This window comes from Glycine soja, chromosome 13 (assembly GCF_004193775.1).
Source record: "Glycine soja cultivar W05 chromosome 13, ASM419377v2, whole genome shotgun sequence".
NCBI lineage: Eukaryota > Viridiplantae > Streptophyta > Magnoliopsida > Fabales > Fabaceae > Glycine > Glycine soja.
In genome coordinates, this window is record NC_041014.1 from 18,277,399 (window position 1) to 18,338,346 (window position 60,948).

At 33.3% G+C, this 60,948-nt stretch overlaps 2 protein-coding genes and 2 pseudogenes across 2 annotated transcripts; 3 read left to right on the forward strand and 1 right to left on the reverse strand.

The window, feature by feature from the left end:
- Positions 1–21,910: 21,910 nt before the first annotated feature.
- On the reverse strand, positions 21,911–25,235 carry LOC114382392 (V-type proton ATPase 16 kDa proteolipid subunit-like). Its single transcript, XM_028341777.1, has 3 exons — positions 25,000–25,235; positions 24,525–24,810; positions 21,911–22,292 (listed from the first exon to the last, which is right to left on the reverse strand). The coding sequence occupies exons 1-3, from the start codon at positions 25,073–25,075 to the stop codon at positions 22,160–22,162; spliced, it is 495 nt and encodes a 164-aa protein (XP_028197578.1). The 5' UTR covers positions 25,076–25,235; the 3' UTR covers positions 21,911–22,159.
- An 11,361-nt stretch (positions 25,236–36,596) lies between these two features.
- On the forward strand, positions 36,597–41,871 carry LOC114382228 (BTB/POZ domain-containing protein At1g21780-like). Its single transcript, XM_028341506.1, has 4 exons — positions 36,597–36,879; positions 36,981–37,129; positions 40,387–40,502; positions 40,779–41,871. The coding sequence occupies exons 1-4, from the start codon at positions 36,767–36,769 to the stop codon at positions 41,373–41,375; spliced, it is 975 nt and encodes a 324-aa protein (XP_028197307.1). The 5' UTR covers positions 36,597–36,766; the 3' UTR covers positions 41,376–41,871.
- Positions 41,872–42,055: 184 nt separating this feature from the next.
- LOC114381655 lies at positions 42,056–44,968 on the forward strand (annotated as a pseudogene).
- Positions 44,969–45,414: 446 nt separating this feature from the next.
- Positions 45,415–46,475, forward strand: LOC114381656 (annotated as a pseudogene).
- Positions 46,476–60,948: the final 14,473 nt, after the last annotated feature.

Genomic DNA, 60,948 nt, shown 5'->3' on the forward strand with positions numbered 1-60,948 from the left:
ATTCACTCTCTGGATCCTTCACTCACTAACCTGACCATGCCTCGTGTCTTTACTGAGATCGTGCCCTCCATCAACCGTAGCCCGCCCTATCGTCTCCTGTGCTGCTCTGCCACCATGTACCTTTGTCCTCATCGAAGTGCATCAACCTTTGCAACTTTGAATGATCCAAAAGAAGTGATTCCATACAGAAGCCCAACCCCAATTTAGGTGTGTGTCCTAAATCTTGTATTAAATTAAATTGCAGGTTGGATTATTTTTTTAAGTGATGCATTACTCTTGTCATTTTTTTGAAACTTTGTATCAGTAGAAGTTTACCAATTATTCCAACTCACTATACGAAGACAGGAAAAGCTTTTTTGAAGTTCCAGTTGATCAATGAACATGAAGATTTCTCCTTTGCGCTATTTTCAGGTAGATTGTTAAATGTGCTTCTAGGCTCTTTCAAGTGTTCTAATATTTAATATCTCCTTCTCATTCTTTTAAGTGTTCTAATATTTAATATCTCCTTCTCATTCTAACTAAAGCATGCTTGCTTATTTGCCAATTGACTCTCAACTTAGATGTACCATGGCAGCCACTATTTTACACTAATGCACTTAATATGGAACCAACATATGTCCATTCAGACTTTGCACTTCATTTGTGGGCTGACTTATAGTTGTATGATTGAACATTGCAGGCTAAGCTTCTGCCAGTTTCCAATTTGATATTGTTTATGAATCCCAAAGTGCCTTTGTTTCTACGACTTGCTCAGGGGAAGTCTTGGGATCAAGTAAGTTTTTCTTCATGCTTTGAGGTCCTTCATATTTTGGTCACACAAGTAATACTATTCATTACTTCTATTTCTCCTACTACGGATTTGCTTGTGATGCAATTCCTAAATATGAATCATGTTAACAAGTATCATATGTAGAGTTAATAATAGAGTTGATGTGGGATTGAATTAAAACTTCATACAAAGGATGACTTGCAATAATGTTCTTTAAAACCTCTTCACTTTGTTGGATCTCTACATGACTTCCCTTGTTCCCTTTTCTCCTTGATCCATTTTCTACAATTTGTCTACATTCCATATTTGTCTAGCTAGCTTTATTATCTTCTGCACCAATTAAATCAAAAAAAGTTGGACACAAAAATATATTAGGCCAATATTATTACATCTATAGCAACTTACCCTAAAAAAAAAAGGTTTGTATTATGGTTATTGACCAACTGGTGTGCAACTTAGCTAAGTGATGAAACATAGTTATGAAGAAGTACATATGGGGTTACTCTGTCTATGGGTTTTTCTGTTCTTGATGTTGTTAACCATTGGAGTTAAAATATATAGTATGAATGCAACAAGTGCATCAAGCATTGGAAAAACAAAATGGGTTAAAGAACCCATAGTTCCATGTTCCCCTCTTTTTCCTTGAAAAGAACTTAGATCAAGTCCCCTAGACTTGATCTTTCATTCTAAAAAAACACAATTAAAAAAATAATGGTTTGTGTAAGATGTTTGAATGTTAACAATGATAACTTTTAAGCAAATATAGTTCCTTTTGACTTACTTTCGGTAGGGATTCAATATAGTTTTTAGAGATCTTTATTTCTGATAGAGTTTGAGCATTTATGGCCATACCTGCTTTAAGAACATGGTTCACACGATCTTTCTGATACTGGAAAAACCTTGTTGCCACATTAGATAATAAGAGTCTATGAGAACCTTAGGTGTAGGCATCCACTACTTGGTATCATTATTTCTATCTGATACTAGACAAACCTTGTTTCCACATCAGATAATAAGAGTCTATGAGAACCTTAGGTGTAGGCATCCACCACTTGGTATCATTATTTCTATCTGCATTCTCGGCATCTTTTAATTTGATACATAATATTGTGTCATTTTGGTCTTTGGAGATCATTTGTTTGTCGTGTAATCATAACTCATTCAATAATCAGAGTTTAGGTTCAACCATAGTGATCTTACAATAAGCATTGTATCAAGCTTTCTTGATGCATTCTCAGTAAGAAAAGAATGAGAGAAACTAACAATAAATAATTTTAAACATTTCTATTGTCAATCTCTCCTGAAAATGGAAGGAACATCACAATGTTTTGACATGATGATTGGAGATTTGTAGTAGAAAAAAAAAAAGATGAATGCCATGTCTTAGTTGAAGGAGAAAGACAGCGAGAGGTCAACATACCAGCAAGGCTTGTGAATGCATTTGACAATGCCAAAGCTGAAGAAACACTTTTTCCTCCACCAGACTAAATCAAGAAGTCCTTTAAATTTCTGTTCTGTTATTTTTGTATTCTTCATGATCAACAAAATGCAATTGTCTTATGTGGTTAAGTTTGAGGTAGTGTTATACATACATGCATATTGTTATCTCAGAATCTAAAAATGAGTCAAGCACACAATAATTAAAGGATACACCAATATGACTCACGAATTTTGATCAATAATGGGGAGCAACTGCATAATGATAAATTAGCCACTGTCTAGACAAGTGATTGTTGAGTTTTGCCATGTAATGTCAAGTACATGAGAGTGCAATTCCAAAAGTGGAATGTGTGACCACATGACTCATAAAAACATATTGTTAAAGCATAAACAGACAAACAAAAATCTCTACTAAAAACTCTAGATTTACTCCAAATAATCTCCACTCAATAGCTGCATTTGTCCACTCTCAAACTTGTCGTCAATTCTCTACTCCTTTTATGTATAAGGGTCATATTCAATGTTAATAGTTATAAAATATATAACATTTCATTTAATCATATCAAAGCAAAGTAAAAGTTTCATTCAAATTAAAATAATGTTTACATTGCACTATCTTATCTTTGGCTTCTTTGGCTACAATTTCCTCCTTGCTTTTCCTTGGCCTAGGAACCTTATCCAGATCATTTAGAGCTTTTGATCCTTGACTTCTTGATGACACTGGCTCTTCTTCCAAAGGAGAAGGATCCAATGCACCGGCACTCTTAATGCTCAAACTCTTTGTATGACTCCTTGTATTTTCAAGCATTCCTTTGAAATGGAATAGTCTGGACCTGAGACTTTCTTGTTCTTGTTCCATTGCTTTTACCATTTTTTTCCTTTTTCTTAATGTAAAAATATGTTTTTAAAAGGAAAATTGTCAAGGGATGAACAAGCAACAACAAAACATGGGGTTTCCAGGTTCGTGGACTAAGACAGAAATAAGGAAACTCAAGTTTGTTGCATTGTGGCAAGGGAGGAAAATAATAGGGGAGAAGCTATAGTTACAAATGAAATAGGAGATTTTTTTAAGGAGTGAGAAATTGACAAAAAAAATAGTTAGAGGTTAATATTTGATGGGGGGTTGGGATAGTTTCTATTTCTTTTTTTAGTTTGGTTCATTGAACGTGGGTTGCATGTTATAAGAAATGAGGTTGGTAGAAGAGTTGGAAACAATATTTACCATTATTTTTTATGTTGAAAGGAATCTATTTTGGCAACCAAGTGGGAAATGGGATGGTTAAGGTTTTAATTAAAAGGTCAAAGGTAGATGAAGACCAGGGAAGACATATATGCATGCCTAGGTAATTTACAATGACACACAACTGACTTTCTGTTAGCTGCAAAATCTAAAGGCAGAAAATAAACTCCCTGAATTAGAGGCCTGGGAAAATACCTCCAAAAGAACAAATAAGAGAATGATTTTAGTGAGTAATTTTTTGATGTGTTTTCTTCATTCATACACATTATATAAAGGCTTATTACAACTAACAGATTCCTAACTGATTTTGTTATCACTATAGCACTAAGCAAGCAGCACTACAAGCACAAATACCAAATTCCTAACACTCAAATTATTAGCTGACAGTTGGCTCACTACTAGACAAAAGCTAAACCACTAGCTGAATCACTACAACACTTAATTGTAAGGTCTAATGAATGTATTTGTCCCAACCCTTGGGTCTTTTGTTGATTCTTTTGGCTTTAAGAATATCCTCTGGGTCATGGGTGCTATCACTTTCTTCCATCATTGGACAGTGTAGATACATCACTTAAGGAACATGTTTCAATCTCAATTTTCACGTACAATTATTTTATTGTTATATTTTGTATTTGTGAAGTCCAAAATGTTCGTAGTAATTTCCAAATTATTGGATTTCGATTTCTCTGATGATGCCATCTGCACACACCCTGAGTCAGTGGAACCTACCAATCTATTTCATGAAACATAACCCTCAAATTCTGGGCTTTTTTTGTTATATGTGTAACATTACTCATGTTTAGTTAGTTGTTCCTGCCAATTAGTGTTTTAGGTTTTCATTACAACTTAATTAGAAAAACAACACTTAATCTATTGTAACAACTTTATCGCTAGTGAACCAAATTTATGTTGTAACATATAATTTGTAATTATAATTAATGTTGTTATGGTAGTTCTGTTGCTACTCAAATGTTGAGCATTTGTTGTTGTGTGTAGGTACAAGTATTTACTTGCCATACGAAGTGAACACACTTTGAACTTCTTGTTGCTTGAGTGAAGAGGAAATCGTATATAGCACTACAATTATTGTTTTTCATAGTCAGCATATCTCCTAGTATATATGTCATTGTTACAGTTATGTGCTTATTACATGTTCGTTGTTCTATTCCTATTGTTTAATGTTAAAGTTATATGCATTGTGAGTGAACCATAGTTTCCCGATCGAGATTGAATACAATGATTAATATGGACAATTTGGATTAATAGTTTATTTAATCTTAAATTTTCCATTTGGATAGTTTGGGAAGAGTTATTTTTTTCTTTATTCATACTTATAGGTTAAGTATGTTGCGTTAAATTTGATGCAATTTCAGCTTACTGCATATTTTTTTGTTCTCTGGGTGCATACCCAATGGTGGTGAGTACATATCACTGCTTTCATGTCGTGTACTTGGAGACCAATACGAAATGCTACCAAATTTTCATCAAAGTTAACATAACGTACGTAACTAATATGTATGAATGAAGTATAAAAAATGTCTTCCTAAATGGGATAGGACCACACCTTTTTTATGAAAAAAATTAAGATTTTCATGCATTTGGCATAACATAGTCAATATGACAGACCCATATCCATGGATCAAACTTGGATGAAAGCATCACGCACAAGTGATGTATACGAGAATGGGGTTGAAGAATTCATGCAATTTATGCAACAAAATGCACCAGTAATGGGTGGAAAGTATTTCTGTCCATGTGTGAAACGTGCGAATGGGAGATGACAGACATTGAATGACATACGATCTCATCTTATATGTGACGGTATCATTCCAAATTATACAAAGTGGATATGGCATGGCCAATTGGCAGACATGGAAACACTCCCCCACACTCAGGTTGTCGATGTACAAATTGAAGATTGTATAGAAGACATGATACACGATCTTGGAACAGAGGGTTTTCGCCAAGCAAATGCACCTTATTATGATAATTTACATAGTGATTCTAAGAAGTCATTGTAGTAGTGATGCACAACCTTTACACGATCATCGACAAAGTTAGATTTTGTGAACTTGAAAGCGAGATTTGGCTAGAGTGACAAAAGCTTCACTAAATTGCTTATTTTATTGAAGAAAATGCTTCCTGAACAAAACACATTACCCAAAAATCACTACTAGGCAAAGAGACATTATGTAATATGGGTATGAAGTACCAAAAAATACATGCATACCCTAATGATTGCATTTTGTACAAAAATGAGTTTAACGAAATGCGCAAATGTCTTACATGTGGGGTATCACGCTACATAGTGAAGGATGACGCCTGTAGTGACAATCCAACCACGAACAACAACTTTCCAGCAAAGGTGTGGTAGTATCATCCAATAATTTCAAGGTTTCAACATTTGTTTGCTAATGAACACGAAGCAAAAAACTTAACATGGCATGCAATTGGTAGAAAAAGTGATGGATTGCTCTGACATCCCGTTGATTCTCCCCAATGGAAGACAATTGATCGTTTGTATCCAAAATTTGGGCAGGACCCAAGGAACCTAAGGCTTGGCCTTGCTTCAGATGGAATGAATCATTTCGATAACTTAAGCACCAGCGATAGTTCATGGCCTGCTTTGCTTATGATTTACAACCTTCCACCATGGTTGTGCATGAAGCAAAAATGCATGATGTTGTGTATGATGATATCGGGTCCAAGACAACCAGGAAATGATATTGATGTGTATCTAACACGGTTGATTGAAGACTTGAGAAAATTATGGGTACATAGGGTTGATGTGTATGATGGGAATGTCCAGCAGACCTTCAGGTTGCATGCATGATTTTTTGCACAATTAATGACTTTTCAGCTTATGGGAATTTGAGTGGATATAATGTTAAAGGACACCACGTATGTCCTATTTGTGAGAAAGAGACAAGTTACATCCAACTAAAACATGGGTAGAAGAGAATATATACAAGACATCAAAGATTTTTGAAACCTTATCATCTATATCATCGATGGAAGAAAGCATTTAATGGAAGCCAAGAGATTGAAATTGCGCTGACACCGTTATTTGGACAACAAGTATTTCATTGGGTGAAGGACATCATAACTATATTTAGGAAAACTCAAAAGAAGGATGCGTCTGAGAAGAACATTTGGAAGAAAATGTCAATATTATTTTATTTTCCTTACTGGTGTGACCTAGATGTACATCATTGTATAGACGTAATGCATGTGGAGAAAATTTTTTGTGATAGTTTAATTGACACCCTTCTTAACATAAAAGGCAAGACAAAGGATGATTTGAAATGTTGTTAGGATTTGGTTGACATGCGTATACGAGAACAGTTGCATCCGATAACAGAAGGCTGACGTACTTATTTGCCTCCAACATGTCACATAATGTCAACAAAAGAGAAAAAAAAGTTTTTGTCATTGTCTACGGAGTTTGAAAGTCCCAAAACTTTTTTTTTACAACTTAAAAACATGTCATTTAGAAAGCTTTAGATGATATTGGACTAAATTGTTTGCAACCTAACATATTTATTGTTAACATTATAAAGAACTTTCTTAATTATATGACAATTATTTAAGTAGTAATATAAATTTGTTTATTACAATTTTTTCATTACAATGTATTAGCACATGCCGAAGATAAGGCCAGAGACCGTACAACTTCTTCCTTCCAGGCTCAACGAAGCTTACAACAACAGTTTCAGTTTAAGTTTCATGTTTTAACAAAAGAGAAGTGATGTGCACAAATAGCCCAATATTTTTGTCTTTTTTATTTACTAGTTAGTATGTACTTGTTTTATAACTATTCATCATATTTTGACTGATACCAACACAAGAAATGAGCAAGTGTCAGCTATGTCAAGGTTTGTTCTTTTGATTAGCATCTTTGATTTGCTTGTTGTCAGAATTTTCATGTTTTAGTGATCAGTTTCATTTTTGGTATGGTTTGTTGCTTTACACAATGTCTTATTCACAAGAAAACAGGTTGACAATGAACACGAGACTTAAAAAATTGCAGGAGAAGGTGAAGAAACAAAGTGAAAAAGTAGGAAAGAAGTTAACAACATTGATAATCAAATATCCTATTAGCTACTATCATTTGCTTTGAATTTGCATATCCACTAACCATTGATTTAGGTCTCATTTTCTAAGCATAACTTACTTTAAATCAATGGTAGGTAGGTCATCACTTTCTGACTTTACACATGTATTCAGTTTAGAGGAGTTAATCTCATTGGACCACAACTATTACATATTTGTCATTCTTTTCCAATTCCTATTGGGAGTAAATTTCGGAAAACAATGTTATGTTATTGAACTTTGCAAGTTCAAACAGTGGGAAAAACTGGCTGGAATGCACCTTAATGAATTGGCTATTTTACATTGATTTGTTGGTCATTGGATTTATCGATATGTTTGAACAAGTTTGCCGCAAAATGGTAGGATCCCTTTTACCTCTCCAAAGATTGCTTACTATATAACAATAACATGTGACTAATATTTGCATGTGATCTTCTTCATCCTTACTTGCTGCATTGTGTTAATGGGGTTTAATTTTTAACTATAGCACTTAAAAAGCCAAGAACTCATGCTTCACTTATAAAGTTTCTTCAACTTTTAGCAGCTCATCATCCTTCTAGGAGGTAAGATGAAAATAAATTTAAAATTTTAAAAGCTATCATGTCATGGTGTGTAGTGAACTACTAATTAATTTTTTTATGATCCTTTAACTGTATTGGTGATGTTCTCTTTTTCTTTACTCTATTCCATAGCTCAGGTTTGGCATTGTTGAGGATCAGTTGGGACCTTATTTGTGTTGGAAACTGCATTACATTGGGTGGTCTGTGTTTGAACATTCTGTTGTGCACAACAATGTGAGTTTTTTTTCTACAAAAGTCATATGTATGTTTATATGAACTGTTTCGCTTTGCAAACATCAACACTTAAAGGTGTTATTATGAGTTTGTTGATAAAGACCCATGTGAAAACTCTAATTTAGGCATTCTTCAGGTAAATATTATAATTTCATGGTTTGTGACATGAGACTTCTGTACAAGATAGATTCTATGGTCGAAGAAGTTGAGAGACAAAAATCTAAAAGTGATATGGTAAGATACACACGCTTATATTCTATACATGAATTTCTTGATGATAAAATGATGGTTCAGAATATTTACCTGGCCTACATTTTGTAGGTATTTATATATAGAGATGTAAGTCCACTGTATTCATATGTTACCATAGCAGGCATTGCAAAAGCTTTTGGTGTTCGTTTGGTGCATTACTTCAATTGTTGTATTTTAAAATTTGAGGCTACTATAATCATTCCCTAATATGCTTTGTCCATCCATATCTATTATAGAAGTTAGTCTTGTACAAGTGTAGTTAATACTTCTGTTGTTGGAAGTATCTAATTGCCCAATATAATGTTGTTAATAGCATTCGGTTATGGTGTTGTTGGTTCTCTTAAATAGGGATAGCTTAACTCTATATTTATTTTAATTGTCCTATGTTCATCGTATCTGAAAATTAGAACACAATCAGTTCATATTGCATCTTAATTTGTCTATTATCTTAGTTTTCTTTCACTTTTTCTCATCTTACTGGAATGTCTATATCATTATCATTTGATGTAGGCTCCTAATGAATAATTTGAAGAATATCTCAAGCATATTATTGGTGACCAGTGTACTCGTGACCGGAATGAGGTAATTTACTTTAGAAAATATAAGTTGTTTTTGGGAACTTTTGATGTTTCCCCTACACATTTTGGGTGAGACTAATCTTCATTTTAGATACCAAGACTTTCACTCCCCACAAGTGCTTTTATATCGGCTCAAATGTAATATTATGTAGAACCCTCAACCACTATTTATTTATTATTTACCAAAAAAGCAAATTATCTATCTTAAGGTTTTAATTATAATTCATCATGTTGTGGTTGAATAAAACACTTATTTGATTTCAATTGTCTACTAAATGGGAGGAGAGGGACATAAACATAGTGTGTTTTTTTAATATTGTTACACCATCACTTGTGAACATTTGAGACCATGACTTGTGAATATAATTTTCCTGCTCATGCTCATACAAATGCCAAGACCGTTAACTTTTTAGCAAGGTCCAATCCTTAACATTGCCACAGCCTAGAACACTTCACTGCTTAAAATATACAAAAAAAATAGATTTACAATTCAACAAGGAATAGCACAACTATATCATAATAATTTCAAATAACAAAAGCATAAAAAATTAAGAATTCTTTCCTCTTATGCACAGAACAAGACATGAAAAAACAAGAACTTCAAAGACATGCATCAAGACATAAACTAAACCATGACAATTAGATCGGTTAAACTAATTAAAATAATTGACATTGCATGGACAATTTTTTGTTGTGTTTACACTATAGACAAACATAAATTGGTTGCCTACATCGTTAATGGGAACTTATTATTCCACTATTCTAGTTCCCAATGCTTTTCTTTTAAGATCCTCCACGGTAAAACAAAAAATTTCTAAGGAAGCTTTTAGAAATTGGTATTTCTCTATGTATGACATCCCTATGCATTATGCTAACTGCAACTTTCTCCTTACTATACAACTAATGGCAATGGTTGCAATGAGTTGGATTTCGTTGGAGAAAAAACAGGAATTAACTTGTCCTTTGTGAGTTGTTCATTTCCTTGGGACTTAATTACAAATGTGTGAAAAATAGCATCATTTGCAGCTGCAAGTTTAGACTCTACAACACTGATATGTGCTTCGTTGAATGGTTAATTACTTTTGAAAGAGGATGATTGTCAAAAGGCAGCTCACCCTTACAATGGCCTCATCTTGAACATCTTGAATATCCACATTAGCAAGAGCTTTTTTCTCCTGATTTTTATTTTTCAATCTCGAGTTAGCTTCCAAGATTGATCCATCATTTGAAATGCTTCCAAATCTCTCTCTTTCGGCTTCCATGATCTTGGCTTTAGCCTGGAGCTCATTGATATAAGCAATGGTGTTTGCCAACTAATAGGATTGTATAGCCATATATATTTTAATTGCAATATTTTTTCCTTGTGTCTGCCATAAGACATCACAATCTGCTTTCTCAGACTTGGCTTGCATTGCACACAACATAATTATGTCATAACATTTTATAGTATGTAGTTCATTAATATTGATCTTTCCTTGCCTTTCACCTTTCAAATGGTTCAATTACCTGAGGGCATAACTGAATTATGGCATCATGACAAATTGTTTATGCCCTTGGTATGTGTTCAGAAGCTCATTAATGAAAATTGTTTCCTTGTATTTCATTCACCAGAAATTCACTTTAACATTAATGAGAAACTAGCAAAAATTTTGTATTGGGAACTTAAAAACCTTTATCTTTCAGGTAATACTTTTTTATGAGAATCATGAAACTGGCCAAATAAAGGCTAAAGGCCCAAGTGGAGAAGGATGAAGGCCTAGAGGCAGAGACACTATCAAGACTATTAATTGTTGCTGAAGGCCCAAACTAATTTGAAGGCCCAAGTTAAATATGTTTTTTAGTTATAATTTTTATTTATTGTAATTTTGGCCCAAACTGTTTAGAAGGTCCATGTCTATTTTTATCTTTTGTTCAGATACACTATAAGTATTGGTTTTTGTTTTCAATAAAAGTACTTTTGGCATTTGATAAAATTTGGTGAGAGCTTCTCTCTGGATTCCTTGTTGAACCAATCTCTGACTTATCAAGGTAATCCTTGTGGCGTCTACCCTGACTTATATTCCTTCATCGAAAGTGACGTCATCCAAATCTCCATAGCCTGTATCAAGCGATCTGTTCCTAGTCAGGATCGCATCATCTGGTATCAGAGCTTCGGCTCTTGATACAGGTTTTATCCTATCCTATTATTTTTCTTTGTAATTTGTCCAGGTTCGTGTTTTGTCCTTGTTCAGTTATTTGTTTTCTTGTTTTAGTCTTGTTGCGTTCTTGTTTGTGTCTTTGTTTCGTTCTTGTTCTTGTTCTTGTCACATTTTTGTTCTTGTTCTTGTTTCTTGTGTCTTTCAGACTTTGTGTCAAAAAAAATCTATTTGAATTCTGTTTCAAGTAAAAAAAAACGTTGCAGAAAATTTAAAAAAAAAAAGAAGAAAAGAAGAAAAGAAGAAAGAAAAAAAATGGGTGTTTGATCTTTGAACATGAAATTGAGGCAGTTAGAAGCGTTTTTTGGGAGAATTGTGGGGGTTCTCCTCTGAATTCTGAGCGTTTTGATATATAGTGGGCCTCAAACGGACAACCATAGCAAAAGTTATGAGCATTTGAAGTTTACTGGTCATATCTGTTATCTTATCTTATCTGTTATCTTATCTATTATCTTATCTGTTATCCTATCTGTTATCTTATTTGTTATCTTATCTGTTATCTTATTTGTTATCATATTTGTTATCCAAATTAAATCTAATATGTTATCCAAATCAAATCAAATCAAAATTTGTTATCCAAATCTAATATGTTATCCAAATCAAATCCAAGTTGTTATCCAAATCAAGTCTAATCTGTTATCCAAATCAAATCTAAATCCAAATCAAGTCTAATCTGTTAACCAAAATCAAATCTGATTTGTTATCCAAATTAATCAGCTACACAGTCTGTGATAATTAAACTGTTTTTCTTGTTATATACCTTGTGTGTCTAATTTGATTCATCCAGGAACTTAAGAAGGAGTGAGTGGTAAAAGGCAAGAGTGAAAACATCACACAAAAGCCTATATTGAGAGCATCAAGCACGAGTGAACTACCATCAAAGAGAGAAACACGTGAGTAGAGTGTGGTGAGGTCCTGAATCTTTTTTTTAAATTACTACAAAATTCTTTGCTCCTTAATCATGGCAGGAGTGGGTGACAATGGTGGTGTATATCATCAACTGGACGGATCTCAACGCTTATTACTGGATGCAATGACTACACAAATGCAACGTTTGTTGAACCGTAACAATGAAGAGCTCTATAGGCGAATAGCCAAATCTTCCTTGTTTATTCTTAAACCTCTATCCCCTAGAGAAGTGTGTGATGACCAAATCAGAATGAGAGAATAGAGAGAACAAGAGAAAGAAAATAGTGAGGCACCACAGAGGAATAGGGAAAAGAAGAGTGATACACCCGAGGGAAAGAGTGATACACATAAGAGAGAGAGTGATACATATGAGAGAAAATTTAATTATTTTGCAGAGGCAAGTGAAGTGAGGAAAGTGTTACCTGCTCATGAACCACTCTGTCTATAGTATTGCAAAGACAGTAAAATTTATACTGATAATTCTAATGAGTTTACTATTTCTATTTCTCCTAGTGTTCAACCCTTATTGCAGGAATTTAAAAATATCTTTCCTAAGAAGATTCCTCATGGACTGCCACCTTTAAGAGGCATAGAACATCAAGTTGATCTCCTTCCCGGAGCTTCATTGCCTAACAGGCCAACTTACAACAGCAAGCCCCAAGAGACTCAGCATAAGGATGCACAGGCCAAAGTTGAGTATGTGAAAAAATTGTATGACCAAGTGAAGGTGCAAACTGCAAAGAAGAATGAAAGCTATGCCAAGCAAGCCCACAAGAAAAGGAAGGAAGTGGTACTTGAACCCGGTGATGATCCTGGACATTTGAGGACAAATGTTTTCCAAGAAGGAGGGAATGATGAGAATCATGAAACTGGCCAAATACAGGCTAAAGGCCTAAGTGGAGAAAGACAAAGGCCCAAGTGGAGAAGGACAAAGCCCCCGAGTGGAGAAGGATGAAGGCCCAAGTGGAGAAGGATGAAGGCCTAGAGGCAGAGACACTATCAAGACTATTAATTGTTGTTGAAGGCCCAAACTAATTTGAAGGCCCAAGTTAAATATGTTTTTTAGTTATAATTTTTATTTATTGTAATTTTGGTCCAAACTGTTTAGAAGGCCTATGTCTATTTTTATCTTTTGTTTAGATACACTATAAGTATTGGTTTTTGTTTTCAATAAAAGGACTTTTGGCATTTGATAAAATTTGGTGAGAGCTTCTCTCTGGGTTCCTTGTTGAACCAATCTCAGACTTATCAAGGTAATCCTTATGGCGTCTACCCTGACTTATCTTCCTTCACCTAAAGTGGTGTCATCCAAATCTCCATAGCCTGTATCAAGCGATCTATTCCTAGTCAGGATCACATCACTTTCCATCTCTAAATCCTTAACAAATGTCCCAATGGCATTTGTTACTTGTTAGATTTTCCATGTCATGGTTTTGTACATCATGTGCTTTTGTTTTTAGAAGTTGAAAAAGTGGTAGGCTGGGCAAAAACTCATTACTTGTCATCGTGATTGCTTCCTTTTGTTAAATGACAAAGATTGTGCCTATCTCGTGAAAGGTATAAATATAAATCTTATTATTCTATAATATATATATGATTGGGTACAATTTTAAGGTTCACTTGTTCTTTGTTTGTTGTCTGGAAATTGTAGTCTCAAGATTGATGGGCCAGGAAACTATGTCATGGAAGCCTTCTTAAAGCCTCAAGACACGTTTTTTTTATTGTTTTGTGCTACTATAAGTTATATTTTTTATAATTAAAATGTTATTATGCATGTCATTAATGTGTGGAGGGTATTTGTATCCTCTGGATTATACTCTACTACATTGAAGTCTTGGCTTAATGCACTTAAGATACATAAACCCACACCCACAAAGGGTAAAATTTCTTAACAATTTTAAATTGAGGGCCTTTTTTTTGTCTTAGGTTGATATTGTTCATATGAATATTGTAACAAAACCTTGCAAAGGATGAGCTTGAGAGCAATTTCATTTCAGTTGTAGTACCCCCTTGTGAAATTGGGGAGAAATTTGATGACATGGGTGCTATTGAAGATGTGAAAATGGCACTTAATGAATTCGTTATTCTTCCAATGAGAAGGCCAAATCTTTTCTCTCATAGAAATATGTTGTGGGTAATGATTGTTGTTTCTCGTATGCATTCTTAGTGTATCCAAATTTATTTGTTCTCTTCCTTACATGTGTGTGTAACTAATTTGAAGAAACTTTTTCCAGCCCTAAAGGAATTTTACTTTTTGGTCCTCCTGGCACTGTGAAAACCCTTCTGGCCAAGGCACTTGCAATTGAAGCTAGTGCAAATTTTATCAGGATAAATGGTTCGGCCTTTACTTCAAAGGTAATTTTTATTGTTGGACATTTTTCTCTTTTAGCTAATAATGTTGTTGCAACACCCAAATTTGGTGGTTTGTCCATGCAAATTTTGTTTGCATCTAACTTGCAACATATGCATGATATCCTTGATTCCCCCCAAATAATGATATCAATCAAATATTCTACACAACTTCAGACTATATCTCAAACTCTCAACAATTTGTATTAATCCTACTATATATCTCTCCTAAAAAAAGAAAAAAAAATACCTTAGAGGGTAGTTTTGGACTTCCAGATGGATTTATCAAGTAAACATTTAAAGATTAAGCTAGACAATAGGTTAATTACAAACTTAAACAAAGAACTTGCAAGAAAACACACAAACAGAATATGAAGTGCAAGTACTTCAATCTGGATAGGAGGATAGCTAAATAGAATTAAGTATAAACATATGGCATGTGATATCTTATATATATATTTGTCATTTTGCTTTTTAAAACATTCATGGTATACTTCAAAAATAATGTATTTTATTTCGGATACATTGGAATTTGCAATCATTTCAATATATACTTCAAGTTTTTAATTAGTTTTGTATGTTAAAATGTTAAGTTGTTCATGTATAACAAAAATTGCAGTCTAAGATGTTTAATAACTACTTCGAGTAGACCTTTAATGACTAACCATGTCTTTTCTCTGTGACAAGTCTCTGTTGTTGAATTGGTTAGTTGAAATGAAAATAGAACTCAAATCTATTCATATAGAACTCGTTCCTAATGTTCTACATTTTTATTATATATATTCTCTACTAATTGTGTTGCTAATTTGAGGATTTTATATTGTTTTTTATCTGCAGGTTAAATTCAAGGTATGTATGTGATATAATAGGTGCAATGTAAAGAAATAAAAATAATATACATTGTAAGATGATTTTTGACCAAACTTTCTAAGAATGGTCCTCATACAAAGATGGTTATGTCGCATAAATCGTCTTCGAATGAGTCTTATTCTAAGACGGTTTTGACGTGCATATCATCTTAGAATGTAGGATGTTTTAAGACGGTTTTGACGAAAAAATCGTCTTTGAATGAAGGTGATTTTAAGACTGTTTACATGATGTAACCGTCTTTGTATGAGGCTCATTCTAAGATGGATGAGAAACCGTTATTGTAAGTGTAACAACATTCAACGATATCACCTACGACGACGATCAAAAACCAACATAATATGCAGAAAATAATCATCATATAAAACAGAATTTTTAGTAGTGTGACTTGTTTTGCTTCGCATTCTGAATAATTGATACAATTTCTCTTTTAAATTTAAATATCTTCATCAATGTCTTGTAGACAAATGTATAACGTTCGTCATAACTAATTTTTTGTCAAAAAGGTCTCACTCTAAAATGACACTTACAGATTTTTTTAACTCCCTTTTTTTCGATAAACATTCACTTCATCAAAACTGTAATTTATTGAATTCGATACTTAAGACAATTTCATGACCTCTTCAAAGCTGGGGGTGCAAGTTTTCACGTGTATAAGTAAAGGTATGCACATATATGGTTGCCCATTACATAGCTCAACAATTAAGATCAGACAGCAAAACAGAGAGAAACCCATAATGATAAATAAAGATCAAATCAGAGAAAAGAGAAAAGAGAAAAAAAACCCAAAAAGAAAAGAGAAAAGAGAAAAAAAACCCTAAAAAGGACAATTCAAAAATAATGGGAAGAAGACCGTGAAGAATACGAAGAGTGCAAATAGATGCCAGATTCCATACAAACAATAATGCAAATAGGAGCCTGATTACCATACAAAGATAACAATGATAATATCCTATCTCCTTGGAAAAATGAATAAAACATTATCACTAACGTGTTGCATTATTGTGGTCCAAACATTTGGTCAAAGAAAATACATTTATTCATTCTTTTCAGTTTCTTAAAAGTTCTTTCACTTTAATATCTATTAATCACTCTTGTTCCTTTTTACTGACACAAAAAAGAAAGCCTTATAACAAATCTTCGGGGTTTCTACTACCAACTAGAAGTTAGTGGACAAGCAAAAAATGTAATCCAATTATAATGAAACTAAATTGCAAAACAATTAATTAAGGCGAGAAAATTTGACACAAAATGTTTAGCATATCTTTTATTTTTGGACAATTTCTTTTAACTATAGATACATAATAATTTAAAAAAAAAATGTCTATGTTTATTTTATCAGTCAATTTCATGTCATCCATTATGAAGGATGTGCACACACGAAAATACTGGTTACACGTTATTAAAAGATTGAACAAAGACGTATCACGTATGATTGATTCACTAAACACGGGGTTGTAGATACGGGGAAAGGGGAAAGGGAAATCTAGCATGCACGGTATATGTAACATAATGTGCTTCAAACAAATATATATAGTGGGTGGAATTCCTTTTTATATGTTTTGCTGAATTAGTTTGGCCAATATGCAGCAATTGTCCTTATCTATTCGTAATCCCATAAAAATGAACTAATGAAATGTTAATATTAGCTCAAGATAGACTTCGGCATAAATATTTATATAAGAGGAAAAAAATGAAAATGTAAAATGTCAATTTAGGGACTAAACTTTTATAAAAAGCTCGATCTTTTAAACTTGTAAAAATACATAAGTTGATTTTTTAATTTGTAAATAGTTTAATACATTTTATTTATTTGTTTTTCTTTTATAAATTCTTATAAAAAATTATCCAAACAAAATTTTAGTCGAAGAACTATTTGTCCAATTTTCAGTAATCAAATCGTGACGGAGACCTCATTCGTAAGCAAGTGTGCTTGCATGTCTTTCTACCTTGAAAATGGTCAAGAAGCTGACGATGCTAAGTCATATTAGTTTCATATGTTGGAGTCTAATAATATCTGGATATTATTGCTTCCTTTATCATAGGTTACTTTTTATGTGATTGGCCGATTTTTCTTTTTCTTTTTATTTCGTATATAGAAATCACAGGAAGTATATAACATTCACGTACGTACCATTGAGCTATAACTCCTTGATGATCGACTTTTCTTTTAAATCACAGGAAGTATATAACATTCATGACTATGCCTGAAATTTTAGAAGGCAACCTCAATATAGGTTCACCTTTCATTTGCCTGGGGTTTTGGCCTAGTGCCCCAGGTTGTTTTGTCTTGCTTCTGTTTTGTTATCAATAAATTTAGGATAGTTTTGGCAGAGGAATTCTTTGAGTACAGGGTGTTAACATAGTTAGGATGCTATCAGAGTATGTTGGAATATAAGACTAAAAATGTTTTTGAGAGTTTTTTTATTGAAAAAAAAACTCCATATTTATAATAGATAAACTCTTAAAAGTATTTCTGATTTGTATTCAAACATGCTCATAAGCTTATTTTTTATGCTTTTCCCCTCCTTTTTTATAAAAAATAAACAATCAAATTTCAAACTTTCATAAGTTTTCCATTCATGATAGGCTAAATTGTATTTTGGTCCTTCTATCGTGACTAAATGGCAATAGAAATTTTGATCTTTTTTGTTTGAATTTAATCAGTAAATCTACTTTCAATTATTTTCAACATAAAATAAAACCCTCAATTTCATATTAATTTTTACATAAAAAAGTTTGTTTAAATAAAATCCTTTTAATTAGTACGATTAAGTTTGTTTTCTAATTTTAAAGTGATCAAGCATTAATCATTGATCAGTACTTGTCAAACCCAACAAGTAGCTCAGACTACTATGACTAGCTACTTGGCCAAACATACACATCCTAAGGAGCGATGCCACAACTTGCACTATTGACATGTAAGCAACTATAATCTTTCTCACATTCAAGTCATGGATGCTGAAATGCGAATCACATTCACCTCTGGCTTTATAATTAATTACTGGATAGGGTCAAGATTCCTCGTCTTTATTCCATCATCAACACTTTAACAACCAAAGGATTGGTACAGGTATCATTATATTATATTCATGAAAGTGAAAACGATTTATTTAATAAAAAAATTTATATTTAATTTTTATAATGTATAAAATATCATTGAACTAGTGACAATCACAAATCACAAATATGACACAAAAATCATCAGCACCGTACTATAAAGCAAAATACAAGTGTATTTTTCCATCATCAAAATGATTAAAATAGCGAAACACGATGAAAATTAAATAAAATGACCCCAAAGAAGGAATTATTCTCCTAAAATCACGCAGATCAGGAACAAAGTGGCCTCCTATAATAATTGATCCATTACTAAAAGTTACCTTAGAAGCATCTTTAATCTCTTTAAGCAATACTATAAGTTAATTTGGATTGTGTTTTATTTTATTAGTTCTTTAAGCTTTTTTGAATCAATTAATTTTTTGTTTTTAAAATTTAGAAACATTGGCCCTTTACTATTATTTTTTTACTTAAAATCAACAGTTTCTCATTTCCTACTCAAATTCTATCAAGTTTTCATGAAATTCTAGGTTTAAACCGCACTATAGTTGTTGAATACTCAAAAAATTATCAAGTTTTAACTATGTTTGTTATTTCTAAACTCTTAAAATTATTTCATGTTCCAATTGTAATATAAATCCCCCAAATATTGGGATAGATTTTTTATATGTGGAAAAATATTGGAATAGATAAACAATAGTTTAAGAGTTTTAAATAAAAGAATATTAATAAAAAAATTAAAATTAATTAATTTGAAACTTAATTAAATTGAAAGTTGGAACACACTCGAGGGACCCGCTTAATCTAAACTAAAAGGAACACAAATACAATTATTCCCTAAAAGTTTGCAGCAATGTATGGAAATCAAAGTGGATTTCATCAATATAATCTAGTGGAATGACAAATTATCAAAAAGAAAAAGTGTGTAAAACAAACTACTTCAATATGGGATCACACCTTTATTTGACCGTTGAACATCCTTAGCTTAAACAAGGTCAAATTATTACTACTATAATTATTTAGAACCAAATCAATTTGTCGTGCATGTCGGGCTAATTCAGTTTGGAATTAAACATCACACCTTAGATTTCGACCCATCTACGACTATTGAAATTCAATCTGCCTAGAACCCATGACCAATGAATCTCATACGTTGCTCACAATCCTTTCAAGTGTATATTATTAGTTCAGAGGCTACATAACCTATGTCACACTATTCCTGTAAATTCTCATGCTGAAGCAACTTTGGGCTTTTTTACAAAAGTGGTACAATTTTTTTCAATTAATTATCGAAATGGGTAATTTTTTAAGAAAACAAATGGATAAGTCATGTTTTGAAAGACGATTTCAATATACTCAAATGAAATATGATTTCACTTTTTTCATTTTTTTTATTTTATTTTTTAAATTATTGATGACTAAAAGTTGTTATAAAAAAAATTAACCATCACAAAATCAAAGGTTTTTCTTTAAGTGCCACAAAAAAAAAAACCTACTATAAGCTTGAAGTATTTGTCATATTGAAGTATACGACATGTACATGAAGCTAAAAGAGTCAAACACTATGTATAAAACAGAAGAAATGTGTGAAGTGCGTAGCATACCTAAAGGTACATTTCCATCAATGGAAGGTGAGAGGAAAAAAAATGGTGAGATTTTTTTTAGCGGTCACACAATTGAAGGTTTATCTTTAACCGCCACAATTTTAAAGAAAATTGTAGAAAAGAAGCAAAAAAAATAGAATTTTAATTTTCATAAATTAGTCAATACAACATATAGATTTGGCTTCTCTGTTGCTCCTTTTCAAGTTATCCTTGTGCTGTCCATTCAAAACGACGTATAACAGTTGTGTTAATATTTAATTGTGATTCAATTTTAAAAATCATGAAAATAATATCGTTTCGAAGGAACAGTACAGGAACAACAGAGAAGACAAGTCATGGAGCATATACCCTTGCTTTACTCTCTTTACTTTTAAATGAAACACCTAACCCATGCCATCATATGCATTTTCCTTCTTCCTGTAAAATCACCTCGTGGAAGATGAGTATAAAATACTAGAAAAAACAAATCAAACATGACTATTTTTCAATGGGGAATTAGACAAAAACCTAGAAATCAACTCATGATAGCTAGAAACATAGAAGCATAAACGTACTTAAAAGTGAGAAATACAAAAGATAAAACATAAAATTATACAAACGCGATTGCAATCGAACGAAAACCTAGAAATCAACTCATACGGATTTCTAGGTATTTGTACAAAGGCAGGGTTTGTGTACAAAATCTAGTTCCAATTTTGCCCTTCTTGTCAATTCCAATAAGCCTCATACAGATGGCTAATGTTGCGTCTCAAAATTCCGGTTTTGTCCTTCCTTAAAAATGTCATTCTTGGGATTATTAGGCCTAGGAATACTATTCCATGAACAAGAATTTGTTTGATAATAGTAATTTCAAAAAGAAAAAAAATATGTAATTAGAAAATAAAAGTAAAAAAAGAAATGTGGAGTTTTTTAAGCATATAAAAAAAGTGGTATATGCATTTTGTACATCAGTTTTAAATAATTTAATAACGAATATAATGTTTTTATATATAAAAAAAATCTTCTTGTGAAGTTTTATAATTTCAGTCAATAAATATTTAATATGATCAAGCTATGTCATTCGGATGTTAATTGATGCGAACAGAATGAAAACTAACAGATGAAGTGGCTCCACGACTTTTGTGCTTCGCCGCTTTTTTCACCCTTTCCATCTCTGAAGCATAATTGATGCATGCCATTTTATTTCTAATTGATGGTAGTTACAGCTCACAAATGTGCCAATATTTGAGTTGTTTACTCTATGCATCACTGGGGCTTTAGAAACCGTTTGATAGAGTCGAAAGATGATGGAAAAGAAGTAAAAGGAATGATAAAATTCCATGAGACCCACACTTTTACTCTTTACTTTCATCTTTTTTTTTTCACTCTACCAAACATACATTTAAGGCTTAGAAAACTGCAAGTTGCACATCTCTATAAGTCACATTATCTCATCTAGAGTACATACGTGATATATATGCGAATACATGTACTCAGCACTATGTTTGGAAGTCTTAAATATTTGATTCGCACTGCCATTAGGCAACGTATAAATAAGTATATGACTTCTTGAGGCACCTGAAAATCCTTGGTCTTGGAATGTGCTAGCTTTCCTTTCCCTAAACTAATTTTTATCTTCATCAAAGGATGGAAAGCAAGCAATGCCTTTTGTTCTAATAGATGCCTTTTGTTCTAATAGATGCCTTTTGTCCTAATTTCATGAATGTGTTTATATCAGTAAGTTAAAAGTTCATATTGCAACAAAGATACGCAAGTCACCAATAGTGTTAACTTTTAGATTGTATAAGTTTTATCAAGAGTTTCTGCACAACAAACATTCAAACAAGCCATCCAAATATGTAATCCATAGGAAAATACTTCATAAAACTGATGGAGTTTGGATACAGGGTTTGTGTACGAAAACAAATGAAATAATAGTAATAATATACTAAAGACAAGTATCTCCCATTTCAAATACAAGCCTGATATTGGAATTTACTGGACTACCAAGTATGATTGAGTTGACTGCTTTTAATCGGCACGAGATTGGCCTGCCCGAGATGAGAGGATGATACCCACAATGAGGCCATACAGAGCAAGAGCTTCAGCGAAAATCAAGATAAGAATCATGCCAACAAACAGCTTCGGTTGCTGGGCATTAGCTCTAACAAAAAGGAATCACCTTACTCAGTGTTCAAGTATTCAGTTAATAATAACATACATATTACATAGATCTACGAAACAAACTATAGTTTTAGCTGAGAAAAGCAACAAGCACCCACACACATGCACACAATTTGAAGGTGGAAAATCAAAATGGCAAGGCATTAAAGTACAAAAACAACATGATGAAAAGCCAAAAGGGAAAAAGTTAAGCATCAAATGGACAAATCCCAAGAACCAAATAAGAATTAAGCATCTGAATCCTGAAAACGGTTGTAGAGTTATTTACATCAACATTACATTGTCAAAATTTATATAAAGAGGGAGAAAGAGTGTAGCAGCGGCTGAAAATGTTTGCAAGCGATATTTCTTTTAATCAAAAAACATGAAATAAAGAGTGAATTCCAACCCACTAGTGTTGGCCTAGTGATTGAGACATGAGAGTTTGCATAATTTGCTTGAGATTGTAAGTTCAAACCTCATTGTCTATTGTAAAAAAAAAGTGCAAACTAAAAATGAGATTCTAAAATAGATAAGTATCTCCACAAGTAGCACATTAAGTTATGAATTTTCCCTTCTAATAATAACCACTGGAGAAAGCGAAAGAAGGTCTTCATTCACACAAACAAGAGATATAACAAAAGTCAATCTAGCTATCCCCTCCCGAATAAATTTATAGTATTTTACCCTTTCCAGTTAAAAAATAGTGGACTAGAAAGAGGCACAATATTTCTAAAAACAAAAAACTCTAACAAAATTAAAAGCAAGCATCTTACAAACAAATTTCATTAGCTCAATCCTTATTAACCACAGGCAACAAGCATAAAACTTTAGTAAGTCCGTAAATTTATAAAAAAAAAACATACATTAAGGCATATTACATTCCAACAACATATAACGAACACTTAAATACACAATATTGGCAGCAGGAATTAAACTGAGCAGCAATTTCCACAAGCAGATATTTTGAAAAAGTCAAAATGCCTATTTAGCCAAGCATTAGTAGTCACTAATTTCCGAGTCACCAAAAGAATGCTTCAGTGCAAACGTGTACACAAATGATTGTACAAAATCCATAATAAATAACAGAACATGTGCAACGCATCTAACCTTAGTGGTGAGGAACAATGCATATTTTTCCCACAAGTAAAATAGCACACTGGTTCTTGAAGTCGAAAACATTTCTCACTCACAATTTAGTCCATGATTTTAATTAAGTTTACAATTCAATACCTAAATTATGCAAACAAGATTCATATTTCATACTCCTTTAGCTAACATTTTTAAGGATCAACAGAAAATGAGTTTGAATAAGAAAAGGACTAAACCATATAATAGCACAAATTAAACAAAATTGCAAGCACAATACATTTTAACACCCTGAACCAATACGAAAGGTCTCCTACAAGTTACCATAAAGATAGCAATGGCTAACAAAAAGAAACATGTGACTTTTACAAGACAACAATCTAATCAATGTCATTACTACCAGTCATGCCAGAAACCAATGTCCAAAACTTAGTTGCAGTTGTATTATTTTCCTACCAGAGTTGGAGATTTCCCTCCATAACAAATGCTGCCTTTCTAATCCAAATTTTTATTACATAAACTAGTGAGGTAATTGGACAACAACATAAAAATACTTATAAGTTTTGAACTATTTTTTTTTTTTTTTGGTTTCCCACATGTATCCTCCTTCAAAGAAAATCCAGCCTGGAGCATGGTTGGGCACTAGCTCCTTAGTCCAACACGTTGTGCAAGACTACCTCCTTCTGCTAGACCCAATCCCCATTATATTATATTGAGTAATTACTTACACTTTCCTTGCTATTTCTAAAGTCTTATTTAGGCTCAATTCAACTTCAAAAGTTAACTCATGAAATGGGTTATCCCCCAATTTATACACACCACTTTGGTTATATCACTAGTCAATATTGGATCTCTAACACATATCTCTCACACCGCCAATGACTCAACATGCAATCTAGACATTTGTAAGTAGTCCAACAACAACACCATATAAAGTGACCCAATAGGCCCAACCACAATAACAGACTCTAATACCATCTTACAATTTGGGTTTGAGCTTAACTCAACCCGAGACTGAGAGTTGTCTCCCCCCTCGCATTGCCATATCACTAATCAATATAAGGATCTCCAAAACTTACTACACCTAACATTCTACAAGTGCCCATAGGCTTGACATGACATGATGATGATGAATTACAATTACCTGACACCAGCATCACCAACAATCCCAATGGCCATTCCAGCAGAGAGGCCAGCTAGGCCACAGGCAAGGCCAGAGGACAAATGAGCATATCCATCAAAGAGATAGTAAGACTTAGCCTTTGGGTTTATCCCAGTGCTGATAATAACCGCAATAATCAACCCGTAAATCCCCAACACTCCCGCCATAACCACCGGCACGATCGACTTCATCACCAGCTCCGGCCTCATCACTCCCATCGACGCCACCCCCACCCCACTCTTCGCCGTTCCATACGCCGCTCCCATACCTACCAATCATAAAATAAAACAGCCACAGAATAAATCATTTTTTAATCTGTAGCAATCGAAGACAGGTACAAAAAGGTTTTTACAATAACTGTTCAACCAACTACGATAGATCTAGACCCTAATATTATTATTATTATTGTTATCGTTATATTGAATAAAATTTTACAAATAAAAAGAGAGTGACGAACAGGAGAAGACGAGGGCCGCAGCGGCACCGAGGAAGCCGAAGAAAGGAGCGGTTTCGTCGCCACTGAAGCCTGCCATGGCTTGATTGATTGATTCCTTTGCTGAGATGATGAAAATCTATGAAATGAAAGTTTCTCTCTGTTTTCTTTCTTGTTGGTGGAAAGAAGAACAAGGAATGAATGAATGGAAATGAGATCAGATCAAAGTGAAATGTGGGAATGAATTTCGATTTCGGTAAAAAAGAAAAATTATTATTATTTGGATTGGTCACAGATAGAGACAGATTGCAGTGTGAGAGATCAGATCGTGTTCTTTGATTTTACTATAATACCCTTTTCCTCTACCGTAGTTTTTTTCCCTTTTTGTAATGCAATAATGCAGTTGTTGCTAGGAAGGCTTGGGTATTTGCTAGATGCACCAATATTTTAAGTGAAGCCGGAAAATTATCTTTCACTTCAAATTTTAAAAAGTTCTCCTCTCCCTCTTCATGTCCCAACGTGTTGCCCATTTCTCTTCTTCTTCTCCTCGCGCAGTCGCCATTCGTGCTGTCAATCATCGCCACTGCCATCCATCGTCTTCGTCTTCACCTTCCAGGATTGCACAGGATTGGGGAGATTTCAGATTTATATAAGTCATGCGGATTTGTATGAATTATATAGATTTTCTAATCCGAATAATTTTTTTAATTTATTAATTTAATATTTAATAAAATAATAATTGAATAATTTTTTTCAAATTAAAAATAAATTAATATTTTTGTTGTAAATTTTTTTTAATAAATAAATATTGTTATATGTTTTTTTGTGTTTTTATTTAATTAATTGTATTTTTTTTGAAGTTGGTTTTTGATAAATTATTTAAGAATTTTTTTATTTAAAAGTGAATGTATAAATATTATTGTTATTTATTTATTTATTTTTAAAATATAAGTAATTTAATCATATTTGCTATTTTAAAAAGTTTTTTATAAATTTGCTAAATATGATAAATTTAAAATTTTTATTAGTATACATTTCATAATTTAGTTTAACAAAAAACTCTAAATTTGTAAATTACAATTTTTTTATTCATATATATATATATATTACACTTATAATGTTAAATATTTATATAAATAGTATTTGGAAGTATAAAATTAAAATTTCTTCATTTGTATAAAAAAGTTTAAAGGTACTGAGATACTAATTTATTAAAAAATAAAATAGTCATTTATTAGAAATAAAAAAAACCAAAATTGTAATTTAAATTTATTAGAATTAGTGATGTGAAGTCTATAAATTTGACAAAAAAAATTCTATACTCATTTATGAATATATAAAAGTAATAAAAAAAAGCTTTTCTAAAATAATATTTTTTTTATTTATGAATTATCAAATAGTAATTGATTGAAGTATCATTTGAACGATGACATCAATTGTCATTACTGTTTAAATGTGCAGATTATGGTTAAAACCAGGGGACTGCGTCAGGCTTCAGGCAGGAATATAAGAAGAGTCTTATGAAGAAAAGTTAGTGGTGATGCGGATGAAACCTCTCAGCGGCGAAGGCCCACAGCATCTGCACGTAGGCAACGGGCAGTTGCACCTGTTGTTAAGGATGTTGAGCATGTGGATCATGCAGCTAATGAGATCCATGAACAACCTCAGGAGGTAGTTGCTGATTATGTAGTTGTTGATGCCCAAGGTTTTCTAAGCGGACCCTATGATACATCAATTTTGATGGACTATGTTCATCATGTGGTAGTCACAGTTTGGAATGGAGAGGTATTTATTTTTTAAAATAAAAAATATTTTCATAACTATTTTTTATTCAAGTTGAAATGATTTAAATTTTTATTTTTAGGAACGTCCTGAGCTGAAGTTGTCCTCCCATGGAAGGAAGATAGAGAAATTTGACAGGCCTGCTCCAGAGATTGAAGGCTTAAAGGCTTAATGGCTGTCATAGGATTAAGTCCTCTGATTGCATGTTCCTTGGAAGCTGATGACAGGGGACTTATATTTGCTTTTGTAGAGAGGTGGTATAAGGAAACTAGTAGTTTTCATCTTCCGGTAGGAGAGGTCACTATCACCCAAGATGATGTGGCATCATTGCTACATCTGCTCATTACAAGCACCTCCATAGCTTTGAGGCTCTTCATGTAGATGAAGTCGTGGACCTATTAGTTGACTTGGTTGAATTCAGTTCAAAAGAAGCAAGAGCTGAGACATTGCAATGTCATGGGGCATATGTTCGGCTATCCTGGCTGTGAGACATTTACCATAGCAAATGTGACGTAGGATAGTGGACTATAGCAGCTAAAGCATATCTTTTGCATCTGGTAGGTTGCACACTTTTTGCTAACAAGAATGTCACACTCATGCATGTGGTATTCTTGGATGCATTTTGTAACCTCAGCCAAACTGGAAGTTATGCATGGAGAGATGCTGCACTGGTCCATATGTATGAGAATTTGAATGATGCGTCAAAGAGAAGCGTTAGACAACTTGCAGGACATATCACACTTTTACAGGTATTTATAATTTATTTTAAATTTAATTTTTAGTTTTGTAGTTTGTATTGAGTATTGTTTCAATTTTTTTTTGTTTGTTAAATGTGTGCAGTGTTGCATATACGAGCATTTTTTTTATTGTTGCTTCTTCTATTGCTGCTGAAGATTATGATGAGAGGAAACCACATGCTTGCAGTTGGAAGTCTAGGAAGGCATTACCAATGTCGACGTATCGTAAACAATTGGATAGATTGACGTCTAATGTTGTGTGTTGGATTCTTTATGGTGACCACCGTGCATTCAGAGAACTTGAGTTGATCTCATTATTTTCCAGACATAACAAATGGGGTCCATTTATTGTCATACATTGACCAGAAAGGGTTGTGCAACAGTTTGGTTATGTGCAGATCATTCCTCCACACCCTACTGCCCCATCTTTATTTATAGAGGATATTGATGATAGATGAATTTTGTTTTTTGAATACCTTGCACCAATAGGTTAGATTTGTGTTGCTCCTAGAAAGTGTGCAGCAAACTACATCAAGTGGTTCTGCTTCACATCTCATCCCTTCATGAGTCCAACACAACCAGAGGATCCTCCTAGAAATCCACCTGTGGTGCACGATGATACGTTTATTGAACCAGATCCTCCTTAGCAGCCGATCGTTGCAGCGACTATGGCAGAACCACCTGCTGCTGCATCTGCTGATGTAGACATGCCTCGACATGCTCTTGTATGATATATTTTGAATTGTCACTGTTAGTCATTTTATGTGTCATTCATTAAGTGTTTACTTTTTACCTTGTTGTCAATGTCATAGGAGGCTTGCCAAACAATAGCAGAAAGGTTGGAATGCTTGATCAACCTGAGGGTAGTCACTAAAGGAACAGAAGCATACACTGTGACCAAGGAGTACCTAAGGATTGCTAGAGGTACGACTGCTTAAGGGAATGTATATGTTCGATTGAGACGAAAGCGACATATGCCGGACACATGAAGATTGTTAGGATTTTTTAGGTTTTATATGAATTATGTATGCAATATGACTGAACAATGTTTATCATTTAGTGTTATTTGATAAGGTTTTTATTTATTTTCGTTTATGTAGTATGTGAATATTAAATTAATGACATAATTACATTATTATGTTAAACTTTAAATAACCATAATTAGTCAAATAACCCTAAACCATAATTAGTCAAATATCCCTAAACCCTAATTAGTCAAATGATTATAAACCCTAATTAGTCAAATATCTCTAAACCCTAATTCAATTTAATTAGTCAGCTAATCCTAAATAAAAACACTAAAACATAAATAATTATATATTGTTTGATGTTTTGTTTTTTCTTTTCAAATATTATTGTTTGCACAGTCGACAATTAAGTAAAATAAATAATTATATGAATGTCCAATAAAACACGCGTTAATTATCACATTACATGACAAGCCCATAAGTATGTCAAAACTATGTACATTACAAATATTGGCTTAATAATAACTAAATGTTCAATCTTCTCCTAAATCAATAGTCTGTTTTCAACCTCGTTAAATTTGTATACTGTTGCATTCTCCTAATATATGGTGTAAGCCACTGCTTTGCTTGATAATGACACTGTGTAGATCATAACAAAGCTACTGACGGTAAGGGACAATGGTCTCTTAGAAATAATTGTTACATAGGGACATACACATTCAAATTATCAGAACATATTTTATTACATAAACCCTACACAAATAGGATGATCATGCTTTTACCTAAATAAAATTATTGTCATACACATGATCGATATTGATAACTGCGAAATCTGAGCTAAATTGATAGTCATTTTTTTTTGCCAATAATGATAATAATTTCTTCACTTTATTATTGTATTTAATGAAATAATGAAGAAATTAACACTTGTGCAATTTATTATTAGCAGAAGTCAAAAAAAGAAGAATTGAAGTGCTTTAGAGGAAAATTTATGAAAAAATGTGGAAGAAAAAGCATTGAAGAAGAGTTGGAAGAATTGGACAGTTCGCTCAGCGCGTAATTCAGGCTTAGTGTGCAACTCTCACTTAGCGGATAAAGCCAGGCTCAGCGTGCAATTTCGCTCAGTGTGTAGGTCAGACTTAGCACGAGAAGGCCCACGAGAAAAGCCCAAGGCACGCTTAGCATGAAGTCAACGTGAAAAGTAATACCTTATGCCTATAAAAGGAGTAGGAAGCAGAAGAAAAAGATACACCGAGTCTCAAAGCTCTCCAGTAAAGAAATCCAAAGTCTGAGCCTCTCCCTTAGGAGAAACCCTCTTTTCTTAGTCATTCCCCATTTTCTTGCTATTAGTCATCCAACCCCTTCTTCCATTAGCCCCTGAAGTATAAAGCCTCTCATGGCTATAAGAGGCTAAACCCATTTTGTTGGGAGCCTCAAGCCAAACTCTTGTAATGTAATTTTTTCCTATTATCTATTTAATGCAATTATGTTTCTATTATTCTTCTCTATGTTTTTTTGTGTTATGGCCTAATCACCCATATAATGTTTAGAGGGTAATGCATTGAAAAATAGTTATTTTTTAAAGAACTAGGGAATGGTATCTAAATAAATTCATTGTTAGAAATAGATTGACATATATTTTGTCCAAGAATTTTTGCATCTCTTATCTTAATGTGATTTGTTATTTTATCTCTGCAAAGAAAGTTGGGGAAAAAAGATAAATAAACTAGGCCATTTGTGCGGGAAACCAAAGACAGGGTAATTCAGTAGATGCGGGTGGAAACAAGAATTTCATTAATTAGAGAAAATCTTCTACACTACATTATAAGTAGTTTTGGCATGCTAGACCCCAACATCATCACATTTTGATTTCATCTTTTTACATTAAATTGTTCTTTATTTTTCTTATTATCTTTCTCTTTGCCTTACTCTAAATTTCACACTTCTAATTCCTTATCTCTTATTCTATTTCTTCTTATTGCTTAATAATTGGGTATGCATTACTTAAGTACAACCAAAGTCCATGTGGATTCGACACTTGGACTTCCATTTTAATCTTTACTACTTGTGATAAAATTGGTACACTTGCCAATAAGTTAACAAATATAATGAGATGTACAAAATAATCTCTTGTTGGTTGACTTCTAAGAGAAAAAAAAAACATCATGCTTTGTTAGAGAGAAAGAGAAACAAGGATGACATTATACTTTGATGCAATCACATCTCCCATGTCGGTTATATTCATCCGTTTATCCATGGTAACCTGCATGTAACAATTTAGTTACATTTATTTAAAGCAAATTTAATCCATCAAAACATAACAAAAAACTTATATACCATGGATAATCCATCAACAAGTAAGGACCGCTTTAATTCCTCAAATTTGTCTATGCCACCAAGCAGGTTGATATACTTATCAGACCATTTTGCAAGTTCTTTAAGAAAATGGTTGCGAATCAAAGACCATGAATCTTCACCCATACCTAATAAGGCAGCAATTGCACGATACCCACAATTACCATCAACTTTGACATTGACAATGTTTTCAATGGAATCATGAATGCATGGATGAAATTGATCCAACATTGGCATGGTCCTTCTTGGTTTTGCTTGCTCAGATGATGATGCACTACGTTTGACTAAAGAATTACTATTTTACACAGAATGTAATGCATCAACATACTTCCAGTAAGAAGGATCACGCTTTGTTGACCTTTGATGTTTGGTCATCGATTTCTTCTGATCACCTTTTGTTTTGACATTTTCTAGAAGAGCACACATAGAGTTTAGATCAGAGTAGACAATTTCCTAAAGTTTACTTTGTAGAGTAACTTTGCCACAAACATCAAACTCTTCAAACCGCTTGGATATGATTTCCATCTCTTTGGTTATGATGACTTTGGGCTCAAATAACCCTTGGTCTGAAAAACTTAGCCTCCGCCAAAACATATGGATTACGCTAAAGGGTATGCTACCAACAACATATCTAGCTAACTCACAAGCACAAGGAAGACCGTGAGTAGTTCTCATTACACGTCCATAATGAGAACTGTCAATACCAGCATAACTTACATGCTCAAACTCAGCAACAATTTGGTTTAAAGCATACCTTGATACCATACCAAGTAATTTCATGTATAAGGTAATTTTAAAAACATGTCCAACCACATGTGTAATTGTCTCAAAGGATGCCTTAATTTTGGTGTGTTACAGCGTGATCATGTTGTTCATAGCTTCCAAACATCACATAGGTCTCCAAGGCTATTTTGTAGTAGTTTCTTTAAGGCCTAATGAGCAAACTTAATCCTGTATATAAAATACACAAACAAGTAAAGAAAGACAATTATTTTTATCCATTAAATCCTAAACCCTAACAACAACAAATATTTACAACTTTCATACCTGATAGTTATTGTGTTTCCTAAATGCATCACCTTATTCGTCTAGGCTTTAACAACTCTTTCTTTATGGGGAATCAACCATGTTTGCTTGACATTGTCAATAAACATTGGTCATGGTGAGCAAACAATTTCAAACTTCATAAGACATTCATCGAACTGTTGCTCAGAAGGACAATCCACCAAACTCCCTCAGGCTTCCATGACATAATCAAATGCATTTTTTTTTTACCAACCATGGTTTTAGATTTTTCCTTCAGATTTTTATCAATGTGAAACTGACACAACAAGTTGGTAAACTTAGGGAAAACAGTGCATTCATCAATGTTAGATCTATGTCGGTAACAATAACTCCAGGGAATGCATCACGTCTAAGAAAACAACATTATTTAGACGTTCTCCCTCCAAATAGGTTAAAACAACAGAAAATGTCATTCATGTTGGTGTCACACAAACAATGTCAAGTAACGATAAAACATTGAAAAAAAATTCAATGACAAACAAATGACCCCTAATCACAGCATACATATACTATCACACAATTTTTTAATTTTTTACTGCATTTAATAATATAATACATTAAAATTGATAACCATATATATATATATATATATATTAAATTTAGAGTTTGATAAACTAATATATTACACAATATAATTATTCTTTTACTTCCATAAAGTAGTCAACTTAATAATATTTACATAAATATTATAAATGTTTAAATACTCATGGAGTATTAGCTACCAAAAAAATTATTAACTCTTTTAGGGACTTACATTTTACTCCTTGCTACAAAAATAAAATATGCATAAGTAATTACCCACAAATTAGTTATAAACACTAACTTTTTTATTACAAATTATATTGCGATAAATTACTTACAAATGTGTTTCTAATATTTTTGTACTTAATTGCAATTCATAAAATTATAAGCACTAAAAAACCAAGTTTAAAATAAAACAACTCGAATAAATTAAAAGTCTAAATTATTTTAAAATAAATACCACTTCTAAACTATAAAAACTAAAAGTTACGAATGAATGATGAAACTATACCTATTTAATTTTTTTAAAATAACAATACTAATTATATTTAAATAAACAATAAAACAAATTTATAAAAAAGTTAAAAAAAATAACTTACAGACTGGTAATCCGTAAGAAACTTACGGATTGACAATCCGTATGTTTCTTACGGATTGACAATCCTTAAGTATCATACGGATTGACAATTCATAAGATTCTTACGGATTATCAATCCATAAGTTTTATACGCAAAAAACAAACTAGATTGAATAGAAGTTGCAGTACTTTACCTCCGACGTTAACAGCCACACCAGCCACCACCACAACCACCACTTGCCGACAAACCACCGTAACAATTGCACCTCGATCAAAATGGACACAACAACAAAGGACCTCTCCTCTCACCAGAATGAATGAATGTGAAGAAAGCAATAGAATGAATAACTTGAAGAAAGAAAAAGAAGTAACCAAGGATTTTCTAGAATTTCAAAAAAATATTGGGTACACAAGCAAAATACTAAGTGCACAAAGCAAAAGCCGAAGGCTTTGCCCTTTTCTTTTACCCTGGGCTAAGTTATGTGTGAACTTCATTATCATCCCCATTGACCAAAGTGGAAAATAAAATAAAAAATCATATTTTTCTCTTTTTTTTATAGATGTTGAAGATAAAACTAATTTTTTTTATTAAAGGGCAAATATGTGTTATATTTGAATATGTTTAATATGAATAATTTTTTTAATAACAGTATTCTGTTCTTTGTGTCCTTTTAACATTGTTACAAACTAATTTTAAATTTCTATTATTCAGTTTTGGGATTTAATAGGATGAAACGAAAAATTATAATTGAGCTACAATCTATAAAAAATTAAATTAACCGTGTATTATAATTAAATTTTTACATAAGAAAAGAATATAATTTTGAATTAAAAATAAGATGATTTAAAAGTATCTTACTCTTAGTAGAGAGCGATATAAGTTATTAAAAAAAAATCTTGTTATCACCCTCCCTTACAGCAAACAACATGTTGCGTATCATTTTGCTAAAATTGGACAGATCTAGTGAGACCCATTTGTTAGAGGTTAAATCCAGACTTAAATTATTGAGGGCCCAGATATGATGCTGCTAAGAAATTCAAAAAAGCTTATTATATTTGTTTATATAAATTCAACTATCTTTCAGTCAAGAATTAATGACTAATTTTTTAAAGTATTAAATTTTATTTAAGGAATTGTGACATATGCTGGGACTAGGAATCCAACAACTAATTATATACTTAACAAATAAGATTATCAATTAATTATGTCACATTATTTTGACAAAAAAAATTATTTTGATTTACAACAAATAATTATCAATAGTAGAAATAAAAATAATTAAATTTAATGAATAATAGAGATGAATAAGAATAATTAAATTTGTGACATTCATTATCCAGCCACGTGACAATTCCTAGTATATTTTATCACATGTTATGTTATATTCTACTCAATGGATTTCCAAACACTTTTCTATTAGCCTAATCAATTAAAAAATCAACATTAATTGATAATTTAAATATGTTTTCATGTGATATAACTCATTTTGATTTTGATCTAAATTTTAAATTTTTTACCATATAATTTGTTTTTTATTTTATATTTATCATCAATTAAGATTTGTTTAGTGACAACACGATAATAAATTAACATGTGATAAATATTTTTTTGAAAGTGAGTGGAAAATGTATAGTATATAAATATAGATATAGATTAATTTTTTTCATACACATTATCATGAAATCGAATATCTCATGATGCTTAAGAAGCTAAGACATCAATCAACTGTGTTAAATCTTGTTAGTTTATGTAAATGTTTCTTTATTTCTTACTTAGAACATTTTTAATGTAAAATTTTTAGTTAGATAATTAAACAAGTTCATCTTATATACATCTCATTTTATTTAAAAATAAGGATAATTTTTTTTTATCAATATAGCAGAAATCATTATCAAAATCTTTATCAAGGAAAATAATTATTTAAGTTATAAAATGAGGTAATGATCCACCTACTCTTACTTCATGAGCACATATTTTCTCCAATGCAACACTTTTGTTTGGGTTCTTAAATGGACCACACCAAAAAGCTCACATCATTACAACAATTTATTTATTAAGTTATAATGATCTTATCTGTAAAATAATCAAAATTTAAAAATTATGACATTTATCTACACTATTATTTTGCAAAATATTTTTTTATAATACAAAATAAAAATTAAAATAAATCTTATTTAAAATTATGAAAATAGCTAATATCATACCATTATCAGGGCATAAAAAACCGAAATTAAAATAATAAAAATAACCTAATTAAAACGGTGGAGCTTGAGATTCAAATGGTATTTCTTGATTATTTTTTCCCCACAAGATTGCCCTTTACTTGTACCCATTGAAGTGCCATGGTCCATAGTTATTTTGTGGTGATCAAAATATGTAAAATGGATAGGAAAATGGGAGCATAGAAAAAATATATAATTAAAATATTTTTTTACTTAAAATTATAAAATAGCTAAAATACACAATTATCACAACACAAAAACCCAACATTAAAATAATAAAAATAATCTAATTAAAACAATGGAGCTTGAGATTCAGATTCTTGATTTTTTTTTTCTCACAAAATTGCTCTTTACTTGTACCCATGTAAGTGCCATGATCCATGGTGAAGTTATTTCGTGGTGATCAAAATATGTAAAATTGATAGGAAATTGAAAATTATCTATATTTGGGTTATTTTGTAGGTTTCGTAAAATAGAAGGATTTTGAAAATTTGAAGAGATTGTAGATTGATAAATGGTGCATCAAATTTAACCAATATTTGAGATTTAATTGGTTTGGATTCATTCGATGAAAATAAATAAAAAAGAAATTGAGAATTTGGGATATAATGTGAGTAAGAAATTGGATGAGATTGACCTTTAAGTGAAACAACAACTTTGAGAAGAATGTTTTAGTAATTTTTTTTATGTTGCGCATATTTATATACATGATAATATTAATATTCAATATGTAACGGTAAACAAATTAGCAGAAATAAACTTCCGAAAATTAAAATTATTTTCAAACAAAAAATAATAAAAATCATAGAAATTATTATAATAAGAATAATAAACTTTACTTTACCGACCCTGTAACCATAAATGCACAAGTTCACACCCGGCACTACCCATCGCTGTAGTAATGTACTTATTTATTTTATTACTACAGGGGCAAGACAGTCTCTGTAAATTTTTTAAATGATAAATAGAAGTTAAATACAACTAATTAAAAAATAATAAAATTAAAAAAATAATAACATAAAATTAGTGAAAAGTTAATATAAGTTAGAATAAAAATTTAAAAAGTAATTTAAGGATAAAATGATTTAATAAAAAGTAGATATCAAATGAGATAATTTTTATTATTAATAACTAGGTATTTGTCTAAATTTTTTAAATAATAAAAAAATAAAAGTTAAATATAGATAATAAAAAATAATATAATAAAAAAATTAATAATATAAGAGTAGTGAAAAGTTAATGTAAATTAGAAAAAAAATTAAAAATTTGAAAAATGTTAGATATCAAACGTGGATATTCTTGTAGATTATAGATCTCTTGTAGAAAACAATAAACTAACCCAATTAACGGGACTTAACAATCAATGACACACATATCATCAAATTTAGAAACTTGACTTTTTTTTTTTTTTGTTCTTTCTACAAAGATGCTTTTAGACACAGTCAAACCCTGGTCTTTCTGCCTGTGATTCTCCCTTCTTCTTCTTCTTCTTTGCTCCCCGCACTTTCCCAATAGCTACACACAACAACACACTCACACACTCACCAGTCACCACCGACATCATGTCCGATTCGAAGGTCGAAACCATCGCCAGATTAGCCCAATGGAAAATCGACAACTTCGGACCCTGCTCCTTCAAGAGATCAGATCCTTTCAAGCTCGGAATTTGGAACTGGTAGGTACACCTAATTTTGTTAATTTAATGTCCTTGTGTTGTGTTGTGAGTGATTGTGCCTGAATTGTTACGTTATGTGCGTGTTATGTTTTTTTTTTAAGGTTCATGTCCATAGAGAGGAACAGGTACCTCTACATACACATCTTTCCAGAGCCTTCTCGGCTTTCTAAGGAACAGCCACCCGTGGCGCGCTTCATCCTGCGAGTCTCCAATAGCTCTGGCCCTACCCGCAAAGTTTACATTTCCCCTGGTCTGCGCCACATTCCTCACTCCCTTGTTCTCTTTCCCCTTTTGTAGCCAAGGTTTTCAATTCAGGTTTTGGTTTTCTGTTAGTAATAGCGCGTTTGGTTTCACATTTTGGATGTGATTTTTAATAGTTATAGCTTTCACATCGTAAATGTGATTCCTCTGATCTCAACGTGTTTCCAAACATGCTATAAATCTTACTATTGAGATTTGAGACCAACATGGTGTGTTATATTTATATGGTTGGCAAATAACTATGTCTTTAGAGTATGTGATTATTGGTTCAATGGATTTCCATTTATGTGTATATGGAATAACATCTGTTGGGAGAAGTCGGACTCTTAAATGGATTTTTGTATTTCAAGGAATTAGATTATGATATGAAAGATTAGTATTTGGCTCTCAGCGCAAGATACTCTGGGCACATAAAAAGTAAAATCTTAATGTTGAGACTTGACTTGAGATAGTGAGACCTTAATTGATCATGTGAAAAGATAAGATCTCAAGTTGTTTGAGTTGATCCATGCGTGTTTGTGTGGTTTGTGAATGAAAAAGATGGAATTTGGGGTTGTTGGTTGCAAGGAGATATGATGGAATATTTGATGGAGATTATACTTGTAGGTTAAGATTCTAGATTCTGATTTTTATTAGTCAGTAGTTATAACCGTGTGGCTATTATCAAGGAATGGAGTCCTTGGTTTTAAGTAAGGGGAGCTACCAAGTGAAAAGAAGTGAAAATGTTGGGCAATGTGATTTTTATGTTGTGTGGGCAAGATTTTCAATTGGGGTTGCGGTTGTTGGGGTTTTGTCGTGTTTCTTCATGTTGTAGGAAATTGCAGACAAATGTGGCTGATGGATTCAGGTATTAAGGAATAGTGACTAGCTTTTAACAAACTGATGCATCATCTCACTGCTCATGTACTACATCCTGCTACACACAACACAGCTATGCTTCCTCCCTGTATTCAAATTTTGGGCTATGTTGGTATCTGGTTAATCAAGTCTGGGTTAAGCATAACCATCCAAATCTTTTGGCCTTCTCTGTGTGTGCTTAAGCCTTGTTTTGTGTTGTTTTGTTGGGATCGTTCTGCCGGGTCTATTAGTTTGATACCATAGAAAGACGGGGACACTGGGTGGGGCATGCTTGAAAGGTGGTTTGGTTATTTTTGCTTTAGATAAGTTGCTATATTTCTTTTCCTGAGCGTGGGTTATTTGTTAATGGAGAATGGGCTGTGGCGGACAAAATAATGGCAAACTGTTCCGACAAATGAGATCAATGGCTTGGAAATTATGTGGTTATTATAAATAAAAGAAGGGGAGTTGGAAAAAAAGAAGGATGTTAGCTGTAGTATAGTTTAGGTCTATGCAATATTCAAGTTTCTGTGTCACAAAGTATGCAGAAACTTTTACGACACAAATTTAATAAGAACTTGTGATCATTATACATTTCTTATAGGGATTTGGTTATTGGTGCCTAAGTCTCATATTGATTACTACGGGATACTTGGTGGAGTACTTAAATGGCTTAATTTTCTCCCCCTGACAATTAGTTTTTAAGGAAGGGTTCGTCAAGTGCTTGAGTGCTTATCAATTGGTATCAAAGCTAGTTATTAGTGTCTTGGAAAGGGCTACCTACAAAGGGTTGACTAGAAATGTTGAGTGAAGTGTCATAAAGTGCATTTGCCGAGATGTTGGCTCTAAAGGGCGGTGCTTGATAGAGACTTTGATATTTTGGGTGCCCAAGTCTCACATCGAATAGTATGGGATCCTTGTTGAAGTACTTATGTTGCTTATGCCCCTTGACAGCTAGCTTATAAGGGAGGGTTCCCCAAGTGCTTGGGTGCTTATCAATTTCATATTCCAACTAGAATTATTCTGCAGCAGTAGTAGTTTCCATATCACCAAAAGGATTGTTCTAGAGTAAGCAGGTAAAAAAAATTGCTTGTTCAGAATTCATAATAAATAACATTGTTAAGACATTTAACTGTGGTGATGTTGAACAATGTATATTTTTAATATTTATGGTTAGCAATAAGAAATCTGTGACTTTAAAATGCTAGAGTTATGTCAAGCCTTGAAAATTGTCAACTTGCACATTTAATTACCTGTACTAGTTACAGAATTTTCATGTTGTATTGTGATCATATCATTAGTAGTTTCTTAGTACAAACCTTTTTTAATTGGGCTTACATGACCAGAAACATATCCTATAATTATGATAAAAGTCCTGCTGAAAAATTATAATTTTGGTTATGAAAGTTCATATCCTAGTTATTTATTTTTCACACCTTTTGTTATTTCTCTTCTAGAATGATCTTGCCTTTGGCCTTCGTGGGAAATGATATTAGTAGTTATGCCTTTGGCAATTAAAGAAATTTATCAAGCACAGGGAACATTAGGATCACAGAAAACAGTCTACTTATTTAATACTATTGAGTAAAATGTGATTTTAGTACTTGTAGATATGGCTTCTATTTTTATTATTATTATAGTTTTAGTCTTCTATTTTTTTTGGTTTTGGTCCATTTAAGTTTATTTACTTTTAAATGGTCTTGTTAGTTGTCGCTACTTAGTAATAATGACATGATGTTTTTGTCCAATAACAAAAATTAGTAATGACATGGCATGCATCTAGTTGTGTCATGTCACTCACATGTCACCTTGAAATATTTGCTAACATGACATGACTAAATGTGTGTCACATTTCCACAAAGTGGTAACAGGCTAACAGCCACCATTTGAAAAAAAAATTAAAATTTTATGAGGATCAAAACCAATATAAAATTTTTTGAAGGACCAAACTCAAATAAAGTAATTTATCATTCTTGACTAAAAATACATTTAATCTTGGGCTTTATTTATTTATCCTGTGTATATAAACACCAGTATGCTGAGTGAAAAACACTTGATCAATTCATTAGAATCTAGAAATTCATTCTCAAAATGCATTTAAGATTTTTTTTTATCCGGACGACCCCTAAATTCAAGTTATCAATATAAGCTTGATGTTGCTTTCCAATTTTGGTATCATCAGGGTATATCCTTATGGTACAAGTTCTAGTGTTATGATTTTGGCATCTGCTGTTGTACACATACACTCTCACTTTTGCTTACCTACAAGACCTAGGGCTCAATTTGCATCACCACCTCAAAATGCAACCATGAAGATTGAAATTGCATTTACCTGTACCAACTTCAAGATTGTACAATGAAATGCTGACAGAGGTTATGCCTTCACCCGTATGTGCTTGTAATGTTCAGTTCATGAAAGGGTTCTTCGGACAAGTGAGGACTTTGTCTGGCCTGTTGATACTGCATTCCTTGGTCGCTTCGTTATTGATATTGAGTTTCTTGACTTGAGGACCTGCCCTGTGAATGTGAGTCCCTAATTTTTATAATCATTACTGTATTTATATGATATTGATGTAAATAAGTAATTTTATGATTTATGTAAATATAATGGTGTTTGTTTTTTCCTCTAAATATCCATCTGTTTATAAAATATTGGTACAAGTTACTTACTAAGCACTAAGCAGCACATCATGTTCTTTATCTGATCAATTTCATTGTCTCCAGCTCCTGGGAACCTTTGAACTAGTATTAGATTGTTGCTTCTTGAGTCTTGACCTTTGATCGTTTCTTTTGAAAATCAGGGTGAAACCAGATCTGTTTGGCCATCTGATGGAAAACTGCAAACTGTTGCAGCTCAAAGCACTCTTCGATGCCTGTCTCACATGCTTGATGAGGCTATACATGCTGACCTCACCATTATCACCGCAGATGGTACTCTGAGGGCTCATAAGGCAGTTTTATCTGCTAGTTCTACTGTGTTGCATAGCTTGTATCTTGACAATGGTGATGAAAAAGAGACATCTACTATCAACATGGAAGATATGTCTCAAGAGTCCTGCATGGCCCTTCTGAGTTACTTGTACGGCACTATAAAACAAGAAGATTTCTGGAAACACAGGCTTGCATTGCTTGGAGCAGCCGATAAATACGAGATTGGAGATCTTAAAGATGCCTGTGAGGAAAGCCTACTGGAAGATCTTAACTCGGGAAATGTTCTGGATAGGTTAAATGATGCTTGGCTTTACCAGTTGCAAGCGTTAAAGAAAGGATGTTTCTCATACTTATTTTATTATGGTAAGATTTATGATGTTAGAGACGAAATGGATACCTTTTTCCGACATGCAGATAGGGAGCTAATGCTGGAGATGTTTCAGGAAGTGCTTACAATTTCGAAATAGGTTGCCATGAAACTCTTAGCACCCTTGTATCTTGCAAATGATGGATCCTTTTGTGCAATCATGTTTTTTTACTTTACATATAGTACCATGTTATATTATGATGAAGATAATACCAATCTGGCCTCTTCAACAACCTAGTGGTTAAATTGTCAAGTGAGGGAGTACATTGCTTTGTATATAATGGCAGGTTGAGTTTGATTGGTGTTTCTATTTCGGCTTTGTTCTTAAATCAATGTCCCGTCTTGGTGGGCATTATCACTTGTTATGCTAAAAGAGGACCCAACTATGGCTCCAAAGTTTGAACACTCAAGCTAACATGATCAGATTGCTGTTGAAGAAAAGGGAAATACATGTTTAGGAAGTTATGTACTGCTGATATCAAGGAATGAAGATTAACGGGCAAATGGTCTGCAAGGAAGAGACACCAAAAAATAAGAATGTTTAGTTTACCTATCCCTTCTTGTTTAGTTGTTTCTTTTACTTGCAATGCCTTGTATATTTCCCTCGTTTTGGTTATCACTGCTATTTGAGTTTCTGCATTTTTGTGATTCTTTTCAATCTAAAACGGATGAAAAAAAAAAAAAAACATAACAAGAGGAATTAAGAGATGCTGATATATTCAAGGACTTACCAATCAATAACTGGGGAAAGCTGAATATGAAAGCTCTCCGTTGATTGTGAGCTTTTGAGGGGGAGAATTTTGTTTATCCAATCTTCGTTGATTAATCAGCATTCTCAATTCTCCTTATTTACGTGATATTTTTCTGGACAAAATGACGAAGTCGCGTGACAAAACATAAACCTTAATTTATGTATCTGGAAGATAAGTAGCTGGTTAGTTTCTATCAAACAATTTGAAGCAAATTATCTATAAAACAATTTCTTTTTCTAAACGAAATTCATTGATCAGCTGGGGTAAATGTTTTCTTGAGAAGTAAGCCCTTACACCTCTCTTTTTTCTCTTATTTCCCTCCCTTATGTATAATTTACTGTAAAAGTGTAATGTATAAATATCATTACATGGGAAAAGATAGGAGCATGAAAAAAAAAACGACATTCCTGGTTAGAATTTGAAAAGCATCACAGTATGGGCATCATTCGGTCGGTCATGCCTCTACAAAAACTATATCTTTTTTCTAAAGTCAATTACACAACTAATCACTATTAAATTCACATTAAAGTGACATTTATTTACATGCATATGAAAACAAAGATATGAACAGAATGCCTTGCATTTACATTTACAGCAGAGAAGAGCATTTTCATCTGCAAACCCCTAGCAATAGCACATCCATGGCTTCTACTTGTTCTGCTATTGTTGGTTCTGCTTCTTCCTCCACTCTTGCTGTTACCAAAAAATATGATGTTTTCATCAGCTTTAGAGGAGAGGATACTCGCCCTGACTTCACTAGCCATCTTCATGCTGCTCTCTGCAGAAACAGCATTGAAACCTACATAGACTACCCTATCCAGAAATGATGAGGTTTGGGCAGAACTTGTGAAAGCCATCAAAGACTTCATTCTCTTTTTGGTTATCTTCTCAGAGAGCTATGCATCTTCCAGTTGGTGCTTGAATGAACTCATCAAACTAATGGAATGCAAGAAACAAGGAGAAGACATTCATGTTATTCCTGCTTTCTACAAAATAGACCCATCTCAGGTACGCAAACAGAGTGGCAGTTATCATGCGGCATTCGCAAAACACGAGAAGGATAGGAAGGTGAGTGAAGAGAAGATGCAAAAGTGGAAGAACGCTCTCTATGAAGCAACCAATTTATCTGGCTTCCATTCTAACGCATACAGGTGCATATGGTATTCTATATCTTATACTGCTTCTGCTTTTATTTTTATAAATTCTAGTGTTTAAGGATTATTTCAACATACTACAAATAATTGAGTGTCACTCATATCATATACATATAATCTAGTTGCGTATAAACAGGTAATTGTCCTTCAATCCAAATTTTTTCTTCTCAATATTGATTTAGTTTCATTAAAGTTCCATTTTATTAACTAAGTTATTAATCGTAATTTTCTTTTTTTTTCTTTTTCTTTTATCCTTCTATAGGACTGAATCTGACATGATTGAAGAAATTGCCAGAGTTGTTTTGCAAAAACTAAATCACAAAAACTACCCAAATGACTTCAGAGGTCATTTCATATCAGATGAAAACTGTTCGAACATTGAATCTTTACTGAAAATTGAGTCAGAGGAAGTTCGAGTCATTGGAATTTGGGGCATAGGGGGTATTGGTAAAACAACTCTAGCTGCTGCTATTTTTCATAAGGTTTCTTCTCATTATGAAGACACTTGTTTCTCAGAAAATATGGCAGAGGAAACAAAAAGGCATGGCCTAAATTACGTATACAACAAACTTCTTTCTAAGTTACTAAAGAAAGATCTTCATATAGACACTCCTAAGGTGATACCCTATATTGTTAAGAGAAGACTCATGAATAAGAAAGTTCTTGTCGTAACAGATGATGTGAATACCTCAGAAGTTCTTGACAAATTGGTGGGAGTGGGCCGTGACTGCCTAGGGTAGCAGAGTCATTGTGACAACCAGAGATAAGCATGTACTTATGGGTGAAGTTGTTGACAAAATTCATCAAGTTAAGAAAATGAACTTCCAAAACTCCCTTGAACTTTTCAGCATAAATGCCTTTGGCAAAACCTACCCTAAAAAAGGTTATGAGGAGTTATCAAAAAGAGCAGTGGAGTATGCGGTATGCCAAAGGGATCCCTTTAGCTTTGAAAGTTTTGGGATCATTTCTTTGTTCCAGAAGTGAAAATGAATGGCATGGTGCACTAAGTAAATTAAAGAAAATTCCCAATCCAGAAATTCAGGCAGTGTTGAGATTGAGTTATGAAGGATTAGATGATGATGAGAAAAACATTTTTCTAGACATAGCTTGTTTTTCTAAAGGGCAATTTTTCTGCAGATATAGGGACAAGAAGTCTTTTAGACAAAGCTCTTATCTCTATTACTTCAGATGGTGATCACGTAGATATGCACGATCTAATACAGCAGATGGGTAGAGAAGTTGTTCGTCAAGAATCAATCGAAAATCCTGGGCAACGCAGTAGATTGTGGAATCCTGAGGAAGTCTATGATGTATTGACAAATAATAGAGTAAGTTAATGATATATACCTTGACTTGCAATTCCCAAACACATGTCTTTGTATAATATAATGCAAATTATTACAAAAGAAGTAAGATTAATTCTGTTTTTTATTTGTCAGGGAAATGGTGCAGTTGAAGGAATATGTTTAGATATGACTCAAATTACATATATGAATTTAAGCTCTAACGCATTCAGAAAGATGTCAAACCTTAGATTACTTGCTTTCAAGTCCTATCAAGACTTTGAGATAATTAATTCAGTGTACCTTCCAAAGGGTCTCGAATGCTTACATAAAAGCTTAAGATATTTTGAGTGGGATGGATATCCATTGGAATCTCTACCGTCAACTTTTTGCTCTGAGAAGCTTGTTGAGTTTTCCATGCCCTACAGCAATGTGAAAAAACTTTGGCATGGAGTACAGGTACACATGATTCACATATCAATTACTCGCCAGGATCCTTATTAGTAGTTCCAAACTAAAAATATGCTTTGATCCTTTTTTTTTTTTATAAGATTCAATCTAATATTTTTCCTGTATTAATTATTTTTTTATATAATTAATCGTAATTAAAGTTAGTTTTAAAATAACGTGATAGTGAGATAAACATAAATAATATTAGTTTAAGATAGATTTAATGTTTTCACCTATGTTGATTAATTTTCTCGATAAAAAAATATTAGTTTAAGATAAATTTAATGTTTTCACCTATGTTAATTAATTTTCTCGATAAATTAATTAATTGGACTTTATAATAAGGACCGGCGTGAGTATATGACTTTCGGTTTTACATTTGCTAGAAATTAAAGTTTATTTCAATATAAAATGAATTATGAATTAATAAAAAGAAATTTCCAGGATATTAAAACGTACTAACTTGTTTGGTCCATTATTTGTTTGTTGCAATGCAGAATTTGCCAAATTTTAAAAAGAAAATATTCTTAGGGGCTCGAAACACCTTATGGAGTATCCGAAGTTATCTCACGCACCAAATCTTAAATTTATACATATGGGTGAATGTGAAAGCTTGTCTTTTGTTGATCCATCAATTTTCTCCCTCCCAAAGCTTTCCTATTTAGATTTGCGTGGATGTAAGCCGCTTATGAGCCTTAGCAGCAACACTTGGCCACAATCTCTCCGAGAATTGTTTTTGGAAGATTCAGGTTTAAATGAAGTGCCCCCGTCAATTTTGCATATCAGAAATGTCAAAGCATTTTCTTTTCCAAGACTCGAATTTATTACAGTTGGTGAATGCAAAATGCTTCAACATATATCTGCACTTCCACCATTCATTCAGTCCTTTGACGTCTGGAACTGCCATTCTCTTCGGACAATGTTAAGTAAGTTCAACGATTGAATTACCCAAAAGGCCTAACTGTACTTTTCTGCTCCATAGCTAACTGTATAAAATTGAATTAACATTCATATGATGCAATTTTGAAAGATGCCATTAATAGGATCAAACTTAGAACAAAACCATTGTCAGCAGTATCACTAGAAAATGAAGAAGTGCATCATCGGAAAATGTCGACGGTGATTTTCAATTAACAAGAACTGGTAAGATTTGCTACTATTTACCAACTAGAATAGGCAAAGTTGGAGACTGGTTCCATTGCCACTTTACACAACCTTTGGTCAATACTAAGGATCTCCCCCTAACTTGTTAGGTTTCATTTTCTACTTGGTTGTTTCTCAAATCCAATCATGCAACATTGGACACTGTGGAAGTATTGGATGTGAATGCTACTTGGAGACTAACCGGGACGAATGGATCAATATATCAAGTTTCTTTGAAAAAGAAAACGTCTGTTTTATTCCCGATCCTCCACTTGAATTTATGGAAGATCGTGTATTCTTATGGTAAGATGCAGAATGTTGCATGCAGATAATGGAAGTAATTAAAGAGAGGAAAGCCGTTAATGACAACACCACCACTCATCATCCAAAGCTTATATTTAAATTCTGCATTGGGTAAAACGCAAGCCGCATGTAGACTAAAAATAAAGGCAAGTTAGAGTATAGAAGTGAGGGATAACCCTATCACTTGAGTTAGTTTTTGAGGTTGATTTAAACATAAACTCACATTTTAAGAATCTAAGATGCAATCAAAGTATATCCAAGATTAATCCAAAGGGATCTAAGATGCTATCAAAGTATATCCAAGATTAATCCAAAGGGTCATCTACCATTGTCATTCACGCACAAAGTCCCGGTTGTACCCAAAAAATAGGATCACTTATGATGGAATAAATGATGTTTGGTAAATGATGTTCGAAGGTTCAAATTTTTTTATCTTCAAAATTTGATGCTGAAGGAATAAATTGAAGGGTTTTGGAGGATAAAATCACCTAGAACTTTTGTTAGAATCCATGTCAAAGGTGGAACTCACACCTCCAACACACTCACTCTCAACCTCACAAGAGAATTATACAGGATATGTGACACTCTTTACCCCTCACATATATGTTAATAAAGGAATAAAAATTCAAATATTAATTAAAAGTATTTTTAAAACATTTTTAAATACAAGCCTTTCAAATGGGTAAAAGGTTCACATTCACTTTCTTCTACATCATATTCAAATTTGTCCAAATAAATAATAAAGTCATCTCGGCTCAAAGAAGGCCATCTAAGTTTCATACAATTAATATAGAACTTATATCCTAATGTCACATCCTATCAGAGCGTGGTGTTCTTGTGTCCTCTAGCATGAGGTTCTTCATAGTCATCCACCTATTCATCTGCTCCCCCGAACACAAAGTTCAAGATCATCACAGGATCCAAACACAAACAGCAAATCGGGAGTGAGTTATCACATTTCTAACTACTAGAGAGAAACAACACAACATATAGTAGCCAAATACAATTTACTTAGCATATCTCACATTATTTCATCACTTTGTCATTCATCAATCACACTTTTCATCCATCAATCACACCTTTCAATCATCAATCACAATACACAGGAATCACACACTCCGATCAAGACATAATAACACTTCAATTTCATAATAAACAATTAGCAAGCGTATGCAACAGTTATGCTAAGACTCAAGCCTATATGCAATGTGGTACCATGTCAGTGAAAAACCTCGTCGGGCGCCTAGGAGTACATAACAAGACAAACCACACAATAGTAAGTCAAGTCACTCTCACTAGGTAATATCATAGGGAGACCAGTCAGGGTCACAGTGTTTTGCGAGAATGCTCCAACCATATGGGATCAACACAGGCTTAAAGGAGCACTCAAACCGTGTGACCCCCAAGGCCTACACTCCGAAGAGTCTGTCAGGGTCTCTCCCTCCTGATTCAGGTCCAACCCAGAAAACATTTTAGCACACAGACTCTATCTATGAACTGTACAAAACACACGACTCCTCAATTGTTCTCAAAATAATTTTAACTCGTCGTCCTTTAAGGGTCTTATCATTAACTCGTCACCCTTAAAGGGACTTAACATTAACTCGTCGCCCAAAAATAGACTTAGCATCAACTCGTCGCCCTAAAAGGGACTTAGCATTAACTCGTCGCCCTTAAAGAGACCTATGATCGTGTGATTGTACAATTCATAGTCCACAACTCAATGCACACAACACCTCAATGCACATATATATCTCAATCATATACATACTCAATTTATCACATACACTTAATCCCAATCACCATGGTATAATGTCAATTTAACATGTTATCACACCTCATGAATCATATACACTTTACTTATGAACTATGCAATACACACATTTACTCAATTGTTTTCAAAATCATTTTAACTCGTTGGGTTCCCACAATGGATCCCATCACAATACTCGTCACCCTTAAAGGGTCTTACAATTGTGTGATTGCACAGTTCATAGTTCACAACTCAATACATGCATCTCATCTCAATACACATGTATTTCATCATCCATCACATGTTCAATTTATCACATACGCACAGTTTGAATCATCATTTCATAACCTAAACATAACAATTTATACAAAAGATTTTATCGCAACATGAGGTGTAAAACCTCTGAAATAGTTTCTCACAATTGTATCAAAATCATGGGTTAAACACAAAGACATCAAGAGCACTCAAGTTTATCAATCAATTCTCATCAGGACATCAATTGATACATAGAACACAATAATATTGTATTTATAATCATAAAGGAAAAATTATAATTCAATAAACATCACAAAATAAACCCAAATTTAGTTTTCTAAGGGTCCCTACTCATGTTCATTCTAAACCTAAATTGCGATAAACTCATCCCTTACCTCTGAGCGGACTCACGTGTCTTCAGCCAGCGATAGTAACATCTCTAGCGGTTCCCTGAGATTCCTTCAGTTATTTCTCTGACTGCTCCGATAGAATTCCCAAACGTCAGAGAGACAGAGAAGAGATTGAAACCTCCACTTGTATTATCTTCATGCGATTCCTTTTTCTCCCTCCACGAATAATATCTCCAAAATCTCAACGGTGAAAGTGTGTGAAATTGAATTTCGAACAACATATCCAAATTTCATGAAAATCCAACAGTTAACGAAACCGAGATCATAGTTTTACCGAGACAGTTTTGGGTTTCTGCGGGAAATTAAAATGCTACAATGCGAAGGGTTTTCCTATAAGCTCAGATATGATTTTGAAATTCCCAACGGTTAAAATGTTCAAAATTGGGTTGCAAACGGGGTACTCAAATTTCACGACGATCCAATGGTGAAAGAGTTCGAGATCGTCATTTTTCTGAGACAGGTTTTGTGGGTTGCGGGAAAAAGAAAGGGTTTTGAGAGAAGAGGAAAAACGGAAATGAGGCCAAAAAGAGGCACCTGACTTAACATAACTATTTATACTTAGGGTATTCAGCCTATTATTTGTTCTATATTTATTTATTTTTTTATTTTATAAAAACAAACTCTATTTTATTTTCTATCAAACAAATAAATGAAATACCCTTTTTATTTTCTCTCAAATCATTATTTTAATTAATAATTATATCTCCTTATTTATTTATTTATAAAATCTCATCATTTTTCTAAAACTCTATTTATTTATAAATAACAATCCTTTTTAATCTAGATTACAAAAATTGGGATGTTCATAACCCAAATTTTGTACAATCATTCCTATTTATAATATCAGACTTCAAACAACTTGTTTTCTAAACAAAATAACAACTAACAGAACAAAAATAACAACTAACATAATTAATCCTATTTATTTTTTAATTCCTTTATTCCTATTATTACAATTTCCCTCCCCGTCAAACTAGGACTTGTCCCCAAGTCCTTTACACGACTCTCCACTCAAAATCGGGATATTTTCTTTGCACCTTGTGTAATTCTTTCCATGTTGCATCCTCGGGCTTGGTTTGTTCTCACTGCACTAATACTTCAGTAATGACTTTATTGTTCTTCTTTTTCACTCTTCTATCCAATATGACCATTGGTCTGATCATTAAGTCTCCATCTTCATTGAATCTCGGTAATTATTTTGAAACTACATGGTCACCATGATGTTTTTTTTAATAATGACACATGAAATACATTGTGAATCCTGGTATCTGCCGGAAGGTCTAATCTGTATGTTACCCTCCCTATCCTTTCAATAACCTTGTAGGGACCATAATACCTCGTTGATAGCTTGTGAAAGAATGTATTTGCCAAGGAGTGTTGCTTGTATGGTTGAATCTTCAAGTACACAAGATCTCCAGAATTAAACTCTTTGTCTATCATCTTCTTGTATGCATACATCTTCATTCTCTCTTGAGCTTTACTGAGATTTTCTTGCAACATTCTTCCAATCTGCTTTCTTCTTTTCACAGTGTAATCTATTGTTCTCCCTTGTTTATCAAATTAGGACTTGTAGGGACATACCCATATAAGGCCTCAAAAAGTGTCATTTGGGTGGCTGTATGAAACTTGGTATTATACCATAGTTCTGCCATTGCTAAATGATTTGTCCGCTGTTTGGGCATATTTCCTGTAGCATATCTCAAATAAGCTTCTAGGGATTTGTTGAGATTCTCAGTTTTCCATCATTTTGTGGATGGAAGGCTGTGGATCTTGACAATTTAACACCATGTAACTGCATTAAACCTGTCTAGAAAGTGCTTAAAAAAATTGTATCTCTGTCTGAAATGATTTCCTCTGGCCATCTATGCAATCTCACAACTATGTTCATGAATAATTCTGCTACTTTTGCTGCACTCAATGGATGTCCTAAAGCTATGAAATTGGCATATTTAGTAAATCTATCTACATTACTAATATGACACTCATCCCATCAGACTTAGGCAAACCTATGATGAAATCCATAGAGATTGATTTCCATGCTCTATCCGGTATAGATAGAGGTTGAAGAAGCCCCGCAGGTAGCTGAATTATTGATTTGAATCTTTGACAAGTGGTGTATTCCCTAATCCACTTCTTTACCTCCCTTTGTAATCCTTTCCAATAAAATTGCTCCTTAATCCTTCGGTAAGCGAGTTCAATTCCCAAATGTCCTCCAATAGGTGAACCATGAAAATGACTTAATATTTTATTTCTTAAGTCCTGTTGAGCCCCTATGACCACTTTACCTTTTCTTTTCAACAACATACCATCAAAAGTGAAAAGTTTATGGGGTTGCTGTGTAAGTCTTATCTTATCCACCAATTTCTGTAATTTTGAATATGCCTTCCAAGACTCAATAGCTTCAGTCATCAAATGAGGTGAAAAGTGTAATATTGCTGCTATACTTGCATTATGCCTAACCTTCAACAATGCATCTGCCACCAAATTATCCTTCCCTTTTTTATATTCTATGCTGAAATCTAAGCCCATAAGTTTTTGTAGACCCCAAATTTGCATCAAAGTAGTCAGAGGTTGCAATAATAAGTGATGAAGAGCTTTTTGATCCGTTTTTATGATGAAATGTTGTCCCCATTGTTGGACCTTGTGGCCTTAATAATCTTAAGAAGGATAGGCTTAGAATGCAGAAGAAGAAACAACAATCAATTTAACAATGTTCTTTAAACATGCAAGACACAATTGGTTGCAACAAAATAAATAAGATAAGGGAAGAGAGAATGCAAACACAGTTTTATACTGGTTCGGCCACACCTTTGTGCCTACATCCAGTACTCAAGCAACCCACTTGAGTTTTCCACTATCTTTGTAAAATCCATTGCAAAGTCTGAACCACACAGGGACAACCCATCCCTTGTGTTCAGATGCTTTACAACAAGAGACTCACAGTCTCTTAACCAATCTCATTGAATAAGAAGAATGAAAGAAGAATTCTATCTTCAAGAGAAGAATATTACAATGAAGATCCATGGATGAACTCTTAATGGATTTGCAAGTATTTGCCCAAGAGTTCTTGAGAGAGTATTTTACAATAAAGTTCTCTTGGAATCTCTCTCATTTTCTTTTGAGAGGATAAGACATTTTTGCCAAACAAAACTCTCTCTTCAATTTCGTCCTAAGTCACACACATATATAGGCCTTTGATGGCCATTCAAAATCCAAATGATAAGATGTGACTGTTGGCGATATTCCTTGAAAATCCTCTCTGGTAATCAATTACAGAATTAGTGTAATTGATTACATAATTGTTTTTCTTGAATAGTTGTGACTCTTCATTTAAAATTTGAATTCCCAACGTTCAGAGTCTCTGGTAATCGATTACATATGATGTGTAATCGATTACTCACTTTCAAACCATTGGTAATCGATTACATGTGCCTTGAATGACTTGAAACCTTTCATTGTGAGGAAAGGCTTGATCTTGAAGAAATCTTGAATCAAGGCTTGGTTTGTTGAAACAATCTTGTATTAATCTTGAAGCAAAATGAGCCTTGTTTGATTCTTCTTTTGACATCATCAAAATCATGTATACATATATTCACATTCTCCCCCTTTTTGATGATGACAAACATGTAATTTCTTCTCAACACCATCAAAGCTTGCATGATTTACATTCTCCCCCTTTCTCAAGAAAATTCTTAATTCTTCTTGACATCATCAAAATCTTCATGATTTACACCCATAAGTAGTGCTGCCATTTTTTTACTGCAAACAAAACTGCATAAAACTCCTTCTCATAAGCTGACAACAACTTGTACTTAGGTCCCATTGCCTTGCTGATGTAAGCAATATGATGTCCATTTTGTAGCAGAACAACCCTAATGCCTCCTCCAGATGCATCGGTCTCAATGGTGAAGGTTTGTTTGAAGTCTGGCAACCTCAACACTGGTGCAGACATGAGCGTCTGTTTAAGGCTCTCAAATGCAGTTACAGTTGCTTCAGTCCACTTGAACGCCTTCTCATTTTTAAGAAATTTTGTTGGTGGGGCTACAATCTTTTCATAATTCCATATGAACCTTTTGTAATATCCAGAGAGTCCAAGAAATCCTCTTAGTTCTTTAGCTGTTGTTGGTGTTAGCCACTGTTGAATTGCTGAAATTTTGTCTTTGTCTGGTTGTACCCCTTGAATTGAAATCACATGGCCCAAATATGCTATTTTCTTTTTTCCAAAACTGCATTTTTTTATAGTTGACCACCAAGCCATTTTCCTTCAGTATTTGTAATGTTATCGTCAAACATTCCATATGATCATTCCAAGTCTTATTATAAACTAGGATGTCATCAAAGAATACTAAGATAAACTTCCTTAAATAGCTTCTAAAGATATCATTCATGAGTGATTGGAATGTGGTCAGGGCATTACACAAACCAAAGGGCAACACAACCCACTCATAATGTCCACTATGTGTTCTAAATGTTGTCTTATGTATATCCTTGTCAGCCATTCTTACTTGGTTATACCCACTTCTAAGATCCAGTTTAGAAAAATAACATGTCCCATTTAATTCATCTAGCAATTCCTCTATTAGTGGCATAGGAAACTTATTTTTTATGGTAAATGCATTAAGTTTCCTGATATCTGTGCAACACCTCCAAGAGTCATCCTTCTTTTTTACCAACACCAACGGAGAAGCATAAGAACTAGTATTTTCCCTTATAAATCCTGTTGCTAATAAATTATACACTTGTTTTTCAATTTATTCTTTTTGGACATGCGGATATCTATATTCTTTTGAGCAGACTGGTGTGTCATTGATCATATTGATCTTGTGATCACATTTCCTCTTAGGTGGCAGGTGTGTAGGTTCCTCAAATAACTATTGAAATTGTTGAAGAATTGTCGTGAGCTCGTGTTTTTGTTTTGTTGTTAGTGCCTCATGCTCCACTGTATTTGTAACACTAAGCAAAATTGAACCATGCAAAACAAACAACATGCAATTACCTTGTACCAACTTGAGCTTTCCAGTCAATTCGTGAACTTCTGCACAAGGTTTCTCTCCTTGCAATGTCACTTTCTGGCCTTGATGTTGAAATCTCATTGTAAGAGTTGCACAATTCCAGCATATTTCGTCAAGTGCCTGAACCATTGCATGCCTAAAATGATCCCAAAGTTGTTGCTAGGCAATATTAAGAAGTCTATTGTGAATGCGCAATCATTGAATTTCCATGTTATTTGCTCACACTTCCTAGTAATCAATAGTTTTTTATCTAAAGCAATTGTTACCGGAAAATCCTTGACAAACTGAGTTTTCAAACCAAACAACTTTACCCACTTGTCACTAATAAAATTATGCGTACTCCCTGTGTCCATCAAAAGCGACACTTTCTGCTTTTTGATCAATCCTTTAAGTTGCAAGGTATTGCCATATGCTATGCCTTGTAAAGCATTAAGGGAGATGTGGACATCTGCATCTTGAATCCTATCTATATTGCTAGCTATTATTGCTTGTTCGTCTTCACAATTATTTTTCTGCATCATCTCAACATCTATTTCTTCTTGAGTAGAGAAAATAACATTTAGCTTACCCCAAACTTTACATTTCGTCCTATGATTTTTATCCCACTTATCCCCACGGAACCACACAATCCTTTAGCAATCATGTCACTAACTTCCTTCCTAGAAATAGAAGTTGATGTGTTACCCTTAGAATTTGCCATTGCTAGTGACGACGTTGAATCCGTATGATAATTTTGTCCCAGACTCGTGATGGACTGGCTCCTCTGTGAATTAACAGGTACTGACCACGACCTTCTGAATCTTGTTTTAGGTTCAAGACTGCCCTCTCTTTTCTGCTGCATCTTTTTTTCCAATTCTTTTAGAATTTCTTCTTGCAATCTTGCAATATGTACGGCTTCTTGCAGAGACTGCGGTTTGTGGACCCTTACTGATTTTCCCAACTCTGTTTTCAGTCCCGACAAAAAAAAAATTAATGCCATGGATTCGGACACCCTTACATGAGCCAGCAGAGAATCTTGCAATATGTACGACTTCCTTTGTTCTGTGCTGAGATCTTGCTCCTTCTCCTTGTATTTCCTTTCTTTCACCTTACCCCTTCCTCTCAAGTGATTTTGTTGTCGATAACGGCCGTGGAGTGTGCCGTGATCATCGTTCTTCCTCTACTTCTTTGCCTCTTGTTTCTGTACCTTGATCTTTGTTCTTTGTTCATTGTAATAAACTGTGCTGCATAATTGAATTGTTTCATTGGTGCTTTCATTGTGCTTCCATGGCTGAGAACACGCGTTTGAAGGATTTGCAAACATAAATTCGTACACATTCGGATGATATTCGTCGTATCGGTCAAACGATGAATATGCGTTACCAAGAGCAAAATGATTAGATGCTTCAGATCCAGAATTCTATGGATCAAATTCAGTAAGCGATGAATCTGTTATTGCATAATGCTTCTCAACCTCATGGAAGTTCTCCGAACAATGGCTCCCTGATGGTGCAACCGATTAATGCTTCGTTGCCTGCTAAAGAGATCTCACATGGATTTCCTCACTTCGATGGAACGACGCCAGTGATGGAGTGGATCTTCAAGATGGAGAAATTTTTCACTTATTATAATACTCCTGATGCGTCTAGAGTGGATATTGCGGCGATGCATTTTGATAAGGATGTAGTGGCATGGTTCCAGATGTCACAGAAATTATCTCTGGTGTCTACTTGGTCTGAGTTGACTCGTGCTCTAAAGTCTCAATTCGTTCCTTCACCTTTTGATTGTCCAATGGCTGAGCTCTTTAAGCTTCAACAAACAAGTTCAGTATCAGATTATTACCTCAAGTTTGTGTCTCTAGCTAATAGATCTTTGGGATTAAGTAATGAGGCTCTCCTTAATGGTTTCATTAGTGGTTTAAATCCTGATATTAGAAGAGATGTTGTTGCTATGTGCCCTCCTACCTTATTGCATGCAGTTGCTTTAGCTAAACTTTTTGAAGAAAAATATGGTCTTGTTTAGGAGCCATTTCGAAATTCCTATAGTCACAAATATTCCCAAATTTCTTCTACCCCAGTCTCTATTAATGCTTTACCAAAAACACAAATTAAATCCAGTTTACCTCTGCTTTTACCTACTCCACCAGACCCTCCAATTCGGTCCTCGAATGTAAAAAGGATTACTCCTGCTGAAATGCAATTGAGAAGGGAAAAATGATTGTGTTATTTTTGTGATGAGAAATTCTTTTTTAATCATAAATGTCCTAATAGATAATTTCTGTTGTTGCAAATGAAAGATGATAATTAGGATCCTATTCGTAAAATTGTACCTCAGGGTACACAAGAAGATGAAATAGTAGAATCTGAAGATCATCATTTGTCTTTCAATGCTTTGAAAGGTGGTAGGGGAGTTGGTACTATCAAGTTCATAGATTATATTGAAAATTTACCAGTGACCGTGTTGATTGATGGTGGCAGTTTTGATAATTTTTTGCAGCCAAGGGTGGCCAAGTTTTTGAAATTACATGTGGAACCAACTACTCAATTTAGAGTAATTGAAAGGTAATGGTAATTATATGTCTATTGAAGGATTGGTTAAGCAATTGAAGGTTCATGCTCAAGGAAATACCTTTCAATTACCAATATTTTTGCTTCCTATTTTTGGTGTTGATCTCATTTTAGGAGCTAGTTGGTTGAAGACTATTGGCTCTCACATTGCTGATTATGATGCTTTGCAATTGAAGCTTTTGTGGAAGGGTAAATTTACTACTTTACAAGGAGATTGTATAAGAAGAATGGTGGCCACTAATTCCATTGCTGAAGTTTATAGCCTGCAGTTGATGGAGTCAGATGTTGTTCTTAAGTCTATGCTTGACTTACCAGTTATGATGGAGCCTGAATTAGCCTTATTATTGCACACTTATAGTGTGGTTTTTGATACTCCTAGCAGCTTCCCTCCATAGAGATTCCATGATCACTTTATTCCTTTATTGAGTGGTTCATAACCTGTTAAGGTTAAGCCTTACAGATACCCCTATAGTCAAAAGGAAGAAATTGAGAGACTGGTGTCACGAATGTTAGATGAAGGCATCATACAACCTAGTAAGAGTCCTTTTTCTTCTCCCATTATATTGGTAAAAAAGAAAGATGGTTCATGAAGGGCGTGTATTGATTATAGGGCTCTTAATGCAATTACTATCAAGGACAACTTCCTTATTCCGACTGTGGATGAGTTGATTGATGAGTTTTTTGGAGCTTCCTTCTTTTCTAAATTGGATCTAAGGTCTAGTTATCACCAAATTTTGTTAAATCTGGATGACAAACATAAGACAACATTTAGGGCTCATCATGGCCACTATGAGTGGTTGATTATGCCATTTGACTTAACCAATGCTCCTGTTACTTTTCAGAGCCTTATGAATGACATTTTTGCTGGAATATTAAGAAAATTTGTACTGATTTTCTTTGATGATATTCTGGTGTATAGTGCTAATTCGAAAGACCATTTATACCATTTGGAAGTGGTTTTAAGTATCTTGAAACAACATCAATTGTTTGCAAGGTTTTCTAAATATTGTTTTGGAGTTCAACAGATTGATTACTTGGGACATACACTGTCTGGTTCAGGAGTAGCTATGGAGGGAACTAAATTGGAAGCTATTCAAAAGTAGCCTAAGCCTAGTAATATCAAACAGTTGAGAGCATTTTTAGGACTCACATGTTATTATAGGAGGTTTGTTAAGTCTTATGCTAGCATTTCAACTCTTTTAACTGATTTGTAGAAAAAGGATTTTTTTAAAAGAAGTGTTGCTGCATCAGAAGCATTTCAACAACTCAAAATTTCCATGACATCTGCTCCTGTATTGGTTATTCCTAATTTCAAGGAAATTTTTGTATTGGAGACGGATGCCCTAGGAAGTGGAGTTGGTGCTGTCCTTAGCCAAAATAAGCATCCAATTGCTTATTTCTCTAAGAAATTGTCCTTAAGGATGTAGAAGCAGTCTGCTTATATTTGAGAATTCTATGCTATTACCCAGGCTTTGGAAAAATTCAGACATTATCTTGTGGGTCATAAGTTCATAATTAAAACAAATCAGAAAAGCCTTGAAGAATTGTTAGAACAGAAGTTGCAAACTCCTAAACAACAACAATGGCTTCCTAAGTTCTTGGGGTTTGACTTTACAATTTAGTATAAACCAGGGAAAGAAAATATACCTGCTGATGCTTTATCTAGGAGCTTCATGATGGCTGCATCTACTCTTATACATTCGTGGATTAATCAAGTGATGGATTTGACTCAAACTGATTCTCAATTATCCAAAATTTATCAAAGCTGTTTGCAAGGTTAGAATCCATCTTCTAAATATGGTATTCAGAATGGCTTCTTGTTCTTTAAAGGCAAAATTATGTTACCTCATGATGTTGGGCTGCTTAATCAGATCATGGAAGAATTTCATAGTTCTAAAATTGGTGGACATTCTGGAATTAATAGAACAACAGCTAGAATTGGTGCTCAATTTTATTGGAATGGTATGAGAAGTGATATTAGTAAATTTATGAGAGAATGTGTCATATGTCAACAAGCTAAAGTTGATCATGTTTTGCCAGCTGGGTTGTTACAACCTCTTCCCATTCCTCAACAAATATGGGAAGACATAGCAATGGACTTTATTGTTCAATTGCCTTCTTCACAAGGATTTACAACCATTTTTACAGTAGTTGATAGATTGTCCAAATTTGGGTACTTTATTCCTTTGAAGTCTGAGTTTAACAACAAGATTGTGGCTGAAGTTTTCATTACCAACATTGTCAAAATTCATGGTTTTCCAAAAACCATTGTTTCTAACAGAGATAGAATTTTTATCAGCACTTTTTGGCAACAATTTTTCAAAGCTCAAGGCACAACATTGGCCATGAGCTCTTCATATCACCGTCAGTCTGAAGGCCAGCCTGAGAATCTTAATAAGACCATTGAGATGTATCTAAGGTGCTTTGTATTTGAACATCCTAAGAGTTGGGTTACTATGCTACCTTGGGCTCAATTTTGGTAGAATACTTCCTTCCACCAAAGCTTGGGTATGACACCATTTCAAGCAGTTTTTGGTAGACCTCCACTAGCGGTGATGCACTACGAGGTTGATCCTAAAGATCCTGATCCACTCAAGGATTTATTACAACTACGTGATCAACTTTTGAGCAAGCTTAAAAGTAATTTACTAAAGGCTCAACAATATATAAATATGCAAGCTAATAAGAAAATAAGAGATTTGCAATTTAAGGTTGGTGATATGATTTTAGTTAAGCTACAGCCCTACAGGAAACAATCAGTGGCTTTGAGGAAGCATCAGAAGCTAGGCATGCGCTATTTTGGTCCATTTCTAGTGATTGAAAAAATTGGTACGATTGCATATAAAGTACAACTGCCCGAGTCTGCTAAAATACATCATGTATTTCATATTGCTCTTCTAAAACCATTTCATGGCAAAAGTTCTCCACCATATCTTCCTTTTCCACTCACTTCTAGTGAATTGGGACCAACGCTTTGCCCATGGAAGGCGTTGGATGTTCGAGTTATCAAATGTTTAGAAGCTACTGTGTCCCAATTATTGATTCAATGGGAAGCAACTGAAGTTAAGGATGCTACTTGGGAAGACTTGCGAGATATATGTGAATCTTATCCTCAGTTCAACCTTGAGGACAAAGTTGTTTTCTATGAGAAGAGTAATGTAACGTGCATAAAGAAGGAAGGAGATTTGGCACGAAATTCAATTATTAGAAGGGAGGGACACACGTGGTCCACGATCCACAAAGTAAGGGAGGCAGGTGTAGCACAAGGTTGAGGAGGGAGAATATAAGGCTGGAGGATTACACGTTGTAGGATTATTCGGAGGTGATTCCCTTCCTTTGTTCTCTACTTCTTCTTTACTGAGATCTTGCTCCTTCTCCTTGTATTTCCTTCCTCTCACCTTACCCCTTCCTCTCAGGTGATTCTGTTGCCGATAACGGCCGAGGAGTGTGTCGTGATCATCGTTCTTCCTCTACTTCGTTGCCTCTTGTTTTTGTACCTTGATTTTGTGCTGCATAATTGAATTATTTCATTCACTCACTCTTAACCTTACAAGAGAATTGTAGAGGATACACGATAATCTGATGATTGTATTATTCATAACCCAAATTCTATACACTCATTCCTATTTATAATATCAGAATTCAAATAACTTGCTTTCTAAACAAAAATAACAACTAACATAAAAATAACAACTAACAGAACAAAAATAACAACTAAAATAGAATTAATCCTATTTATTTTTTAATTCCTTTATTCCTATTATTACAATCCACCTTGAACGTCTTTTTGATTATGAGAATAAAAACCAGGAGTTGCAGCAGTTTGTGTCTCAATAGGAGTTGCAGCAGTTCACTGATTATGTTTCCGGCGACGTGGAAGAGAATATACTTGATGATGGAGCAGTTTTCTTTTTGTTTTAATTTTGATATAATTTGGTTGAAAGATAACAAGAGTTAACTTCTATCTGCCTAATGCTGTATCTCTCCTTCACGTATGGCATAATTACTGTCCTCGGACTGACATGTGGTTCCTCATCAGTATATAATTTCTATTATTTTAAATTATCTTTTTATATTTTTATTTTATTTTTTAGATTTAAATATATTTTTTCTTTTTATAATTTAATATTTTCTTGTTAATTTTGATTGCTATAAGTATTTTTGTTTACCTTTAGTTTATGTTTTTTAATTTTAGTTCTTTTAATATTTTAATTTTTTTCTTTTATAATTTTCATAAATTCATACAATCACGAATCAAAATAAAAAAACATAAATGTATAAGAATTAAAAATAAATAATTTTTTATAGGAACTAAAATTAAAAAATATATAAACTTATAGAAGTGAAAATTATATTTAAACTTTTTACATATATTAAAAATATAGTTGGAATCTATTATTTTATATCATAGTCCAACAATAGATAGGATCTATTAATGGTATTGTAATACTGAGTATATTTTTTTAATAACATTTATAACTATTCTCATTGTAAATTTTTTTAATAATAAAGTTAAATTAGAAAACCAAAAGAAAAAATAAAAATTAATAAATTATATTTGAATAAAAGTTCTTCTAAAAAAATTAAAATAAAATTAATTAACTATATAATA

Coding starts and splice junctions, on each gene's coding strand:
- LOC114382392 (XM_028341777.1), bottom strand. CDS start 25,075: ATGGCAGGCTTCAGTGGCGACGAAACCGCTCCTTTCTTCGGCTTCCTC. Junction 24,811..24,999: donor TGCGGCCCTCGTCTTCTCCT/GTTCGTCACTCT, acceptor TATGATTGGTAG/GTATGGGAGCGGCGTATGGA. Junction 22,293..24,524: donor GTTGGTGATGCTGGTGTCAG/GTAATTGTAATT, acceptor CCTTTTTGTTAG/AGCTAATGCCCAGCAACCGA.
- LOC114382228 (XM_028341506.1), top strand. CDS start 36,767: ATGTCCGATTCGAAGGTCGAAACCATCGCCAGATTAGCCCAATGGAAA. Junction 36,880..36,980: donor AAGCTCGGAATTTGGAACTG/GTAGGTACACCT, acceptor TTTTTTTTTAAG/GTTCATGTCCATAGAGAGGA. Junction 37,130..40,386: donor CAAAGTTTACATTTCCCCTG/GTCTGCGCCACA, acceptor TGTAATGTTCAG/TTCATGAAAGGGTTCTTCGG.